Source organism: Saimiri boliviensis, chromosome 8, assembly GCF_048565385.1.
Source record: "Saimiri boliviensis isolate mSaiBol1 chromosome 8, mSaiBol1.pri, whole genome shotgun sequence".
Lineage (NCBI taxonomy): Eukaryota > Metazoa > Chordata > Mammalia > Primates > Cebidae > Saimiri > Saimiri boliviensis.
The window spans coordinates 18,828,113-18,889,060 of NC_133456.1; the positions used below are offsets into that span (position 1 = coordinate 18,828,113).

The following is a 60,948-nucleotide window of genomic DNA, read 5'->3' on the forward strand; positions in this document are numbered from 1 at the left end:
AGGTGGATCACCTGAGGTCAGGAGTTCAAGACCAACCTGGCCAACATGGTGAAACCCTGTGTCTACTAAAAATGTAAACATTCACTGGGCTTGGTGTTGGGCGCCTGTAATCCCAGCTACTCCTAAGGCAGGAGAATCACTTGAACCTGGGAGGCAGAGGTTGCAGTGAGTGGAGACCGCATCAGTGCACTCTAGCCTGGGCAACAGAGCGAGACTCTATCTCACACACACACACACACACACACACACACACACACACACAAGCCAATATATTTTCATTCAAATTTTGTTCTGCCATTTGCCTTCCCCACATCCCCTTCTAAGATAATGTCTGTGAGAAATCCATGGGAAGGACTGTTTTTAAACCATCATCTGCTAATGACTCCGCTCCTGAAATTTTGAGATTATGCGAGAAACTTCTCTCAAAGTTTCAAGTGAACCCTGACTTTCTTGATCTAGATTTCTTGAACAATATCATCTTCCTCTACTGCCTGTGTTTCACTTTGTAGAACATCCTTCCTCTGAAAGAGAGATAACAACAAAAATCCCACTTTGATGCCAACAGTCGATTAGAAAAGAAAACTCTCTCCAATTCTCTAACTTTCAAAAATGTCATGCTTTCCTTTTGAACACAAGTCAGTGTTGTCCTACGGGCAACTAATTTTTCTTATTTTATTTCTTTATGACCACTGTCCTCATTTAATTTATTATTTTTAACTTTTGTGGTTACAGGAAAGTGTACGTATTTATCAGGTAATGAGACATTTTGATACAGGTACACAATGTGTAATAATCACATCAGGGCAAATGGGGTACCCATTACCTCAAGCATTTATCTTTCCTTTGGTTATGAACAATCCAAATATACTCCTTCAGGTATTTTAAAATGTACAGTAAATTATTGTTGACTGTAGTCATTCTATTTTGCTATTAAATACCAGATTTTATTCATTCATTCTTTTTATTTTATTTTTTTTCCTGAGACAGGGTCTCGCTCTGTCACCAGGCTGAAAGTACAGTGGCAGGATCATGGCTCACTGGCTTCTCAACTACCTCGGCTCAAATGATTCTCCCACCTCAACCTTCTAAGTATCTGGGATTATAGGCGTGCACCACCACACCCAGCTAATTTTTTAAATTTTTTGTAGACATGGACCCTCACTCTGTTGCCTAGGCTGGTGTTGAACTCCTGGGCTCAATCATTCCTCCCATATTGGCTTTGAGCAGTGCTGGTAGCATGAGCTCCCGCACTCAGCCTATTTTTCTCCTTTTTTTTTTTTTTTTTTTTTGAGATAGAGTTTTGCTCTTGTCACCCCGGCTGGAGTGCAATGGTGCAATCTCAGCTCACTGTAACCTCCACCTCCCGGGTTCAAGCAATTCTCCTGCCTCAGCCTTCCGAGTAACTGGGATTACAGGCCACCATGCTCAGCTAATTTTGTATTTTTAGTAGATGGGGTTTCACCATATTGGTCAGGCTGGTCTCAAACTCCTGACATCATGTGACCAGACTGCCTTGGCCTTCCAATGTGCTGGGATTACAGGCGTGACACACCATGCCCACTCCATTGTTTTTTTGTACCCATTAACTATCCCAGTTACCTCTGACCAATCACTCTTTCCAGCCTCCAGAAACCATCATTCTACTCTATATCTCCAGGAATTCAACTGTTTTACTATTTTTAGCTCCCCCAAATAAGTGAGAACATGCAAAGCTTGTCTTTCTCTGCCTGGCTTATTTGATTTAACATACTGACCTCCAGATTCAAGCGAATCTCCTGCCTCAGCCTCCCAAGTAGCTGGGATTACAGGTGCTGGCCACCACACCCAGCTAATTTTTGTGTTTTTGGTAAAGACAGGGTTTCACCATGTTGGCCAGGCTGGTCTTGAACTCCTGACCTTGTGATTCCCCCACTTCAGCCTCCCAAAGTGCTGGGATTACAGGTGTGAGCTACCGAGCTCTGTCCACGGTTTCTATCTTCTAATGGGACATATTGTATTTCCTAATCCCAAGAAGCCTTTTGCCAGCTAGATATATGACTTTTAAAAAATCATCCATTTTTATTTTTTATTGGTGATGTTTTCCATTGTCGGTTCCTGAGCTTCAGCAGGTAGAAAGGTAGGAGAGCCTGCAGTCTGGCTGCTGCATCCACTCTGAGGTTACTCAGGGTAGAGGAGCAGCACCAGAATAACAGAGACAGCTTTCAACTGGGCATTAGCACTGAGGTTATGGTCCCAGGTCGACTTCTAACGAAATGTGTGCCTTGAGCTAAGCATTTCCCTCCTGGACTTCACTTTCCTCACCTACAAAATAAGGAGGTTGAGCTAGATAATTTCTACAGCTTCCTGCAAATCTAACATTTCACGTTTCTAAGAGCTTTCTGTTGGATTACCTGGGTGAATTAGGCAAGTATTAGAAATATTTATAAAGAAAATATCAATTGTAAATAAAATTAGAAAGAGTGGGACAGGTTAGCTTAGTTAAGAAAGGGAGCAGGCCGGGCCCGGTGGCTCACACCTGTAATCCCAACACTTTGGGAGGCCGAGGCAGGCGGATCATGAAGTCAGGAGATTAAGACCATCCTGGCCATGGTGAAACCCCATCTCTACTAAAGTGCAAAAAATTAACTGGGCATGGTGGCGTGCACCTATAGTCCCAGCTACTCAAGAGGCTGAGGCAGCGGAATCACTTGGATCTGGGAGAACGGAGGTTGCAGTGAGCCGAAATTGTGCCACTGCACCCCAGCCTGGTGAAAGAGAAAGACTCTATCTCAAAAAAAAAAAAAAAGAAAAGAAAAAAGAAAGAAAGAAAGGGAGCAATGTGGAGGTGTTTGGTTTGCCAGTGGCCCAGAGATGTTGATAAAGCAGCCTTTCCTTCCCGTCCCCACAACCTTTATCTGATTGTTTATAACTGTGAGCTTCTAGTCTGTGAGAAGACCTATATGGATTTTATTTATTGTCTCCGAGGGTTTCAGCTAACTCATACCCACAAAGTCTAACAGCCCTCTGGCATGTCTCAGCTCTCTCTTTCTCATCCAGCTTCCAGCATCTACCTGTGAGATACTGACCAGGAATCTCTTTCCTAACACTCCTGCAATAGGCTGGATCTGCCCCCCACCCCTCAAGCGAGCTGACAGCAACACCAGGACAAGGTTAAATGTTACTAAGCTGACAAAGGATACTCTGCTAGGGAACTGCCCACTGGTTTCTTGATATCAGTCAACTAGAGCTTCACCATCCACCCCCACAGCCTCAAATCTGATATCCTAATCAGGGAATTACAGCTCAGTCTTCCCTTATGATTTCAACATCGTAAACCTTTTAGGTCTGTTCAGTTTTAGAAAAATGCATTTATTTGCTTGGGGCTTATTTCAAGTCCAAATACATAAAAATCTTACTCCTTGTTTGAGCAAATCCCTAAGACATTCATTCATTCAGCAAATATTTATCAAGCTGCTGCCCTGTGCCAGGCACTAATTAGCTCTGGGGATACATACAAAGCTATATTTTTAATTCATTGGTTGTACTTACAAGTTATTTTAATTTAATGTGCTCCTGAAAGAGGAATCAGTTTCTCTTCCTGTGTCACCCATGCATTTGCCACATAATATAACACAATAGGCCATTTCTGTTCTTAATGCCAAAGCTGGATGACACAGAGCATCAATTTGCCATTTATCCAGTCATCCAACAGACACATAATTCCAGGCTCTGGGATCAGAATCTCAAAGAAACTAGAAAACAAGTAATATGGCTGGGTGCGGTGGCTCACGCCTATAATCCCAGTATTTTGGGAGGCCAAGGTGGGTGGATCACCTAAGGTCAGGAGTTTGAGACTAGGCTAGCCAACATGGTGAATCTCTGTCTCTACTAAAAATACAAAAATTAGCTGGGCTTGATGGCACACGCCTGTAATCTCACTTATTTGGGAGGCTGAGGCAGGAGAATCACTTGAACCCAAAAGGCAGAGGTTGCAGGGAGCCGAGATTGTGCCACTGCACTTAGATGGATCACCTGAGGTCAACCCAATCTGAAATACATTCTACAAAATATCTGACCAGTCCTCTTCAAAACTGTCAAGGTCACGAAACACAAGGAAAGCCTAAGAAAGTAACTAAACACAGTGCAGTATTCTGGATTGAATCCTGGAAGAAACAAAGATCACTAATGAAAATACCTGGTGAAATGTGAGTGAAGTCTGGAGTTTATTAATAGTGACATATCAGTGTTGATTTCTTAGTTTTGACAAATATATTGAGTAAGCAAATTGGGTGAAAGATATATGGAAATGTTTTGTACTATCTTCAGAACTTTCCTGTGACTCTGAAGTTATTCTAAAATTTAAAAAAAATTAATAAACTCTCAAGAGGAAAAAAGGAATTACCAATATCAGGAATCAAAATGAGAATATGGATACAAATTCTACAACATTAAGAAGATAATAAGATGTCGTAACTATCTTGGTGCAATAATTTGAATCATTTAGATAAAATTAGCAAATTCTTTGGAAAATACAAGTAAATAAATCTGAGACAAGAAGAATAAAATCTGAATAGTCCTGTAAGTTGGATTTGTAATTAAAACCTTCCTACAAAGAAAACTCCATGTCTAGATGGCTTTGCTAGTGAATTACTCAAAATATTTAAGAAAGAAAAAATATTAATATTCTTCAAAAATTTTTTAAACAATAGAGGTTAATGACTAGCCTGACCAACATAATGAAATACTGTCTCTACTAAAAATACAAAAATTAGCCAGACATGGTGGCTTATGCCTATAATCCCAGCCAACTCATGAGGCTGAGGCAGGAGAATTGCTTGAACCCAGGAGATGGAGGTTACAGTGAGTTGAGATCACACTCTTGCACTCCAGCCTGGGCGACAGAGCAAGACTCTGTCTACCAAAAAAAAAAAAAAAAAAGAGGAAAAGGTAATATATTCCAACATGTTTTATGAAGTGGGCAAAATCCTGATATTGAGACTCAAAAGCAGACATTGCAAAAAGAGAAAATTGTTGGACAACTTCTTTAATGAACTTGGATATAAATATCCTAAACAAAATATTAACAAATCAAATCCGGCAATACACCAAAAAAAGACTTTACACCTTGCTCAGTAATGCCAGCTTTATTCTAGTAATGCAAGATTAGTATAATGTTTGAACATCCATCAGCACAAATTTGACATGAACAGACTAAAAAAAAAATCATGTAATCATCTCAATATGCAAAAAAAAAAAGCACCAGGAAAAAATTCAATACCTGTTAATGTAACAACACTCAGGAAACCAATAATAGAAAATTTTTTAATCCACTAAATTGTTTCCATCTGTACCAGGCGCGGTGGCTCATGCTTGTAATCTTAGTACTTTGGGAGGCCAAGGCAGGTGGATCATGAGGTCAGGAGTTCAAGACCAGCCTGACCAAGATGGTAAAACCCCATCTCTACTAAAAATACAAAAATTAGCCAAGCATAGTGGCAGGCACTTGTAATTCCAACTACTCGGGAGGCTGAGGCAGGAGATTTGCTTGAACCTGAGAGGCAGAGGTTGCAGTGAGCCAAGATCATGCCACTGTACTCCAGCCTGGGCAACAGAGTGAGACTCCATTTCAAAAAAAAAAAAAAAAAAAAAAAAAAAAAAATCCGTCTGTAAAAAGCCTATAGGTATCATCAAACTTAATGCTGAAATACTGAATACTTTCCCCTGACATCAGAAGCATGCCAATGATATGTAGCATCACCGCAAATACTCAACAGTATACTGGAGGTTCTAGCCATTACTATAAAGAAAGGGGGGAAAGGAATAAAGGCTGGAAACAAACCTATCATTAATCACAAATGCCATGATATACCTAGAAAATCTGAAAGAATCTGCAAATAAACTGTTAGATTTTATAAATGAATTTCGCACTGTTGTTAGAAAGGTCAATATACAAAAATCAACTGTATTTGTTCATGCTTCTACAATCAACTAGAAAATAAAAATCTTTAAGACATCATTTATAATAACGCCCAGCGATTCCACATTTTTAGCAGCTTTGTCACAATAACCAAAAACTGACAACCACCTAAAATTCCATCCACAGAGGGCTGAATAACCAAACTGCAATATATTCATATAATGGAATGCCACACTGCAATACAAAAGAGTAAGTTACTGTTTTATGCCAGTGAGAGTCAATGAATCTCACTGCCCTATGTTAAGCAAAGAAACGAGGTGCCAAAAAGTATATACTGTTTTATTCAGTTACCTCCAAGATGACAAAAGCAGTCGAAGTTACAGTAGTTCATCCTTTTGGGGGGTTGGTGTTGACAAGCAAGGGGATGAGGCAGCCTTTTAGAGGTGCTGGAGATGTGTGGTGGTGCTCACAGGGGTGTACATCCAAGTCAACATTCATTGAACTGTACCAATTTAAAATTGGTGCGCTTTGCAGTACCTCCATTGAATAAAAAGAACTGTGGATCAACAATAGAAACCAATCTAGACAGTGATGATACTGTAGACAGCATATGACGAAAACCTGGGCCGAAGCAGGTGAGGGCAGGGATTCTAATTTCTGCAACTGATTCTTCAGGACTTAGAAAGATACATGTAAAAGTTACCACCCTATAATGAGAAAATAGATTTCTTTGCAATTTTATTTTGTATTTTAAAGGACACTGTTTTTGTTTGTTTGTTTTCGAGATGGAGTGCTGCTCTGTCACCCAAACTGGAGTTCAGTGGCATGATCTCAGATCGCTGCAGCCTCCGCCTCACGGGTTCAAGCGATTTTCCTGCCTCAGACTCCCAAGTAGTTGGGATCACAGGTGCCCACCACCACGCCAGGCTAATTTTTGTATTTTGGGTAGAGACGGGGTTTCACCATGCTGGCCAGGCTGATCTTGAACTCCTGACCTCGTGATCTGCCCGCCTCGGCCTCCCAAAGTACTGGGATTACAGGTGTGAGCCACTGTGCCTGGCCCACTGTTGCTTTAAACATTTGATATCAGTGGTTTTCAAAAAGTGAATTGCCTCTGTGTTACAGCCTAGCTGGGGAGAACGTGCAGGTCTTGTTAATTAGCGAACACACATTGTGTGGAAAACATGCTACTCTCTGTGAGAAAGCAAAAGCAAAAGGAGCCTCAGGAAATGAACCTGTAAATTAAAGAAAGCGGGGAAAGATGTTTCCTCCAGGTAGTGGGAAACCTGGAGAGAGGATATAGGTGGCTCTTCCCCCATTCCCACACCTCTGGACTTTTCCCTCAAGGAGGAAGGAAGGAAATGCAGATATATTTGCTGGGGGGATTTTCTCTGAAGCAGGATGTAAACAAAATATTGTGAACCAACCTAAGGTAATTTGTCCCTTTATAATCGTCGGTAGATAACAGATGAGGTCCACAGATGTCCTGACCCGCAACATCATGGCCACAGTGGAAGCAAGTCTCAGCCCAGATATGGCCGCATGCGCATAAAGTTTATTATCGGGCAGGTACAGAAACAGTTTCAAATGTGTTCTGTGGACATGATGAAGCCCCAGATCTTGCACTTTTTAAATACTGCTCCATTTCACTTGAAACAAATGAAATACTGGTCTCCAGTGAGGATTTAGCGAGTATCTTGTCAAACTCAAAGGGCCAAGACTCTTTTGAATCAGTGGCTGGATTACAAGAGCATTTAGGAATCAAACCTACAGTGCTATTCTAAGGGTCACTAGGTGTGGGATCCTGATCCCGCAATGGCAGGGAAAGCTCTTCAGTATTTCCAGAGAATTCACACATCTTGGACGCTGCTAACTTCTCCAGTGAAACACCTCTAACATCCATCGTGCTGGTTAAAATCTCCCACGTAACTGAACACAGAGCTATCTGAAGCATTTGATGACTTGCTTCACTAACCACCCCTAGAGTGTGTGCTCTTGCTTAGGGCATCTGGCCCTAGCTTGCAGCTCCAATCTGATTAACACATACATTTATTATTACAGTGATTCTGCTGAAGTCTTTCCTTTTTTTTTTTTTTTTTTTTTCCTGAGACTGAGTTTCACTCTTGTTGTCCAGGCTGGAGTTCAGTGTGGCGCAATCTTGGCTCACTGCAACCTTCGCCTCCTGGGTTCAAGTGATTCTCCTGCCTCAGCCTCCCAAGTAGCTGAGATTACAGGCATGGATCACCATGCCCAGCTAATTTTTGTATTTTTAGTAGAGATGGGGTTTCACCATGTTGGCCAGGCTGGTCTCAAACTCCTGATCTCATGATCCGCCCGCCTCAGCCTCCCAAGTGTTGTGATTACAGGCTTGAGCCACCACACCGGGCCATGAAGTCGTTCAGTTATAGACAACAGAACAGAAGCCATCACAGAAAGGTTTTCTAATGGAGGGACATAAAGTCAAGATTAGTGGAAAGGGTCAAGGCTCTCTCTTTGACAATGGACACAGAGCTGAAAGGACAATGAGTGACAAAAATTAATGATAAGTGAAAAACAAAAACAGGAAAATAGGAGTTACAGTAACATTGTTTGAAGTATTTTGTTTTTGTTTGAGATGGAGTCTTATTCTGTCGCCCAGGCTGGAGTGCAGTGGCATGATCTTGGCTCACTGCAACCTCCATCTCCCGGGTTCAAGCGATTCTCCTGCCTCAGCCTCTCGAGTAGCTGGAACTACAGGCACCCACCACGATGTCTGTATTTTTGTATTTTTAGTAAAGACGGGCTTCCACCACAGTGGCCAGGCTGATCTTGAACTCCTGACCACAAGTAATCTGCCTGCCTCTGCCTCCCAAAGTGTTGGGATCACAGGCATGAGCCACTGCGCCAGCCTGTTTGAAGTTTTCATAATGTATTGCATTTAATCAAAGAGGGTTGTAAATGTTTTTAAACTCAGGTGATCTCTGACATTGCCTAGCCCTTGGATTTACCCAAACCAGTGTTTAACTCCTACCTCTGCCACTCACGAAATGCTCGGTTGCCTACTATTTACTTTCTGCTCCTTAGTTTCTTAATATGCATAACAGGATCGGAAATTAAGCTGTGAGGAAATTTGGAAAGGAAAACCCAAACCTGGCAGGCAATTGACATTGGCACCCTTCTGCCCCCTGGCGGTCATTTTTAGAACCATGTGGGCAATGGCGAGGGCAAAAATTAAATGTGGAAAGTGTCAAACAAAAACCACGTGTCTTCCTTGTCATGCACAGCAGCGTTTGAATTGGTCATTTTCTTGCCTCCTCAGTGCTCTCTCCCTCCTGCTACTATCAGTAGTCCAACCACGCATCGCAGGAAGTTTCAGGAGTCATCCACTTAACCTAGAGCAAACTTGTCCAACCTCTGCCCGCAGCCCGCATGTGACCCAGGTGGCTTTGAATGAAGCCCAACACAAATTTGTAAGCTTTCTAAAATTATGGGATTTTTTTGGTGACTTTTTTTCCTAGCTCATTCGCTAACATTAGTGTTAGTGTAATTTTTTTTTTTTTTTTTTTTTTTTTTTTTTTTTAGATGGAGTCTTGCCCTGTCTCCCAGGTTGCTGTGCAGTGGCATGATCTCGGCTCACTGCAACCTCCGCCTCCCAGGTTCAAGCAATCCTGCCTCAGCCTCCCGAGTAGCTGAAATTATAGGCATGCACCACCCCACCTGGCTAATTTTTTGTATTTTTTAGTAGAGCTGGTTTTCACCATGTTGGCCAGGCTAGTCTCTAACTCCTGATCCATCCTCCTTAGCCTCCCACAGTGCTGGGATTACATATATGAGCCACCCCACCCAACAGTTTTAGTGCATTTTTTATGTGTGGCCCAAGACAATATTTCTTCTTTTAATGTGGGAAGAAAAAAGTTTGGACGCTCCTACCCTAGAGGAATTATAGGGTATAATACTTGTTTTCAGTCTTATTTTTCCTTTTCCTCTACTTAACATGAATTTGTGGAGCATATCCATGTCCTCGGGGCATTAGCATGGCTTTTTAGGGGATATGATCACAGAGTCAAACCCATGGGAGACATACAGAATTCAGCTGAAGATCACTTAAATATCTAGCACTGCTGTAGCACTAGTGATAGAAAGACTATAAAGAGAATTCAAGATTGAACAAAGTGGCCAGGCACAGTGGCTCATGCCTGTTATTCCAGCACTTTGGGAGGCTGAGGCGAGTGGATCACTTGTGGTCAGGAGTTCAAGACCAGCCTGGTCAACATGGTGAAACCCCATCTCTACTAAAAATACAAACAATGAGCCAGGTATATTGGTGCATGTCTGTAATCCCAGCTACTCAGGAGGCTGAGGCAGGAGAATCACTTGAACCTGGGAGGCGGAGATTGCAGTGAGCCGAGATCACACCAGTGCACTCCAACCTGGATGACAGAGCAAGACTCTTGTCTCGAAAAAAAAAAGAAAAAAGGATTTAACAAAGCAGTGAATAGGTTAATTGGATTTAATTGATGAAAGAATTGAGTAATGGAACTTTACCCATTCTAATCAGGTGAAAAAGTAGAAAAAATTCAAAGATTTAGTAGGAGTTTAAATTGAGCTTAGGGGAATGGGATTACAATTCCAATCCCATTGGTAAGACAAGTTTCATTTTTAAAAATTCATGTGTTTCCCTTCTCTATACAACTGTAAATATGAGTTTGGAGTTGGAGTGGGGGAGGAAAGCAAAGAATGAAGGGAAAGAAGTAGGAGGAAGATTCTAGAAATGGGGACAGCGTGGGGGAAGTGGCGGGAACAAAGCCCTGGCATATAGATGCCAAAGTCAAAACTTCTGCCCTGTTTCCTAGCTGTTTGGTATCAGCGCTGGGGCCTTTCCCCCAGCCTGTGACCTTGGCACCCTCTGTGTCAACCTGGACTCTGCTCTGGTTACTCCACCTGGACGTCCTTCAGTGGGTACTAGCCAGAGTCCTATTGCTCCCTTTAATCTCTGGAGCTTCTGCCTGCTACATTTTCTTCCACTGATGCTGACTCAGGCCTAATCCTGGGTAAAGTCATGGTGTGGCTGAGGTGTTTGGGTGTAATTCAAGAATCCTTGAGGGGGAATCAGATGTTTTGGGTTCCAGCTCCAACTTGGTAATTTACCAAGTCCCAGCCTCCTGGAGCCTGGGTTTCTTGATAAACAAAATGAAGAAATCTGTCTTCTCTAGTTAATAAGTTGTAAAGATCAAATGTGTAAATGCATAGACAAATGCCTATGAAAGATAAGGTATCTATCACTGTAAAGAAGTATCATTGATAACTAGTATACGATAACTAATCTGCTACTGTCTGCCTTCCCCTTATGAACCCTATGATGCTCTCAGAATCGCCGCTTCCTGCCTCTTCCCCATCACCTATCACAACCTGCTTTTTGTATGTGATTGCTCTGTATACCCTGATCATATTAAATCAGAGATTTATACAATTAAATTTGAGATAGTTACCTCTTGTCCAGAAATAGTCACATATTAAGCCTGATCTCTATTTGGGTGGTAAAAACATTTAGTCTTTGTTCAAGAAACGTTAACCTACTGTTTGGCGTAGGAGGGAGAAGTGAGGCTTATCTTGCATTCTGAAATCACTATATTTCACGCCTGAATTAGCCTGTCTGAGCTGGAATTCAGAGTGAATCTTTGGATCAATGTTTTAAAGGGACAACTATAGAGACTTCCATTGCTCTTTCTATGCACATATTTTTTGTTTTGTTTTTGCTGGAATCATATTACAGTTACAGTTGCATTCAATGGACCAACACAGTCCATCGAGGGCCATAGTAGTGAGACGGTCGGTACACAGATGCTGGAGCCAGATGACGTGGGTTCAAATCTCAGCTCTCCCACTTACTACCGTGTGACCTTGGACAGGCTGCTTCACTGCACCCAGCCTCAGTTTCCTAATTTGCAAAATGGGGGAAATTAATAATACCATCTCCCAATGAACGGAGGTTCATTGGAAAGATTAAATAATAGGTCTAATATTAGGTCTAATAATAGACACTTTAGAGCAGTGTCTGGCACTGAGTCCACATTAACTAGAATTTGTATCAATTGCATGTTTGAAAAAAGTTTAAACCATTCAGAAATTTAATTTTAAAAATAAAAACTAAAAACTCACTTAAGTTCTCTCGCTCCCACTTTAACTCCACTCCCCTTTCCACAGGCAAACTGTTAACAGTCACTTTGCAAACATCATTCAAGAGTTTTTACTGATATATTTTGTTGTCGTTTGTATCTGAGACAGAGTCTCGCTCTGTCCCCCAGGCTGGAGTGCAGAGGCATAATCTCAGCTCACTGCAACCTCTACCTCCCAGGTTCAAGCAGTTCTCCTGCCTCAGCTTCGTGAGTAGCTGGGATTACAGGCTCACACCACCACACCCGACTAATTTTTGTATTTTTAGTAGAGATGAGGTTTCACCGTGTTAGCCAGACTGGTCTTGAACTCCTGACCTGGTGATCCACCCGCTTTGGCCTTCCAAAGTGCTGGAGTTATAGGCGTGAGTCACCATGCCCAGTCTATTGATGGATTTTTTAAAATCAGGGGATTATAACATACTGTTTGGCAGCTTGTTTTCCTCACTTAGCCATGTAGCTAGGAATTGTTTCCAGGTCACTATGCCCAGTGCTACCTTCTTCTTCCTACCGGTTTCATAGTGTGCCACAGCATGAACACCACACAGTTCCTTTAACCAATGTCTTTTTGATGGATATTTGGAGTGTTTCCAGTTTTCCACTATCACATTCACTTTTTACACATTCTTTTATTTTTATAATTCAAAACCATCCAGCTGAAGCCCAGCAGGGCTTCCTCATTTCATCATGATAGCTCATTTCCTATTGAGCAAAGCTTCTTCCTCAGGTCAGCTCTTGCCACACTTCTTTCTACAAAATGAAGAAGTGGAATTATCTGTCCTGGGCTTTGGGAGTAAACACACCCATTCCCTTGATGGTGCTGCCCACGCTGCTTTGCCCTGAGACTCTTGAATAATAACCTGCTGGACAAAATTCAACGTCCCTCTGGCTACCACACAGCTGATTGCACTTAATAGGTCATAATAGCCCTGGCAACAGACAGGCTCCTTCCCATGATGTATTTCACCTCCTCATTGAAGAGATGTGTGTTCCAGTGTGAGTCTGTTCTTCTGTGTCATCCCAATAAATGCTCCTGTGTTCAGGTGTCGCTGTCAGGATGGTTCCCTTGTCAGGGATACTCTTTCCTCTCCCTTCTGAACAGACAAATCTCCTGTTGAGGACACATTCAACTCCAACCCCTTTTGTGAAGCTTTCTGAGTTGCTCCAGCCCACACGAATCCTTCCCTCCACCAAATTTCTTCAGCAAGAATGCCTTCTAGGCTGGTGCAGTGGCTCATGCCTATAATCTCAGCACTGTGGGAGGCCGAGGCAGGTGGATCCCCTGAAGCTGGGAGTTGGAGATCAGCCTGACCAACATGGAGAAACCCTGTCTCTACTAAAAATACAAAATTTGCCAGGTGTGGCGGCGCATACCTGTAATCCCAGCTACTCAGGAGGCTGAGGCAGGAGACTCACTTGAACCCAAGAGGTGGAGGTTGCAGTGAGCCTAGATCGCACCGTTGTACTCCAGCCTGAGCAACAAGAGCAAAACTCCATCTCAAAGAAAAAAAAAAAAAAGAGGCCAGGCGTGGTGGCTTATGCTTGTAATCCCAGCACTTTGGGAGGCCAAGGTAGATCATGAGGTCACTAGTTCAAGACCAGCCTGGCCAACACAGTGAAACCCTCTCTCTACTAAAAATACAAAAATTAGCTGGGCATGGTGGTGCATGCCTGAAATCCCAGCTACTCAGGAGTCTGAGGTAGGAGAATCGCTTGAACCTGGGAGGTGGAGGTTGCAGTGAGCTGAGACTGTGCCACTGCACTCCAGTCTGGGCAACAGAGCTAGATTTTGTCTCAAAAAAAAAAAAACCACAAAAAACCAGAATGCCTTCTAAGTGTATAGCACCTGTGTGAGGGTGAAACCCTGGCCCACAGAGCCAGTGGTTGTAGAAAAATTTAAAATAGAAGGCCATAGTACACCGCAATTGCATAGAAACAAGAAGCCTATAAGCAGAGAGACGCTATGGAATATACTGAAGATAATATGAGCAGAAGGGAATTGTGTAATGGAACACCAACACCGACAATAACAATGAAGGAAAGCAAAAGCCTAGCATGGTTTTTCTCAAAGTATTGTCTGAGGGCTTGTTAGAAATGCAAATTCTTGGCCAGGCACAGTATCTCACACCTGTAATCCTAGCACTTAGGGAAGCCAAGGCGGGCAGATCGCCTGAGGTCAGGAGTTTGAGAGCAGCCTGGCCCGTCTCTACTAAAAATATAAAAATAAGCTGGGTATGGTAGTGCATGTCTATAATCCCAGCTACTCAGGAGGTTGAGGCAGGAGAATCACTTAAACCCAGGAGGCAGAAGTTGCAGTGAGCTGAGATCACACCACTGTACTCCAGCCTGGGTGACAAGAGTGAGACGCTGTCTCAAAAAAAAAAAAAAAAAAAGAGCTATGCAAATTCTTGGGCACCAACCCAGACTTACTGAATCAGAAATTCTGGGGTGGGATGCAGCAGTCTGCGTTATCGCAAGTCCTCCAGGTGAGTCTGATGCCTGTTGACGTCTGAGAACCACTAGCTTGAGTAGAGATTTAAAGTTCGTGTCTCTAACACAGAAAGACTCTTGCAACCATGAGTCTCAGGAGGTGTAAAGAAAGTAGCACCCACTGTCTGCTGAGAACATTAGGAGCATCTGCTGCTTTCTGGGTTGGGTGGGAGGAAATAGAGACAAAAGCAAGTGACACCTGGCCTTGCGCTTTGTAAGAGAAGACGGGATGCATCAATAGGACAATAATCATACAAGGTAAGATGGCCTTGGTGCCAAAATGAATGCTAGAGACTAATAGTTCCCAAATGGGGCCTCCAGGTAATCTCATTTGTTACAGATAAGATTCCTAGCTCCCATCCTGGGAGATTCTGATTCAGGAGATCTGAGGAGTGACTGAGGCTATCCTTTAAAAAAGCTGCTTAGGTAACATGTTTAAAGAGAAGTCTGATTTGGGAAGCGCTGGTATGAAGAGTGTCTTAAGAAGATTCCAAGTAGGAGAACTCACGCGTGGCGGGGCTGGGAAGCCCCAGCTGGCAGGGAGGGATCCTACCTGGCGAGCTACCCACAAGGGCCTGCCCTGGTCAAGTGTCTCCCAGAGGGTCTGCTCCAAGAAGGAGAAATACAGGTGTCCAGGGCTAGCGTTCTGACTGATAATTGGCCCTAGGATTTCTCTCCTGGGACCACTTGGAGAGGCAAGCCTTGGCTGCCAGAGGAAAAGGCTGATGGAGGGGGCTGGACAGGAGGAAGGTCTGTGGGAGAAGGGTGCCAAAGTGGGAAGGGAGCATGTGAGGAGAGTCTTAAAGGTTAATGCCAATTATCTTTTTTTTTTTTTTTTTTTTTGAGAGGGAGTTTCACTCTTGTTACCCAGGCTGGAGTACAATGGCGTGATCTCGGCTCACCGCAACCTCCACCTCCTGGGTTCAAGCGATTCTCCTGCCTCAGCCTCCCGAGTAGCTGGGACTACAGGCGTGTGCCACCATGCCCAGCTAATTTTTTTGTATTTTTAGTAGAAACAGGGTTTCACCATGTTGACCAGTTTGGTCCCAGTCTCTTGACCTCGTGATCCACCTGCCTCGGCCTCCCAAAGTGCTGGGATTATAGGCGTGAGTCACCACGCCTGGCCAATCCAATTATCTCTACAAAATTGTGAGGCTTTACAGACTCAAGAGCTACTAACCAAAAGATTGAAAAAACTGCCTTAAAGCTGGGTGCAGTGGCTCGCGCCTGTAATCCCAGCACTTTGGGAGGCCAAGGTGGGTGGATCACAAGGTCAGGAGTTCAAGACCAGCCTGACCAATATGGTGAAACCCTGATCTCTACTAAAAATACAAAAATTAGCCTGGTGCAGTGGCAGGTGCCTGTAATCCCAGCTACTCAGGAGGCTGACGCAGGAGAATCGCTTGAACTCGGGCAGCAGAGTTTGCAGTGAGCCAGGATTGTGCCACTGCACTCCAGCCTGGGTGACAGAGTGAGACTCCATCTAAAAATAAAAATAAAAAATAAAAAGAGATGGTGAAGAAATCCATTATCTCTGGTAGTTTGCAAGTTTGATTTTAGCAGTAGAACCCTTAATGAAGATCTCAAGTGGAACTCTGAAATAGGAAACACTTAAACACATGAGAATTGAGCTGCTATGGAGAAATTAGGAGTCCAGTTCCTACCTCCTTATTCTTTTTATCACTCAAGAACGATGACCATTTTTATATCCCAACCTCAACCCTAGCTCCCCTGGATGGTGCTCCACAGAGGTAGCTTGAAAAACACGGAAGGCTAACCTCTCTAGCGCCTCACTGGGCTGCTTTAGGGACAGCTGGGTCACTACTTCACAAAGTCATCCTTCCCATTCCTGGCAGTTTTGATCTTCAGAAAGTTCTGTCTTTTCTTTTTCTTTTTTTAGACAGAGTTTCGCGCTTGTCCCCCAGGCTGGAGAGCAGTGGCGCGATCTCTGCTCACTACAACCTCCACTCCTGGGTTGAAGTAATTCTCGTGCCTCAGCCTCCTGAGTAGCTGAGATTACAGGTATCTGCCACCATGGCTGGCTAATTTTTGGAGTTTTAGCAGAGACGGGGGTTTCATCATGTTAGCCAGGCTGGTCTCAAACTCTGACCTCAAGGGTTCCACCCACCTTGGCATCTCAAAGTGCTACGATTATAGGCATGAGCCGCCACACCTTTTCTTGAAGTGAGAGCTGCCCCCTAAATTTTCGATCACTGTGCCTAGTTTTTCCCTCTAGAAGCACTAATATATTCTTCTGTATGAAAGATTGTTAAATAACTAAAGAGCTTTAAAAGCAATCTTTTAATTTTTGACTTTTCCAGGCAAAAATCTCATCACTTCTTCCAAAGGATTCTCATATGACATGGTCACCCTCTGTGGGACATACTCCAGTTTGTCAACATCTTTTAAAATGAGGCTCCTGGAAGAAAACATGGCTCCAGACAAGCCCTGACCAGGACAGTGTAAAATGGAGTCATTCCTTTCCCTGATCTGAGCATTAAACCTCAATTAATGCAGCTTAGGCTTACATTCGCTTTCTGGGCAGCGCTCCACAGAGTGTTCGTACTGCATCTGCTGCCAGTTCGATGCCCTCTGTCTGTTTCACATTGATTGCTTTCGGGTTAATTATTTCCTATCCTGTGCTCACGCAGTTGATATTTCTTAATGCAAATGCTGGATTTTACTTTTGTCTCCATAATATTTCATCCTGTTGGTGATAGTCCGGTCACTCAAAATATTATAAAACATAGATATTGTTTTTCTTCTTTTCTTTTTTGAGATGGAGTTTCGCTCTTGTTGCCCAGGCTGGAGTGCAATGGTGCAGTCTTGGCTCACTGCAACTTCTGCCTCCTGGGTTCAAGCCATTCTCCTGCCTCAGCCTCCCCAATAGCTGGGATTACAGGCACCCGCTACCACACCCGGCTAATTTTTGTATTTTTAGAAGAGATGGGGTTTTTCCATGTTGGTCAGGCTGGTGTCCAACTCCTGACCTCAGGTGATCCACCTGCCTCAGCCTCCCAAAGCCCTGGGATTATAGGTGTGAGCCACCATGCCTGGCTGATCTTGTTTTTCCATGAACTATTACTTCCTAGATATAGCTGCCTCAAATTTTAATAAGTATCACTTATGTACACTTGTAAGACAGCTAACATGTTTCTGGAGCTAAGGAGAGTGGGAGAGGGAGAGACTTTTTTTTTCTTTTTTGGGGGGACAGAGTCTTGCTCTATCACCCAGGCTGGAGTGCAGGTCCAGGCTGGTCTCAAACTCCTGACCTCATGATCTGCCCACCTCAGCCTCCCAAAGTGCTGGGATTACAGGTGTGAGTCACCATGCCCGGCTGGCAAGAGACTTTTTAAAAAAAAATTCACATATTGAAAATACTTACTCCATGACAGACACTGTTCTATGCATGCAGTATCTAACTTCCTCTTTACACCCGCCCAGTGAAAACGGGTATTAACATCCCATTTTACAAATGAGAAAACTGGGGAAAGGAACAAAAATGAAGGTATCCTGATTTCTGAGTTTTTCTGCTGTCAGTCTCAGTGATGACTGAGCATGCAGATGTTCCTACACACATAGCCACTGAAGCCCCACCCAGCAATCCTAACGGAAGAGCTGGGTTCAGCAATGGATGAAAGACTTGAATCACAGGAGGGAGAGCAGAAGAAAAATCACCTTGATTCCTTCTTCCTAGGGTGACATCTCATCAACCTTTTGAAGAAAGTGAGGCCAGGCATAGGAATGGACCAAAAAATGAAAAAGAGTTAAAGCTGGATTTTAAAATAAAGCTTATTGAGCATATAATGTTATAAAATGTGCTTGCTCATGCAGTTGTCTTGGATATAAGATCCTGATATGTGGGAAGTAAAAAAGTTCCTCTTTAAAGTTTCCTAGGCTGGGCGCGGTGGCTCATGTCTGTAATCCCAGCACTTTGGGAGGCCGAGGCAGGTGAATCATTGGGCTAGGAGTTCAAGACCAGCTGGCCAAGATGCTGAAATTCCATCTCTACTAAAAATACAAAAATTAGCCAGGCGTGGTGGCGGGCACCTGTAATCGCAGCTACTCGAGAGGCTGAGGCAGGGAACTGCTTGAACCCAGGAGGCAGAGATTGCAGTGAGCCGAGATTGTGCGACTGCACTCCAGTCTGGGCGACAGAGCAAGACTTGGGCTCAAAAAAAGAAGTTTCCTTTCTTGCTAAAAAATAAGTGTGTCAATAACTTTGTTAAGCCCTATCCTATGTAGCTGTTAAACATGCCATGCTTATAAGCATGTAGTACCCTTTATGTCCTTGTACTTTAACCAAGATATCTGTACTGGACGTATTCACAGGCATGTCCCAACTCTCCATTGCTTTTATCTGTTTGGAAAAGTTTTAAGTTGTTAGCCAATCAGGTTTTTGTTTAGATTGTGAAGTCTGACTCCAGCAAACGGAGATCAGACACAGTAGTAAGGATGATCCCAAATGCGTTAAGGGATAAATGTGTCTGTTTTCCTTTGTTCATTGTACTCTCCTGGCAAGATGGCTAGTGAGAGTACCCTTCCTGCAGTCCAGGAAGTAAAAGTCGCATTGTTGAAAGATCCTTCGTCTCAGTGCTAATTTTTTTTTTGAGGGACCGAGCATCTATTTCCAACATGATATTTGCATACAGTGTCTTTATCAGGCTGAAATTTTTTCTTCCTTGACTTCCTTTTTATTATGTGTTTGTTTGTTTCTTTATTTATTTAGAGACAGAGTCTCGCTCTGTTGGCCAGGCTGGAGTGCAGTGGGGCCATCTTGGTTCACTGCAACCTCTGCCTCCCAGGTTCAAGTGATTCTCCTGCCTCATCCTCCCGAGTAGCTGGGATTACAGACACCTGCCACCATGCCTGGCTAATTTTTGTATTTTTGGTAGAGATGGGGTTTTACTATGTTGGCCAGGCTGTTCTCCAACTCCTGACCTCAGGTGATCCGCCTGCCTCGGCCTCCCAAAGTGCTGGGATTACAAGCATGAACCACCTTGCCTGGCTTTAACTTCCTTTTTAGATTTTGCAGGAGGGAATGGTGATTGAGTGAAGGAGTAGCCCCACATAGTCTACTTTATCTACACAGCATTTATGACCATATCATATTTTTATTTTTCTTTTCTTTTTACCTATAGTTTCTTGTTGGAAAAAGATATTTTTTCTCATTAACTGTTGCTCCCCCATGGAAATGTGAGCTCCATGAAAGAAAAGTCCTGGCTGCTTAGTCCTCCTCTGTATCCCTCTGTATCCCTGTTACCTAGAATACAGCTTGGCGCATATGAAGTGCTTTAGACATATTAGGTGAATAATTAAATAATGGTTCTATGTATGGCACAGACAACCTAGCATTTTTAAAAGATTAATTAAAAACAATGTAAATTCTGAGCAAGGCTCACTCTAGATATAGAGGTAGTCACATTTAAATTATGAGAAAAAAATTGCAGCCGGGCACGGTGGCTCACACCTGTAATCCTAGCACTTTGGGAGGCCAACTCCGGCAGTTCACTTGAGGTCAGGAGTTCAAGACCAGCCTGGCCAACACTGTGAAACCCTGTGTCTACTAAAATGCAAAAATTAGCCAGGTGTGGTGGCGCATGCCTCTAATTCCAGCTAGTCAGGAGGCTGAGGCAGGAGAATTGCTTGAACCCTGGAGTTGGAGGTTGCAGTGAGCCGAGATAGCACCACGACTCTCCAGCCTGGGTGACAGAGCAAGATATCATCTCAAAAAAAAAAAAAGAAAGAAAGAAAGAAAGAAAAAATTGCTGGAAAAAATACCCAGTCCCAAGCCAGAGCTACCTTTTGATAAGTTAAAGAACAAATACTGCCCTCTGATGGTAGTAGTTTCTTAATTTTTAATTTTAGCAGCAATAAACATCCTCATTTCCTTCATACCAAACTATGGCTACCCATAGTGGCAGAGCCATTGGGAGGCACTTGAAGCTGCACAATGTGCTTGCTATCTATGTCCAAGATAATTCTCTTAGCCACTACCCGCACGCCCCAACCTTTCCAACCAGATTGCTGCCCCAGCCTCTCCTATATAGAAATTCTAGAGCCCCACTGATTAACTTGGCAGTGCTAGTGTGGGCCTTCCCAGAAGCAGTGACGGGAAGAAAGTGACACAGCTTATTTGCTTGGGCCAGCTAGAATCCAGAGGCAGGTAACCCATAACATGGCAATTATTCTTTATTCTGTCTGGCTTTTCAACTTGGCCTCTTCTGTTTTTGCCTCCAGCTTTCTGCTCTTTTCCTGCTTCCTGTTCTCAGCTCCTCTCATAGGTAGAAATGCGGAAAGTCTAAAATATATTAGTCCATTATATCAAAAGCATACTCCAAAAGGGGGTCCAGGCACAGTGGCTCACACCTGTCATCCCAGCACTTTGAGAGACCACGGCAGGCCGATTACCTGAGCTCAGGAGTTCAAAACCAGCCTGGCTAACATGGTGAAACCCCATCTCTACTAAAAATACAAAAATTAGCTGGGCATGGTGGTGGTTGCCTGTAGTTCCAGCTACTTGGGAGACCAAGGTAGGATTAATTACTTAAACCTGGGAGGTGGAAGTTGCAGTGAACTGAGATCATGCCACTGCACTCCAGCCTGGGTGACAGAGGGAGACTCCGTCTCAAAAAAAAAAAGCATTAAAGTATCCAAGCATGCACCAAAAAACTAAAAGATTTTTTTTACATCTATTATTTATTTATTTTTGAGACAAGGTATTGCTCTGTCGCTCAGGCCGGAGTGCCATGGCTTGATTTCAGCTCCTTGCAGCCTTCACTTCCAGGGCTCAAGTGATTCTCTCACCTCAGCCTTCCTAGTAGCTGGGGACCACAGGTGCACACCACCACATCCAGCGAATTTTTTTTGTATTTTTTGCAGAAATGAGGTTCTCACTATTTTGCCCAGGCTGGTCTTGAACTCCTGGACTCACTGATCCTCCTGCCTCAGCTTCCCAAAGTGCTGGGACCACAGACATTAGCCCTGTACCTGGCCCTAAAAAGATGTTAATCTCTTTATCATACAGGCTATCAGTGCCAAGGTATAATTTTCAAAATTTAAAAAAGCATAATTATCATATAAATAGAAAATGAATCCATGTTTAAGACTTATTAACTCATTGGGGAAGAAGACCAGTAAAATGTAAAGCTAGTTCGAAGAGTATTTACAGGTATTCACAAAGGGATGTTAAAATAAGACTGTTAGTTTAGCTTTAAAAGTGGTTAATGAACTGGACGTGGTGGCTCACGACTGTAATCCTTTGGGAAGCCAAGGCAGGCAGATCACTTCAGGTTAGGAATTTGAGACCATTCTGGCCAACATAGTGAAACCCCGTCTCTACTAAAAATACAAAAATCTGTGGTTGTGGCAGTGTGCACTTTTAATCCCAGCTACTTGGGAGGCTGAGGCAGAAGGATCGCTTGAGCCCGGGAGGCAGAGGTTGCAATGAGCCAGAATCAGGCCATTGCATTGTATCCTGGGCAAGGAAGTGAGATGCTATCTCAAGGAGAGGGGCAGGAAAGGGGTTAATGTCCTATAGGGAAATGAACTATAACCTTCACAGTTATCTTTTTTACTGGGCAGAACTCTTCAAGTTAATATGTAGCTGCACTATGTCTAGGCTCTAATCAAATTGTATATAGCAAAGTCAAACAGTTACATTGTTCTAGAAAATTAAATAAACCTTGTGCAAACTTTTAAATAATGCACTAGTATGACATTGAAAAGACATGTGGTCCTCATTTTTGCCTTATTGGTAAGTTTCAGATAGTTAACACAAGTTTATATATTTTTCTTTTATTATTATTATTTTTTTGAGATGGAGTCTCGCTCTGTCACCAGTCTGAAGTGCAATGGTGCAAGCTAAACCTCCGCCTCTCAGGTTCAAGCAATTCTCCTGCCTCAGCCTCCCAAGTAGCTGAGACTACAGGTGCATGCCACCTGCTCAGCTAATTTTTGTATTTTTAGTAGAAACAGGGTTTCACCATGTTGGCCACGCTGGTCTCTAACTCTTGGCCTCAGGTGATGCACCCACCTCAGCCTCCCAAATTGCTGGGATTACAGGCGTGAGCCACCACAAACAGCCAAATTTGTATATTTTTCAAGGTCTTACCTTCTCCTATTAGTCTTTCCATTTGGAAGTGTGTTAGTACTTCTCGAATTAAACAGTGAATATGAAAAACAGAAAATATAAATATCCCAAAACTTCTTTTGTTACTAGTTCACAATTCTAATTTCAGAGTGGGAAGAAAAAAGAAAAAGTGAGAGAAGAGATTAAAGTTTTGGCTTAAATGGATTTTTTTTTTTTTTTTTTTTTGAGAGGAGTTTTCTTCTGTCACATAGGCTAGAGTGCCGTGGCACGATCTTGGCTCACTGTAACATCTGCCTCCTGGGTTCAAGCAATTCTCCTGTCTCAGCCTCCTGAGTAGCTGGGATTATGGGCACACCACCACGCCTGGCTAATTTTTGTATTTTTAGTAGAGACGAGGTTTCACCATTTTGGCCAGGCTGATCTTGAACTCCTGACCTCATAATCCACCCACCTTAGTCTCCCAAAATACTGGAATTACAGGCATGAGCCGCCTTGCCCAGCCATAAATTTTGAGGATTATATATAATGAGTTTCAATGTATCCATTCTATTTCTACGGTTCATTATTAGAGATAACAGACACCTCTAAGTTTCTTGAGGGCAGAGAAGGCCTCTGGCCAAAAATGTGAAAATTACCTAGTATCCAATATATAATATCAGGGAAGAGGGACAATGGAATCAAGAAATATTTAATAGTAGTGATGACAGATGTCTTGGCTCTGGCTAGAGGCATATGGCAATCTTATTGGCCCAACTACACAAGACTACAATTAATTAGGCCACGGGTGGAGAAGAAGGCAGCTCTAAAATGTTCCTGGATTAGGTGTCCATGTTTAAGTTAGGCCCAAGGAACATCATTGCATTTGAAGAATATGCTGTCTGTCTTGAACATGTACTACCATGTTTTTTTCCTTTTGGTGGAGCATGTATAGATATATGTAGAAATTTTTGATATACATGTCTGTATATTTTAAATCTAACCTTCCTAATCTTTTATCACTTCTCTCCTCTGTACTGTTTCTTTCCTTTTCCTAAACATCTATTTTGATTCCATCTTTTTACATTTTCTTCTTCAAGTTGGTGCAGTTGCTGAAACCATAGTAAGCATTTTACACCCACCCAAGTGACTTTAGGATCTGGCTGATTTTTTTTTTCTTTCTGAGACAGAGTCTTACCTGTCACCAGGCTGGAGTACAGTGGCGAGATCTCGGCTCACTGCAACCTCCACTTCCTGGGTTCAAGCGATTCCCCTGCCTCACCCTCCTGAGTAGCTGAGACTACAGGCACCCACCACCACGCCTGGCTAATTTTTTGTAGTTTAATAGAGTCGGGGGTTTCACCATCCTGTCCAGGATGGTCTTGATCTCCTGACCTCACGATCTGCCTGCCTCGGCCTCCCAAAGTGCTGATCTGGCCAATTTTATTCTCCCTTCTGCCGCTCATCAATGTTCCCAGGATCTTTCAACATCTGAGCTGTTGCTCCTTTACACTCCTTGATTTCACAAGACTCTAACTTTCTTGATTTCCTGTACTTTCCTCTCTGTCTTTTAGGAGCATGCAGATGCCAGATCTCATCAGCACCAGGGCTTCTAAACTTCTGAAATCTCTTGACTCAGCATTCCCCTTCTCTGACCCAATTGCTTTATCTCTTTTCTCTCAAGCAAACCTGCCACAACTTGCTAAATCTGCTCTGGTGCAATTAATCAGCTCCTATTGTTTGACTCACTGTTTCCTGGCTCCACAGGACTCTGTCCAGCTTTAGATTCCAAGGTCCACTGCTTTGTGTTGCCCTTGCCAGTTTCCTGGCCTTCCTCAATCTCTTATGCCTGCTCTGTCCACTGAATCAGTCTCTTCCCAGAGGTCTCCGGGCCTATTCTTGAGAGGCAGATGGTCCACATCGTGTCCAGAGATGGAAGAGCCCAATGGAAGAGGTGTGTTCCCTTGTTAACAGGAAGTTTTTACTGCAATAAACTGAAAAATACCAATTTGGTTTTTATTTTTATTTTTATTTTTATTTATTTATTTTTTTTTGAGACGGAGTTTCGCTCTTGTTACCCAGGCTGGAGTGCAATGGCGCGATCTCGGCTCACCGCAACCTCCGCCTCCTGGGTTCAGGCAATTCTCCTGCCTCAGCCTCCTGAGTAGCTGGGATTATAGGCACGCGCCACCATGCCCAGCTAATTTTTTGTATTTTTAGTAGAGACGGGGTTTCACCATGTTGACCAGGTTGGTCTCGATCTCTCGACCTTGTGATCCACCCGCCTCGGCCTCCCAAAGTGCTGGGATTACAGGCTTGAGCCACCGTGCCCGGCTTATTTTTATTTTTATTATCATTGTTTTATTGATTTATTGATTTATTGCAATGGAGTCTCACTCTGCCACCCAGGCTGGAGTGCCATGGTGCAAGCTGGGCTCACTACAATCTCTGCCTCCCGGGTTCAAGCAATTTTCCTGTCTCAGCCTCCCGAGTAGCTGGGATTACAGGCGCGGACCACCACACCTGGCCAATATTTTTAGTAGAGACAGGGTTTCACCATGTTGGCCAAGCTGGTCTCGAACTCCTGACCTCAGGTGATCCGCCTGCCTCAGCCTCCCAAACTGCTGGGATTACAGGCATGAGCCTCTGTGCCTGGCCTAAATTGGTTTTTAAAATGGAAAATTTGGCCAGGTATGGTGGCTCACGCCTATAATCCCAGAACTTTGTGGATCACCTGAGGTCAGGAGTTCAAGACCAGCCTGGCCAATATGGTGAAACCCCATCTCTAGTAAAAATACAAGTTTGCACCACTGCATTCCAGCCTGGCTGACAGAGTGAGACTCCATCTCAAAAAATAAATAAATGAATAAATTGTTAAAATTGGAAATTTGTTGTTTCATATAACAAGGTAGGATACCCTCTATGTGCAGCATATCAGGGTTCTGCGATTCTTTGTTCTGCCCTCATTAATGATGACTATCATCCTCAGGCTGGTGACAAAACAATCACAGTATTTCCCAATATCACATTCAGACCCAACCACATCTAGAGAACTAGAGTGGATTTTTCTTTTCTCCAACAAGTATAGAACACCTTTCTACAGTTGATCTTAGCCAAAAGGCAGAGAAGAAATCTAAAACATCTTTCTCACAAGTCCTCATTGATGCTGCTTTCACATCTCATTGGTCAGAACCAGATAATGTTCCCATCTCTAAACAAATCGTAGACAATGGAAGGGGATCACTGAGATTTATTTATTATTCAGTTTTAAATTTTATTCTTTATTTCTTTGAGAGACAGGGTTGTTCTATCACCGAGGCCAGAGTGCAGTGGCATAATCATAGCTCACTGTGGCCTTGAACTCTTGCCTCAGCCTCCCAAGTAGTTGGAACCACAGGTGTGCACTACCATGCCTAGCTAATTTTTAAAAATTTCTGTGGAGATAGGGGAGGGGAGGCTCTTACTGTGTTGCCCAGGCTGGTCTTGAACTCCTGGCCTCAAGCAACCCTTTCACCTTGGCTTTCCAAAATGCTGGGATTACAGGCGTGAGCATACTACGTCCAGAGATTTATTTAAATCAGTCATGATTTGCCTCTGGATCTGAGACTTGCGTGGGAGGCTTATACTTGAACCACAAAATTGGACTTCTGCAGGCAATAAAGAAGGTGATTAAGGATACTGAATAGGTCATTGCCAGTATCTGTATAGTGTGAAATGGTGGACCATCGAGAAGAAGACTTTATAGTCATAAAAGTTAAAATTTCTGAGTTTGAAGGTCATTAATTTAACCATTAACACTCTTCTTGTAAATTTGACCAACGGAAGCTCTTTTGTTAGTTGTTTTTTCAGGGGAGATGGTGAAGATGGGGGAGATTCTTTTTAATTTATAACTCCTGGCCAGGAGCGGTGACTCACGCCTGTAACCCATCACTTTGGGAGGACGAGGTGGGTGGATCACCTGAGGTCAGGAGTTCAAGACCAACCTGGCCAACATGGAAAAACCTCGTCTCTACTAATAATACAAAAATTATCTGGGCATGGTTGTGGGCGCCTGTAATCTCAGCAGCTTGGGAGGCTGAGACAGGAGAATCACTTGAACCTGGGAGGTGGAGGTTGCAGTGAGCCGAGATCACACCACTGCACTCCAGCCTGGGTGAAAAAGTTGACTCTGCCTCAAAATAAATTTTTTTTTAAACTTCTGGATCATCCATTTTTGTTTGACCTCCTAGAATCTACTTTCTCCAACTATGTTGAACACATCCAACCTTAGACTTCCATCTGAAAAAAGGTCCTCTGCTCACCTCCTCCTTTTACCCTAACTACTCCCTCTCTCCTGTGCTTCTCCCCAGTCTCACTCTAATCACATGGCTCTGCTTGTGCTATTTATGAGAAAGCAGAAATCGTTAACCTCTTAACCAGCTCTTGGCATCATAAACTGACCTGACCATAACTACATCAGTCTTTTGTCTTGTTCTTCCCTTTCCCTGAAAGTTATCTTTCTCCAGACATCCCGGGGATTTTTCCCATTTATTCAGTAAATACTCAAAAGTGTTTACTGAATAAATGCATTTATTCTGTCCCTTCTCCAGCATTTTTTTAACCTGCACCTCTGTGTGGGCTCAAGGAGGTTTTAAATGTATCTTTGGTCCTCTTTGCTCAATCTTAAAACAATGGTCTGCAGATGCTTGTTTCCTATTTTTTTTTGACAGCTTTATCGAGACATAATTTACATAGCTCAATATATGCCATAACATTTACCTGTTTCTAAGTGCACAAATCAATTACTTACAGTGAATTTATACAATTGTGAAAACAAGACACAATTCAGTTTTAAAGTGTTTTCATCAACCCCCCAAATATCATCTCCCATGTCCACTTGCAGTCAATTCCCATTCCTTAGCCCCAGGCAGCCATAATCTGCCTTCTGTCTCTATAGAGTTGCCTTTAAAAAACATTTCATATAAATGGACCATATAATATAGTCTTTTCTGCCTGGCTTCTTTCTTTTTTATTTTTTAATTTTTTAAGACGGGGTTTCACCATATTGGCCAGGATGGTCTCTATCTCCTGATTATGTCGGCCTCCCAGCGTGCCCAGCTTTTCTTTCGTTCTTTTTTTCTTTTTTTTTCTTTTTTTTTGAGATGGAGTCTCCCTCTGTTGCCCAGGCTGGAGTGCAATGGTGTGATCTCGGCTCACTGCAACCTCTGCCTCCTGAGTTCAAGCAATTCTCCTGCTTCATCCTTCTGAGTAGCTGGGATTACAGATGTGCACCACCACACCCAGCTAATTTTTGTATTTTTAGTAGAGACAGGATTTCACCATGTTGACCAGGATGGTCTCCATCTCCTGACCTTGTGATCCACTGGCCTCGGCCTCCTAAAGTGCTGGGATTACAGGCGTGAGCCACCACACCCAGCCCTGTCTGGCTTCTTTCACTTAGCATAGCGTTTTTGAGAATCACCCTGTATTGCTAGTTCATTTTTCTTTTTTTTTTTTTTTTTTTTGAGATGGAGTCAGAGAGTCACTATTTTTTCTTTTCTTTTCTTTTGAGACAGAGTCTCAATCTGTTGCCCAGGCTGGAGTGTGGAGTGCAGTGGCACGATCTTGGCTCACTGCAACCTCTGCCTCCCCATTCAAGCCATTCTCCTGCCTCAGCCTCCCGAGTAGCTGAAGCTACAAATGCACACCACCATGCCTGACTAATTTTTGTATTTTTTTGGTAGAGACAGAGTTTTGCCATGTTGGTCAGGCTGGTCTTGAACTCCTGACCTCAGGTGATCCACCCGTCTTGCCCTCCCAAAGTGTTGGGATTACAGGCATGAGTCACCGCACCCTGCCAGTTTCTTATTACTGCTGAATAATATTCTATTATATGGCTATCCAACATTTTGTTTCTCCATTCACCAATCAATGGACATTTGTATTGTTTTCATTCTTTGCCTTCTTTGCTATTATAAATAATACTGTTATGAACAGTCACATGCAAGTCTGTGTGTGGACGTATGTTTCCATTTCTCTTTGGCAGATTCCTACAGGTGGAATTTCTAGGTAGTACAGGAATTGGGGGAAGAAGGGAAAAGGGGAATTTTCTCATTTTACTTTTACATTCTGGTATTTGTTTAAATTTTTAAAATAATAAGTATGTATTAATTTTATAATGAAAAAAGTAAAAAGAGCTCAGCTTAACTTTGAAAAGGGCAAGATACATGGAGGAGCCCACACATGGTGGCTTCCATCTACAATCCTGGCACTTTGGGAGGCTGAGGTGGGAGGATTATTTGAGCCCTGGGGCTTAAGACCAGCCTGGACAACACAGAGAGCCCCTATTTCAACAAATATAATAAAAAATATTAGCTGGGTATGGTAATGCACACCTGTTATCGAAGCTACTTAGAAGGCTGAGGTGGGAGGATCACTAGAGCCTGGGAGGTCAAGGCTACAATGAGCTGTGATCTTGCCACTGCACTCCAGCAAAAACAAAACTCAACTCATTCATATGATCTCCCCATTCTGTTTTGGCTAAGCTATGTAACACCTCAAAGGCCAAAGTTAAGATGATTTTGTAGCTTTCTTTTGCTCCTAACCTAGCAGACTAATGGGATGTGCTCAATAAACATCAAAAAACATTAATTTGGGCTGGGAGTGGTGGTTCATAACTGTATTTCTAGCACTTTAGGAGGCCAAGCCGGGCAGATCACCTGAGGTCAGGAGTTCGAGACCAGCCTGGCCAACATGGTGAAACTCTGTCTCTACTAAAAATGCACAAAATTAGCTGGGAGTTGGAGCATGTGCCTGTAATCTCAGCTACTTGGGAAGCTGAGGCAGGAGAATTGCATGAACCAGAGAGAGAGAGGTTGCAATGAGCCACAATCACGCCACTGCACTCCAGCCTGGGTGACAAAGTAAGACTCAGTCTTGTAAAAAAAGAAAAGAAAAAAACATGAATTGGGAAGACTGCTACAGATGATATTAACATCATCAAAAAATAACTACTTTGATACATATGGGAATTTAGTGTATGATAAAAATGACATTTTAAATCAAATGGGGAAAAGATAAGTTATTCAATAGATAGTGGTGTTGGGACAATTGAATTGGCACCTGGACAAAAAAGTTGGATTCACATCTCACATCGTATTCCAAAATAAATTTGTATATAGAAAAAGAGACACTTAAAAAATAATCTTGGCAAGGCTCAGTGGCTGCCCTTTGGGAGGCCAAGGCAGGTGGATTACCTGAGGTCAGGAGTTTGAGACCAGCCTGGCCAACATGGCAAAACTCCGTCTCTACTAAAAATGTAAAAATTAGCCAGACATGGTGGCGGGCGCCTGTAGTCCCAGCTACTGAAGAGGCTGAGGCAGGAGAATCACTTGAACCCGGGAGGCAGAGGTTGCAGTGACCCAAGATCACATCACTACACTCCAGTCTCAGTGACAGGGTGAGACTCCATCTCAAAAAAGAAAAAAGAAAAAAAAGAAAAATCTTGTAAGGAATGGCTTTCTATATTTGACCAAAGGTGCAGAAGTGTAGAGAAAAATATTCATCAATTTTACCACATTAAAAAATCTACCTGAAAAATATTCGATTTTTTTAAATGACAAGGTGGAAATATTTGCAACTTATATCATAGACTAAGGACTAATTTCCTTAATAAACAACTTATATACATCTGTAAGAAAAAGACCAGCAACCCAATAGAAAAATGAACAAAGGACTTATTTCATTAAAAATGGCTCTTGGCCAGGTATGGTGGCTTATGCCAATAATCCCAGCACTTTGGGAGGTTGAGGCAGGTGGATCACGAGGTCAAGACCATCCTGGCCAACGTGGTGAAACCCCATCTCTACTAAAAATACAAAAATTAGCTGGGCATGGTGGCACTTGCCTATAGTCCCAGCTACTTGGGAGGCTAAAGGAGGAGAATCGCTTGAACCCAGGAGGCGGAGGTTGCAGTGAGCCAAGATCATGCCACTGTTCTGCAGCCAGGGCTACAGAGTGAAAATCCGTCTAAAAAAAAAAAAAAAAAAAAAGCTCTTAAATGTATGATACACATCCCCCTCAAAATAAGGGAAATGCAAATCAAAACTATAAGATACCACTTTTATATTGAAAAATTGGCAAAACTCAAAAAGTTTGATTAACATTCTCCATTGATGAGTATTTGGGGATGGGTATTAAATGTACTGCTGATAGTTTAAGTTGGTACAACCTTCATGGTAAGTACTATGCATTGGTAAAATACACTCCAACCTAATCTACCATTTCTTCTCTTGCACAATGTGTGTTAGCCACACTGGCCTCCTGCTCCTCCTCAAACATACAAGGCACACTCTAGCTGCAAGGCTAATGCACTTGCCTTTCCCCGCTAACCCTGAAATGCATACCAATTTTTCCTTATCTCCTCAGGCCTTTGCTCAAATGTCAGTGCAGCATTCTCTGATCACCCATCTAAAACAGCAGCTCCCATCCCCTCTATAATTCTCCTTTTCACCCCATTTTTTTCTTTTGAGCACTTACCATCTGATGACATTATTCTACGCATTTATGTTTACTGTCTCTGCTTTCCAATTGTAAACCTAGGACTTTGTTGTATATACTGCTGTAACCCCAAACTCCAGAACATTACAGGCTTAGAACGCAGTAGGTGCTCATTAAGTACAAATAATGAATGAACGTCTATTGAGGACAACTTAATATCTATTAAAACTTAGAATGCACATACTTAATAAGCCTCCTTTAGGCATTTATCTAACAGATATCCTTGTACATGTGTGAAACAGAGAATGTAAAGGTTATTTGTTGTAGCACTGTTTATAGTAATGAAAGAAGAAAACAACCTAAGGACATTTTTTTCTTTTTTGAGACAGAGTCTCACTCTGTTGTCCAGGCTGGAGTGCAATAGTGTGATCTTGGCTCACTGCAACCTTGCCCCCCAGTTTCAAGTGATTCTCCTGCCTCAGCCTCCTGAGTAGCTGGGACTACAGGCACCACCATGCACAGCTAACTTTTTATATTTTTAGTAGAGATGGGGTTTCACCGTGTTAGCCAGGATGGTCTCAATCTCCTGACCTTGTGATCTGCCCACCTCAGCCTCCCAAAATGCTAGGATTACAAGTGTGAGTCACTGTACCTGGCTGGATAAATTTTAAAATAAGTTACCTATAGCCAGGCATGGTGGCTGATGTCTGTAATCCTAGCACTTTGGGAGGTTGAGGCAGGCGAATTGCTTGAGCCCAGGAGTTTGAGACCAGCCCGGGAAACATGCTGAAACCTCGTCTCTATAAAGAATACAAAAATTAGCCAGGTGTGGTGGTGGGCACCTGTAATCCCAGCTACTTAGGAGGCTGAAGTGGGAGGATCACTTGAGCCCAGGAGGTTGAGGCTGGGGTGAGCCGTGATCATGCCACTGTACTCCAGCCTGGGTGACAGAGTGAGACCCTGTCTCAAATTAAAAATAAGGACAATAGAATAAAGAAATACTATGTAGATATGAAAAGATCTCTAATTGAGAAAATTATTTGACTCTCTTTGGCAACTGTACTATCTCAAAACTCTGGTGATGTCACTACAAGAATTAGCTCCCTTACAATGAAGTGCTTAATGATAAGGAGAGTAGAGGTGAACAGGTAGAAACAGTAATTATTTTCACTACAGTTTTATTTAATAAGCATCAGTTTCCTTGTAGAAAACATAGAATTTCTACCAATTAAACAATATTCTAATAAGAATAAATGTATCAAATCACAGATAATGTTGCTAAATGAAGATGCGCTCTTGCAGATCCAGTCACAAATAGGCCTAAACTGGCAGTGCCTATTGTTCATTTATTATGGGTGGATTTCCCATTTTACAAACAAACCTTTATTTATGGGAAGAGGTTCGGCATTTCACAATGTCTTTAGTATACATTTCCTGATGCCAGAGGGGCAGAATCCCCTTTTGTCCATCAAATGACATCTACTTGCAGCTGCAGGGCATTTTGCAGGGGTACTCTTTTCCAGAGTTAAATACATACAAAGACATAACATACAAGATAATTTCCTGGTAACCATATATGGCCCCCAATCTTGTCAAACTATAATTTGCTTATTCCTCAAAAATAAAATTCTGCTTCTTCTCCCTTTACTAGCTCTCCTTTCCTTCTTCAGTTGCTCTTATCTGGAATCCTACACAAGCGGCTACCTAAATACTACCATTTCAAGGGCCAGGCCAACTCCTACCTCTTTACTAAAGGACAAAGTCTTCTCTTACTATTCTACTCTACATTAATATAGGCTCTGAACTTCTTTAGCCTTTATCATGCATTTGGCTCTAATCTTTTTGTTGTTTAATACTGCCAATTAGCTTTTCACGTTTTTTACATCTTCCAGTAGATTGACTGTAAGCCTTTTTTTTTTTTTTTTTTTTGGGATGGAATTTTGCTCTTGTTGCCCAGGCTGGAGTACAGTGGCACTATCTTGGCTCACTACAACCTCCGCCTCCAGGGTTCAAGTGATCCTCCTGCTTGTCTCGTTAGTAGCTGGGTAACAGGTGCCCACCACCATGCCTGGCTAATTTTTGTATTTTTAGTAGAGACAGGGTTTCATCACGCTGGCCAGGCTGGTCTCAAACTCCTGACCTTAGGTGATCTGCCTGCCTCAGCCTCCCAAAGTGCTGGGATTAAGGCGTGAGCCACTGTGCCCAGTACAATTGCAAGCTCCTTAAAGACAGATTCCTTTATTCTGTTTTTCCCATATTCCTCATGCACCTACATAGCAGATGCTTTAATTGTCTTAGTTTTGAAAAGTAGCATGGTCAATCCCCTACAACCCAACACATATATTTAGTATTCTTTAAAGCTTTTTCCAGAACCAGTCTGGTATAAATATAGGTATTCTGCTAGCCCAATACATTTTTTGAGTGTTTGGTATCAGAACTCATCAGCTGACTCTGTGTCCCAGCCACAGGACTGCAGTTGTTCATCCTGTGGGAATTCAACTTCAATGTCATAAACAAAATTTGGATCATCCTTCTTCTTCTGATTTTTCTCAAACAGTTCATCCATGATGCTCTTCCTTTTGGCAAGCTCCTTGTCATCTAGTTTGTTCAGATCTTCCTCAGGATCAATGGTGGTTTCCCGACGAATCTGTTCCATTGTTTCTGCCAAGCTCTGCCCGGACAAGTAACCTCGTAAAAAACTGAATAGCTTCTCTAGCTGCCTCAGGGATACTTGTTCCAGGTAACTCTTGTGTCGTGGATTATTCTTTAATTGTTCAGCAGCCCTGGTGCAATCTGGGAGAGAGAAGAAAACTATATACCACATACATACTGCATACATTATATACACCACAAACTACTGCAACAGCCAAAATAGAACCCAACACTCGGAACCCTGAAAGCGTTATCTCCATTATAGTCAAGCAGCTAAATGGTTTTATTGGAATGAATTATTTTGTAAAACTATTCCTTTATATTGAGCTTTCAGTGTGGTGGGAAGAGAGATACATTTTTGACTTCTTTAATTCACAAATCACTTTGTGGAGGTATTAAACACTTTCAGCTGGAGAATATGTCTGAGAAGAAAAGTGATATTATAGATTTTAGAGAGCAGTAGTGGTATTAATAAAATACTAAGACTACAAATAAAAAACATTTGGAAGGAGAGAAGGGAATTGAAATTATTGAATAATGCTGTATCATTTAACCCAGCTAGTAATCCCAAAAGGATTATTAATTCTCAAACTGAGGGGAAAAAAACCAATTCCTTTTTATAGATTAGGAAACCGAAGCTCATTGACAGTAAGTAATTAATCCAGTGTCACACATCCAGTCCCAAACCTGTATTTAGAGAATATTTAAGACAGGAGGCAAGATAAGACATGAGGTACCTGAAAACTTTGAAAAGTTTCGAACTGGCATAATGCGCTGGCGAATTTTCCCCTTGATTTCATTCTCATAGATTAAGATAATAGCTGGAGGCTGAAATCTAATCCCACATTTCTTGGCAGTGCACATCATTCCCACATACACGTCAGGGTAAATCAGAGGAAATCTGATGACAATGTGTAAGTTGCATAATGACTTCCTGCTAAAGAGAAAAAACAACTAGGTGTTGGATAAATGTCACTCATTTCCCTCACCCGATCTGGTTTTAGTCCAGTTCTGGCAACACATGCTCAGCCTGTGAAGCTTAATATTCTTTTCTTTTCTTTTTTTTGGGATGGAGTTTCACTCTGTCACCCAGGCTGGAGTACAATGGTGCAATCTCTGTTTACCACAACCTTCACCTCCTGGGAGTGATTCTCCTGCCTCAGCCTCCTGAGTAGCTGGGATTATAGGCATGAGCCACCACGCCCGGACTTCTTTTTCTTTTTTCAATTAAAATATGGAATGCTTCCTGAATTTTTGTGCCATCCTTGCTCACAGGCCATGCTAATACTCTGTATCATTCCAATTTTGGTGTTTGTGCACTGAAGCGAGCACAAAGCTCAGTTACTTTGAGAGCTGCTGGGAAAGTTCAGTTTGGCCCTGGGTTAGTTTCAGTCTGTTGGGACTCCTAAGACTCTGGTTCCCTCAAGAATATAGACTTGTTCATATGTGAATCTGGGGATGCAATCCAGTTTGAATCTCTTAGTCAAAGATTGAATATGAATCCCTAAGTCAGCCCAATAGCTTACCTACATTCTATTTATCAATTAAGAAAGGATGTATCAAGCATCCTCTGTATCAAGGTATTATGAGCTTTTTAACCTTAATCATTTTGTCCTGAGGGGTTCACCAGTCCAGAGCTGTCTCCTTTGTACTTTCCTAATTATTTTCCAAGAGTTTTTCTTTATTACTTATTTAATCATCTATCTTCCCTTCTAGTCAATATGGTACATGAGGGTGGGGGGCATATTCATTTTTCACCACAATATCTCAGCATTGTTTAATGCTATGAATTAACATGATGGTCCCTGAACACTTTTGTAAACACTTAAAGTCTAGAAGCCTGATCAAAAAGCAGACCTGATGCAGAATCAGCTTCTTCATATACAAGTCAGGAATGTTTCCATGGCTTTTATTTTGGCTTATTTGTCACACTATATGATATTTTTCTAGCTACCAGAAATATAGCTATTTGTAGATTAAAACTTACTATTCTCTCTTCTTTTCCCCACCCTCAATGCCCAAATCCACTTAAAAATAATCACTGCTTTAGATGTGACTATGACATTCTCAGAAAGATTCATCAATGTCAAGAAACATTGAGGTAAAGTGGCATAGGGTGATGATATCTCCATGAACTCAGTTCTGTTGGGAGAATCACTATTAGGAACATGCTTTTTTTTTTTTTTTTCCACTCAAAAACCTAGTGTCTATATCTAAGGAACATACTTTTAATAAAACACTTAGCAGTGATTATACACATTCATTGTAGAATAATGGGGCAAAGGAGAGGGGAAACAGAAAATACTCACCCTTGATTGTGTCTTTTTTCTTTCTTCTTTTTTTTTGGGGTGGGGGGGGCGGGGTGAGACGGAGTCTTGCTCTGTCGCCAGGCTGAGTGCAGTGGTGGGATCTCAATTCACTGCAACCTCTACCTCCCAGGTTCAAGCGATTCTCCTTGCCTCAGCCTCCCGAGTAGGTGAGATTACAAACACGTGAGTCCCTGTGCCCAGTCACAAAAACCTATTTTAAAAAATTACTGTGCTCTAGTTCTAATCTGACGCAATGATCTCACACCATTTTCTCCTTCTTTTCCTTTTCTTGTTTTTTGAATGAATACTACTCCCAATTCACCTAAAATTTGATGTTAGTAAACTAGAACCTACTGAGCACAATATAAACTCTACACACTGAAGCAACTGATTGTCCTCGTCAAAGATGTACACAACTGGTATTCAAATAATGTAGTTTTACTAGACTCTTTTCTTTTTAAAATTTAACTTTAATCTTTGCTAAAATAATGTTTGCATTTGGAATATAAAATAATTCTATAAGGCTTATAACAAAAAACTACAGTTTGCCCTATCCTTTTCATAGGGAGCCAGACTGAATTTTAAAAGGCATGTCTTCCAAAATTTACCTCTCCATTTCTTAAAAAACATGCTTACACTACCATTTTCAGTGTTTTTGTTTTTGTTTTGAGATGGAGTGTTGCTCTGTCGCCCAGGTGGAGTGCAGCGGCGCGATCTCGGCTCACTGCAGTCTCCTCCTCCCAGGTTCAAGCGATTTTCGTGCCTCAGCCTTCTAAGTAGCTGAGATTACAGATGCCTGCCACCACGCCTGGCTAATTTTTGTTATCTTTAGTAGAGACGGGGTTTCGCCATGTTGTTCAGGCTGGTCTCGAACACCTGACCTCAGGTGATCTGGCCAAAGTGCTGGGCCCACAGGCGTGAGCCACCTTGCCCGGCTACTTCCAGTTTTAGATCGTTATCTTTTGACTTACACTCTCTTTCCTCTTTGCGACACCCGTCCTAGAGCGCTCTGTTCCACTCCAAGCCACCTGGATGCTCTCTAGGCCTGCTTACAGATTCCACTCTGTTTAGGAAGGAGGACGGCACGTTTACCGGATTATTCTTCCTGAATACTCTTCTCCCCAAAGATCAGTAACCGCCCACAATTTTGTTAGGAAGCCCCACAGCACCTAAGTCGTACGGATGTCCCCAAAGGGTAGACGATTCTCTCTACTCACGTCTCCACTAGTGCAAGGCTGGCTTTCTTACCCTTAGAGACATACAGAAATGACATCTTCTGCAGGCCAGCGTCTAAACAGCCAGGAGTGGGTATTTTTCCACCCAACTGCAGTGCACCGAAAGCACCTAAGCCGACTTTGAGGACGGGCGGAGCCTGGCGCTGCAGGAAGAGGCGACAGCCACAGCCCTCCAGACGAGCCCGAGGGGTGAACTCCCCCACTGGAGGCCCGAACCCGGAAATACCGGGAAGCGGAGTGGGGCCGGCCGGGGCCGCGGTCCCCCGGCTCCCACCGCTGCGTGCGTGGATCCGAGGTCCCGCCAGGCGCTGGCCGAGCGGTTTCCACAGCAACAGGCCGGGCGCGCGTCCCCGCGCGTGCGCAGCTCCTCGCCCGCCCCTGGGAGGGCGGAGAGGGGAACGGAGAGGCGGGAACGGACGCCTCACGCCGCGCGGGAACGTTTGGGGGCCGGGGCTGCAGGCAGCGAAGATCCGCGGGAGCTAGGCGCGCGCACCCAGCACTGGGTCCCGGCGGCGAAATCCGCGGTAGCTCGCTGTAGGAGCGGCGGGCGGCCAGTGCACGCCCTTTCCTGCGTCCCCGGGTGGCTCCGCGCGCCCCTCTCGGGCGTCCGGCCTCCGGCGTCCTGGCGGCTTGGGTGGTGGCGGTTCGGGCAGTCGCCTGGCTGTTCCTCGGGGCGGCGACCTGGCTCACGCGCGGGCCCGCCGCGGCCTTCACCGCCGCAAGCTCTGACGCCGGTAAGGGGGGCCGGGCTGCGGAGTCCGGGCGCGGCTCGAGGGCCAGAGCGTGGTGAGCGGTCCCGGCTCCCCTGCCTCTCCGCGGGTTGCTGGGACGTGGGGACCCGGCGCGGGCCCTAGATCGATAGGGCGAGCCGGAGGTCAAACACCAGAGCCACGTGCCCTCCTCTGTCCCCCTGCCCTCCCGTGCGCTTTGCTCTGCGGCGGATCCCGGGTCTCCGGAGAGTCGGGCTCCAGCTCTGCGGTTCCCAGGCTGGACTGGCCGCAGAGTTGCTAAAGTCCTGAGAAGGAAGGTCAGCCGTCAAGCGTCTTGGCACGCTCTTGGATTGCACGAAGCTTCTGATCACCAAGGGGCCAGCAACGCCTTAGCGCTCTGTGAGGCATGAGAGTCCCCAAATTGAATATAGGGACTTCGTGGTAAACTGCTAGTTGTTCGTGCAAGAGTAGTTGGCAAACTGCTTGCACTACTGCTGGACAAGTGCAGGAGTAATTACAATAAAGTAGTAAGGTTTGAGGGGGGAAGGAAAGCACAAACCTGGAAAGTTTCTCCATCTGTAAAATGAGGATGTTTCTGTCATCCTTCGTACCATTTAGATCCCATTTATTATCTGTCAGTCAGCGAAGCTCTGCTTTTGTGTGTTTACATATTGGGTTTCCAAGTTTATCTAAAGAAAGGATTATGAGGGCCAAGAAGAATTTTTAAACAGTTGGATTTGGTGATCTCTAGAGGCTTCCAACATTGGCATTTTATAATTAAAAAGGGGTCAGAATTAGCCAGGCATGATGGCGTGTGCTTGTACTCGGGAGGCTAAGACTGGAGAATCGCTTGAACTCGGGAGGCAGAGGTTGCAATGAGCCTAGATCACATCATTGCACTCCAGTCTGGGTGACAGAGTGAGACTCTGTCTCAAAAAAAAAAAAAAAATTACAAAGTCAATTTCCAAAACCAAAGTAATATTTAAGAGGAAAAATGTTGAAGGTAAATTCACATCCAACAAATTCGTTTTCAAAATGGTACTTCTGCCTTTAAAATCATAATAATAGTTTTGCTATACTGTTTGTAAATTAGCCTTTCTCCAATCCCAATGATCAACTGCTGCCTAGTGTACATATCCATAGGATTTAAGCCTGTTAATAATTTTTCTTCTAATTTAATTTATAGGTAGATATTAGCCCTCATTTCCCACTCTACCCCCATTAAAATTAAACACGATGAAGAAAAATCTGGATTTGTGCTGAGCACAGTGGCTCACACCTGTAATTCTTTTTTTTTTTTCCTGAGACAGAGTTTCACTCTTGTTGCTCAGCCTGGAGTGCAATTCGTGATCTCTGCTCACTGCAACCTCTGCCTCCCAGGTTCAAGCAATTCTGCTTCAGCCTCTGGAGTAGCTGGGATTATAGGCACATGCCACCATGGCTGGTTAATTTTTTGTATTTTTAGTAGAGACGGGGTTTCTTCATGTTGGTTGAGCTGGTATCAAACTCCTGACTTCAGGTGATCCGCCCGCCTCAGCCTCCCAAAGTGCTGGGATTATAGGCATGAGCCACTGCGCCTGGTCACATACCTGTAATTCTAACACTTCGGGAGGCTCTGGTGGGAGGATTGCTTGAGACCAAGAGTTTGAAACCAGTCTGGAAAACATAGCAAGACCCTGTCTCTACAAAAAAAATTTAAAAGTAGCGGTGTGGTGGCATGGGCCTGTAGTCCTAGCTACTTGGGAGGCTGATGCAAGAGGATTGCTAAATTCAAGGCTGCAGTGAGCTGCGATCATGCCACGGCACTCAGCTTGGGTGACAGAGTAAGGCTTTGTCACTAAAAAAATAAAACAAAACAAAAAAAATTAAAAAAGAACAAAGAGGCCGGGCACCGTGGCTCATGTCTGTAATCCCAGCACTTTGGGAGGCTGAGGCGGGCAGATCACGAGAGTGAGACCATCCTGGCTGACATGGTGAAACTCTGTCTCTACAAAAATACAAAAATTAGCTACATGTGACACACACCTGTGGTCCCAGCTACTTGGGAGGCTGAGGCAGGAGAATCACTTGAACCTGGGAGGCAGAAGTTATAGTGAGCTGAGATTGAGCCTCTGCACTCCAGCCTGGTAAAAGAGCGAGAGTCTGTCTCAAAAAAAAAAAAAAAAAAAAAAAAAAAAAGAACAAAGAAAAATCTGTATTGGTACAAGATACAGGGTGTGGGGATTTGTTTTTTTGGGAAAAGATCATATACTTCTCCAAAGCAAATACAATTTGTTTTTTGAGGGTTGGAGGTTTTCCAGTGAAACATAACGAGGTAAATTCTGAAAGAGCTGTTAACACTAAAATTTCTTTCAGTTTTATTGTTGAGAGTGGAAGTATCTTAGGCTTCAAAAGTCAGGCAAACCTTGCTTCGAATGGGTCATGTAGTTAGTTGTATGACCCAGGGTTAGTTACTGATGCTTTATAAATACAAATTTCCTCCTGCAAACAAATAGCAGTAATTTTGCTAACTTCACTACATTGTGAAAGTTAAAACACACATGAAAGCACCAAGGAGAGAATCTAGCATGCTAGATATTATTTAACAAATGTTATTTTTTCCTATTCTTTTTTCATTCCTTCAGATAGTTTCACCTTCACATCATTTTTTTTTTCTTTTTTTTTTCTTTTTTTTTTTTTTTTGAGAGAGTCTCACTCTGTTGCCAGGGCTGGAGTGCAGTAGTGTGATCTCCGCCCACTGCAACCTACCCCTCCCAAGTTCAAGCGATTCTTCTGCCTCAGCCTCATGAGTAGCTGGGATTACAGGCACAAGCCACGCCTGGGTAATTTTTGTATTTTTAGTAGAAATGGGGTTTCACCATGTTGGTCAGGCTGGTCTCGAACTCCTGACCTCGATATCCGCCGGCCTCAGCCTCCCAAAGTGCTGGGATTACAGGTGTGAGCCACTGTGCCCGGTCCCACATCATTTTTCTTAATGCATCTTTTCAGAAGCACATCTGATGGATTCAGCAATATTCAATGATAATAATAGGATTATGTAAATAATATATAGTTTTCTGTGTGTGTGTGTGTGTGTGTGTGTGTGTGTGTGTGTATGTGTGTGTGTGTGTTTGTTAGTTTTTGAGACAAGATCTGGCTTTGTCACCCAGGCTGCAGTATAGTGGTGCAATATTGGCTGACTGCAGCCTCCCTCCACCACCTGGCCTAAGCCATCCTCTCACCTAGTCTCCTCAGTAGCTAATTTTTGTATTTTTCTTCGTGGAGATGGAGTTTTGCTATGTTGTCCAGGCTTGTGTGTTTTTTTAATGTTCTTCCCACAGATTTACAGCTTTTGAAAGGGGACAAAGTTCCATAGCAAATGCCTGGTAGAGTTGCTTGCCAGTAGTAACTTAATTTTTAGTTTTAAGATGCTTACATTGAGTAGTAGTTTTTTTTTTTTTTTTTTTGTCTTTAGAGACGAGATCTCTCTCTCTGTCACCCAGGCTTGAGTGCAGTGGTGCAACCATAGCTCACTGCAGCATCCATCCCCTGGGTTCAAGCAATATTCCCACCTCAGGTGTGAACTAGCACACCTGGCTCTGAGTAATAGCTTTAATGTCTGGATTCTCAGTGAAGTCAGTATGCTGAGATTTCTGGTTATTCTAAGTTTACAATGGAACCCATTGAACCTTTGAGTGCCTCCAGCTTTGCTTTTTTTCTTTTTTTCTTAAACCTTCCAACATCTCCACAAGGCATAAATGTATCATCTTCCTGGTTTTATAGGCATGGATGTTAGAATATAGAAATTGCCATTATGTATCTAATACACAGTTTCTGTGAACTAGGATTAAAATGGAGATTTCCTGGCTGTTTAGCCATCCTGTTCCTTTTTGTTATATTGGGATCACCTGAATAAAGCAATGTTAATAACAAACACATAGAATGCTTACTATGCGGTCGGTAGGGTCTGTTCCAAGTGCTTCTACACATATTAAATTCTCATGAGGGTGAATAGAGAGATAAACTATCTTGCCCAAAGTTGACACAGCTGTTAAGTTACAGACTGGGATTTGAAATTAGGCACTCTAACTCCAGAGTCATTGTTCTTAACCACTGTGCTATATTAGAAGTAGATTTATATATATCTCAAATTGCTTAAATTTTGAAAGTTTTTGTTTTTAGGTTGGATAGATTTTCTGGGCAAGTAAAGCCTACTAAAATAACTATTTTCTAATTATTTAAATATTCTTTTATTGAGTGCTTTTGTTTTTAAAAAAATATCTTTGATTCTTATAGGCATAAGGGCCACGTGTTCTGAAATTACTTTGAGACAAGAAGTTTTGAAAGATGGTTTCCACAGGTAAGTAGCCCGTTATTTCTATTCCTATTAAAATAATGTCTCATATAATTGTGTACAAAAAGTTGATAGTTGAAATATGTATAAACTGAAAAATCAGGCTGGGTGCAGTGGCTCATGCCTGTAAGCCTAGCACTTTGGGAGTCCAAGGTGGGCAGATCATGAGGTCAGGAGTTCAAGACAAGCCTGGCCAATGTAGTGAAACCCCATCTCTACTAAACATGAAAAAATTATCTGGGCATAGTGGTGTGTGCCTATAGTCCCTGCAACTTGGGAGGCTGAGGCAGGAGAATCGCTTGAACCCTGGAGGTGGAGGCTGTGGTGAGCAGAGATCACACCACTGCACTCCAGCTTGGGCAACAGAGCAAGACTTTGTCTCAAAAAAAAAAAAAGAAAGAAAAGAAAAATCACTTGCTTTCTCAAAGTTATTTAGTGATGGCGTATGTGGTTCACTCTTTGAAATAGTGATTAAAATAACTGAGTAGAGCAAAAAAGAAAACAAATATATATTTATCATGTACAATTGTCCCTTGGTATCTGAGGGGGATTGGTTCCTCCTGGACTTCCCCTGAGGATACCAAAAGCCTCAGATGCTCAAGTCCTCTGTATCAAATGGCATAGTATTAGTATAGAACCTACACACACCTTCTCATATATAGTATATTTTTATATATACAACCAGTGCCTATATATAGTATTCCACTTAATCTTCGTGATGGCCTGAGATAGGTGATTTTTTCTTATTTTTCAGATGAAGGAGGTAGAGCTCAAAGAATTTAAATAATTTGGTAGCAATTAGAATGATAGAGCTCTGACTCAAATTTAGTACCATTATATGAAAAAAAAAATTTTTTTTTTTGAGATCGAGTCTTGCTCAGTCACGTCCAGGCTGGAGTGCAGTGGCGTGATCTTGGCTCACTGCAACCTCCACTTTCCAGGTTCAAGTGATTCTCCTGCCTCAGCCTCCCAAGTAGCTTTACAGGCGTGTACCACCAAGCCCAGCTAATTATTGTATTTTTAGTAGAGATGGGGTTTCACCATGTTGGTCAGGCTGGTCTCGAACTCCTGACCTCAAGTGATCCTCCCACCTTGACCTCCCAAGTGCTGGGATTACAGGCGTGAACCACTGCGCGCAGCCTAGACCACATTATTAAAAGGATGGTTTGTGATCACGGAAGAGGTGGTGTAACTGTGCTTTTCTTGGGGTTGTGCTGCAGTCCAGTGAGTATGTAGTGAGGGCAATACTGCTAATGCCTACACAACATGTATGCATCAACTGGAGCTTAGTTTTACCTTGGTGCAATTTTTGGTAAAATGAAAAACCTCTTTTTCATGAAAAATAAATAAATAAGAAGTGGTGATCTTTGAGAATTTGCATAAATGTATTACAAATATTTTCTTTACAGAGTTACTTGATAGGTAGATCAGGGAAATGCTATAATTATAGTATCTCTATATACAGATTTTCTGGAAGACTTTTGACCAAGTTTTACGTCTTACATTTGTGAACAAGATGAAGAAATGTGTATTGGAAGACAATGGAGGTGAATGACTCCATAAAGATTCACAAATATATCCAACATCTTCTGATTAATGGATTGAATGTGATCTTGGAGGGAGGTCCTGAAGGGTTTCTGTCTTTTTAAAATACATATGCTTTTTCTGATTATAAAAGTATTACCTGTTCATAAATACGTATATAGTGTCCAGGAGAAAATAGATTACAGATATATTCTGCTTTTATAGAAAATATATCTATATGGCTAATGATGTGGGCCTTAGAGTAAAACTATGATCATTCGAATCTTGGCTAGATAGGATACTTAGCCTCTCAGTGCCTTGGTTATATAATTCCAAGGAATTTTAATAGAATTATTTCATGGTTTAAAAAAATCAACTTCATTGAGGTTTAACACATGTATACACTCATGTAACCACAACCAGACCAGAATCAAAATATAGAACATTTCTATCCTAAAAAACACCTGTGTGCTGCTTCCAATTATTCTTCCCCACATACCCACTCACAGCCAACCACTTGTCTGTTTTCTGTCACTGTATAGGTTTTCTAGACTTTTATATAAATGAAATCACACAGCATATGCTTTTTTATATCTAGCTTCTTTCACTCAGTGTTATGTCAGTGAGATTCATACATGTTCTGTATAGAAGTTATTTTTTCTTTTTTGTTGCTACGTGCTGAAATGTGTTGATCCATTCACATATCAATGGCATGGGAGTAGTTTCCAGTTTGGGGCTGTTATTATAAAGCAAGCTGCCGTGAACATTTGTGTACATGTCTTTGTGTGGCCATGTTTCCATTTCTCTTGTGTAGATATTGATAAGTGGAATTCTGAGTATGTGGTAGATATATGTTGAACCTTTTAAGAAACTGTCAAACTGTTTTCCAAAGTGGTTATACCATTTTACATTTCACCAGCAGCGTGTAAGAATTCTCTTTCTCCCATTTCTTCGGCAACACTGGATATGATTAGTCTTAGACATTCTGGTGGCTGTGTAGTGGCATTTCATTGTAGTTTTAATTTGCATTTCTTTGATGACTAATAATGTCATCTTTCCACCATGCTTATTGTATATCTTCCTTTGGGAAGTGTTTGCTTAAATGAAAACACCTATTTTTAAGTTGGGTTGTTTATTATCTTATTAAGTTGTAAGAATTCTTCATATATGTATTTTTGATATAAGTCCTTTGGCAGATGTATGCATTGAGAATATTTTCTCCCTCTTTATGGCTTGCCATTTCATTTTCTTAGACAGGGTCCCACTCTTACCCAGGCTGGAATGCAGTGGCACAATAATTGCTCACTGCAGGGTAGACCTCCTGGGCCCAAGTGATCCTCCTGCCTCAGCCTCCTCAGTAGCTGGGACAACAGGTGCATAGTATCATGCCCAACTACATTTTTTACATTTTTAAAGATTAAAAAACAAAAGTGGGCCAGGTATGGTGGTGCACATCTGTAATCCCAGCACTTTGGGAGGTTGAGGTGGGCAGGTCCCTTGAGTCCAGGAGTATGAGACCAGCTTGGGTGACATGGTGAAACCCTATTTCTACCAAAAAAAAAAAAATACAAAAATTAGCCAGACATGGTGACATGCAGCTGTAGTCTTAGCTACTTGGGAGGCTGAAGTGAGCAGATCATTTGAGTCCAGGAGATTGAGGTTCCAGTGAGCCAAGATTATGCCACTGCATGACAGCTTGGGCAACAGAGTGAGACCCTTTCTCAAAAAAGAAAACCAAAGCAAAGAAAAATGCAACAGAGACTATATGTGGCTAGCAAAGCCTAAATTATTTACTGTCAGAAAAAGTTTTCCAACTCCTGATCTATATGACCATCTTGATAACTATCTTGACCATCAGAAAGTATGAATCCACCAACTTTTTTTTTTCCCCAAAAAGTTGTTCTGGTTATTCTAGATCTTTTGTATTTCCATATAAATTTTTTTATCAGTTTAATGATTGCTTCAAAAAAAGCTTCATGAAATTTTGATTGAGATTGTTGAAACACTAGATCAACTTGGAGATAACTGATGTGTTAACATTAATTAATGAATGTTTTAATCCATGAATATGGCATCTTCATTTATTTAGTTGTCCCCCCCCCATCTTAATCATGTATTAGGCTGGTGCAAAAATAATTGCAGGTTTTTGCCATTAAAAGTAATTACTTGGCTGGGCACTGTGGCTCATGCCTGTAATCCCAGAACTTTGGGAGGCCGAGGCAGGCAGATCACCTGAGTGTCAGCAGTTTGACATCAGCCTAGCCAACATGTTGAAACCCCATCTCTACTAAAAATACAAAAAATTAGCTGGATGTGGTGGCAGGATGCCTGTAATCCCAGCTACTTGGAAGACTGGGACAGGAGAATCCCATGAACCCGGGAGGCTGAGGTGTCGGTGAGCCAAGATCGCGCCACTGCACTCCAACCTGGGAAACAGAGCATGACTGTCTCAAAAAAGAAAAAAAAAAAAAGGTAAGGGTATATAGGTATTTCACCATGAAGTATATTTGTGTTAGGTTTTTTGTAGATAGCTTTTATCAGTTGAGGACTTTCTCTTAATTTCTAGTTTCCTGAGATTTTTTTTTTATGATTAGGTATTAATTTAGTTAGATACTTTTTCTTCCTCTGTTTTGAGAGGATCATACAATTTTCATACTATATTCTTTTAATATGATGAAGTACACTGGTGTTTCCAATAGTAAACCTACCCCTTGGTCATGCAATATTATCTTCTTGAAATATGTCTGTATTTGTTTTGCTAATAACTTGCTAAGTATTTTTACTTGTATGATCATGAAGGCTATTGGTCCGTTACTGTGTTGTGATGTCTTATTCTGGTTTCGCTGTCAGTGGCATTATTGGCCTTATAAAATAGGTTGGGAAATACGTCCTTCTCTATTTTCTGCTGGTGTAGCACTGTTATTATTTCTTCCTTTAATATTTAATAGAATTTAACGATGACTATTTTGAAGCTCTGTTTTTGGGTGTGTATGCTACATTTAGGATTGTTCTTGATGTTCTTGATATGTTCCTTGATGAGTTGGCCCTTTTATCTTTATATAATGTCTTTCTTTATGACTGGCCATATTCCTTGTCCTGGAGTCTCCTTACTCTAATATTAATATAGCCATCCCATATTTATTATTAATATTTGCATATCTTTTCTATCCTTTAAACTTTCTGTCTTTACCTTCAGTGTGTTTCCTGTTGATAGCGTATGATAGCATATAGTTAAGGATGGCCTTTTTTTTCTTTACAAATCCCAAGAGCCTGTGAAAGGAGTTGCTCTTTTGTCCATCTGTCAGTCTCTGCATTCTAATTGGAGTGATTAGACCATTTATTTTTCATGTAAATATTAATATGGTTGGTTTGGTTTAAATCTATTTTGCTACTTTTTTTCTATTTGTTCCATCTGGTGTTTTCCTTTTTTTTTTTTTTTTTTTTGCCTTATTTTGGATGTATTGAGTGATTTTTAAGCATTCTATTTTATCTCAATTTTTGACTTATTAGCTGTACTTCTCTCTGTTTTTAATTTGTTGCTTTAGGGTTTACAATGTGCAATTGTTACCTATCACAGTCTACCTTCAAATAATTTTATTCCATGTCATAGATACTGTTCTATCAGAATGGTTTCATTTCCTTCTTTTCCCTATGCTATTGTAATTACATATTTTACTTCATTTTTCACTTGTGTTATGAACCCCACAATATATTGTTATTGGTTTTTCTTTAAGTAATCACTTTTTACATTATTTATTTTAATTGTGATAAAATACCCATAACATAAAATTTACAATTTTAATTTTTTTTTTTTTTTTTTGAGATGGAATGTCATCTGATGCCCAGGCTGGCATGTAGTGGCTCCTTCTCAACTTACTGCAACCTCCATCTCCTGGGTTCAAGCAATTCTCCTCCCTCAGCCTCCTGAGTAGCTGGGATTATAGGCATGCACCACCATGTTGGGCTAATTTTTTGTGTTTTTAGCAGAGATGGGGTTTCACCATGTTGGTCAGGTTGGTCTCAAACTCCTGACCTTGTGATCCACTGGCCTTGGCCTCCCAAAGGTCTGAGATTACAGGCATGAGCCACTGCACCCGGCTAACTGCAATTTTAACTATTTTTAAGAGTATAATTCAGTGGCATCAAGTACATTCACGTTATTGTGCTACCATCACCACTATTCATTTACAGAACTCTTCATTTTGTAAAATTGAAACTCTTTGCCTATTAAGCAATAACTACTCATTCCCCCTTCTCCCAGCTCCTGGCAACCACCATTCTACTTTCTGCCTCTGTGAATTTGACTCCTCTAGGTACTTCATGTAAATGGAATCATATAATACTTGTGACTAGCTTATTTCACTTAGCATAAGGTTCTCACAGTTCATGCATGTTTTAGGGTATGTCAGAATTTCCCTTCTTTTTAAAGCTGAGTAATATTCCGTTGTATGTTTATACCACATCTTGCTTACCCATTCATTGTTGGTGGGCACTTTGGTTGCCCCTGCCTTTTGGCTGTTGCAAATAATGCTGCTGTGAACAGGATTTACAATTGTCTCTTAAATGCCTGCTTTCATTTCCTTTGGGGAAATGAAATACCCAGAAGTGGAATTGCTGGATCATGTGATAATTCTATTTTACTTTTTTGAAAAATTGTCATACAGTTTTCCATAATGACCACATCATTTTACAGTCCCACCAACAATGCACAAGGGTTCCAATTGTCTATCAATCATATTTGAAAGCAATTAAAACATGAGAGAAGTATTTCATATTCTCCCACATATTTACCATTTCTGACCTCTTCTTTCTTACAGATTTATGTTTCTATCTAGTATCATTTACTTTCTGTCACTTCTTGCGATGTCAAATTCTCTTAGTTTGTATTTGTGTGAATTTTTATGTTGCCTTTATTTTTGAAGGGTTTTCCTCCTGTATATAAAATTCTAGATTGACAGCTTCTTTTCTTTTAGTACTTTAAATAGGTTGCTCCATTATCTTCTAGCTTATTCTTATCTTTGTTACACTTTACATAATTTTTGATAGTTTTTAAGATTTTTTTTTTCCCATTGACTGGATAATAATGTGCCTTGATGTGATTTTCTTTGTATTTATCCTGCTTGGGGTTGGTTGAGCTGCTTGGATTCATAGATATATAATTTTTATGAAATTCAGAAAGTTTCAGCCATTATATCTCTTTTTTTTTTTCTGTTACATTCTCTCTTCTTATTTAGGAACTCCAATTATAGGTATACTAGACTAGTTGATATTGTTTAAAAGCCATGGAAGCTGTTCCTTTTTTTCTTCCTGGTCTTTTTTCCTCTCTGTGCTTCAGTAGATAGTTTCTGTTCCTCTGTCCACAAGTCACTGATCTTTTCTTCTTTAACATCTAATGACTTTTAATTACATTTGGGTAAGCTTTTATTTCAGAAATTATATTCTCCATCTCTTAAAGTTGGATTAAGTTTTTAAAAAAACATCTTTTCTCTCTCTCTCTCTTTTTTCTTGAGACAGGATCTTGTCTCTGTCTCCCAAGCTGGAATATAGTGGCACTTTCAGAGCTCACTGCAGCCTCAACCTCCCAGGCTCAAAAGATTCTCCTACTACACCCTCCCTTGTAGTTGGGACTATGGGCATACATCACCACACCTGACTAATTGTTTTATTTTTTATAGAGACAGGAGTCTCCATGTTGCTTAGGCTGGTCTCAGACTCCTGGCTTCAAACGAATCTTGCACTGGACTCCCAAAGTACTGGGATTACAGGCATGAGCCACCATTCCCAGCCTTTTTTTTTTTTTAAGACGGGGTTTTGCTCTGTCACTCAGGCTGTAGTACAAAGGCATGATCTTGGCTTACCGCAACCTTCGCCTCCTGGCTCAAGCAGTTCTCCTGCCTCAGCCTCCTGAGTAGCTGGACCACAGGCATGTGCCACCATGCCTGGCTAATTTTTGTATTTTTGGTAGAGATGGCATCTTGCCATGTTACCCAGGCTGGTCTCAAGCTCCTGAGCTCAGGCAATCAGCCACCTTGGCCTCCCAAAGTGCTAGGATTATAGGCGTGAGCCACTGTGCCCACCCTCTGGTCTATTTTTTTCTAGGTAAATATCTAGTTGTATCAGTCCCATTTATTGAAAAGACTATCTTTTCCCCCATTAAATAGCATTGGTACCTTTATTGAAAATTGTGTGAGTGTTACTGGATTCCATTCCTTTCCATTGGTCTTTGTCTATTTTTACGGTAATGCTATAGTGGCTTACGACATAAATTATGAAAGATCTAATGGATGATTCTGACATGTTATACATATTTCATTTGACCTTATAATCTGCTTTTGGAAAATGAATTTGAAATACAATGTTTTCACTAATAGGAACATAGTATTATGTTACCTCATTTAACAATTGAATGAAGAGATTTACTTTAAATGCACTTGTCTTACAGAGACCTTTTAATAAAAGTGAAGTTTGGAGAAGGCATTGAGGACTTACAGAGATGCCGACTCTTAATTAAACAGTACATTCCTACAGGACTTTTTGTGGATCCATATGAGTTGGCTTCATTACGAGAGAGAAACATAACAGAGGTACAGTTATTAGGAGATTTTTTGTGGAGAGAAATTAATTTAGGCTGTATACCTGAAAAATGCCTTCATTGGGACAGTGGTTTAATTTGACTACTTCTAAGGTCTTGATTATATAATTCCTTGGCTTTTGCCAATGAGTTCTGTAACTGCTGTGATTAACTGAAAAGGAACAACATGTAATGAAAATGTAGCACTTGGTGTCACTGTCACAGGAAAGTTAGGATGCTTGATGTGATGGGAAGGAGTTAATGCTGTTTGTTTCTATGAGTTATACCAGGGGTATGCATGGACAAGTTGCATGTGTGTACATCCATACATATGCACATAGATTATGTATATAATGCCTATACGTGTGTGTGCATATACATGTGTGTATACATGAATATGTATGTATATGTGGATATATATGCATAATAAATACACATTATAACTCAGGCCTAATTTCTGTCACATTGACATTTTCTCTGTTGATGTAGAATACTATACTTTTATTTAAAATAGTTTTTACCATATTATTTTAAAAAATCATTTACTGCTTTTTCCACTAACTTTTTATACCCTCTCTAGAAAGAGTGCTGACCTTTGCTTTGACTTCCTGACCACAGTGCTCTTACTCATTGCCATCTCGCTTGCTTCTCTGAAGAACAGGAAATTATCAGAATGATACCAATCATTTTAACTCAATACAGGTTTAACTCTTTGTCCTAGTTTTTGTAGTTACTGAATAATGCTATAGTCACAAAATTTCTTTGTTCATAGGCACCTATTTTGTCTACCTAAACAAAGACTAATAAGAAAATATCTTATTATTTAAAAACAGAAATGTTTTTAAATTTTTTTATTTTTATTTTTTGAGATGGAGTCTTGCTCTGTTGCCCAGGCTGGAGTGCAGTGCCGTGATCTCGGCTCACTGCAACCTCCACCTCCCAGGTTCAAGTGATTCTCCTGCCTCAGCCTCCTGAGTAGCTGAGATTACAGGCATGTGCCACCACGCCCAGCTAATTTTTGTATTTTATTTATTTATTTATTTATTTTTTTTTTTTGAGACGGAGTTTCGCTCTTGTTACCCAGGCTGGAGTGCAATGGCGCGATCTCGGCTCACCGCAACCTCCGCCTCCTGGGTTCAGGCAATTCTCCTGCCTCAGCCTCCTGAGTAGCTGGGATTACAGGCACGCGCCACCGTGCCCAGCTAATTTTTTTTTTTTTTGTATTTTTAGTAGAGACGGGGTTTCACCATGTTGACCAGGTTGGTCTCCATCTCTCGACCTTGTGATCCACCCACCTCGGCCTCCCAAAGTGCTGGGATTACAGGCTTGAGCCACCGCGCCCTGCCAATTTTGTATTTTTAGTAGAGACAGGGTTTCACCATGTTTGCCAGGCGGGTCTAGAACTCCTGATCTCGTGATCTGCCCGCTTCAGCCTCCCAAAATGCTGGGATTACAGGCGTGAGCCACCGCAGCTGGCCAGAAATAATTTTTTATTATGGAGAAATTTGGTACCCTAGAATAAAATTTCCCCAGTTTACTTTTAGTAAGCAAACTTTTATTAAACATAAACGATCTTGTGTTTTTCTCCTTAAAATTGAGGCTGGAAGGGGAATGAAATTGTTTATAAAGAAGGCAAATTTGACACTGCTGTTTATCTGTATAGCAGTCTCCTGGTTTTAACTTTTTAAAAACTCTTCCTCATTCATTTCTTCTTGATTAATATTTATTTTCTTTTTGAACAGGCAATGATGATTTCGGAAAATTTTGATATAGAGGCCCCTAACTATTTGTCCAAGGAATCTGAAGTTCTCATTTATGCCAGACAAGACTCACAGTGCACTGATTGTTTTCAAGCCTTTTTGCCTGTGCACTACCGCTATCATCGGCCACATAGTAAAGATGGAGAAACCTTTACTGTGGTCAGTAACCCAGATTTGTTGATGTATTGTGAACAAGGTAAGGGTTGCAAGTGTTTTCTGAGAGTTGAAAAATAAGAATAAAAGCATGGTGGCAAGTCGCAGTCAGGGACAGGGATGGCAAAAGCATGTTTCTTTTTCTTTTAACTTTTTGATTGTAAAATAAAGCACACATAAAAATCTCAAAAAAAAAAAGAAGTCACATTCAACTTCTGCAGTACTTTTGTAATTTTCTAATTTCTTAGGCTTTCACATAAAAAGGATGCTAAAATAACAGTATGTGATAGATGGGTCCAAATCGTATACATATACGATAGAAGTAGTTCTATCTGTTGAGGTTTAATACAAGCCTAGCTTTGAGTCCAAATAAAGGTTTTCTGACATCATTTTTTTTTTTGAGACTGAGTTTCGCTCTTGTTACCCAGGCCGGAGTGCAATATCTTGGCTCACCGCAACATCTGCCTCCTGGGTTCAGGCAATTCTCCTGCCTCAGCCTCCTGTCTGACATCATTTTCTACCACTTCCCTCAGAGTTCCCGATTTTGAAATGCTGGGCCCACTCAGAAGTGGCAGCTCCTTGTGCTTTGGAGAATGAAGATATCTGCCAGTGGAACAAGATGAAGTATAAATCAGTAAGCTCATATTTTATGTTGCTTTTTAGATTATGCTGCCTCATTTAAACATCTTTCTATAATGTTTCTGCCACATTTAAAGGATTAACATTTTCTTTTCTTTTCTTTTCTTTTTTTTTTTTTTTTTTGAGCCGGTGTCTTGCTCTTGTTGCCCAAGCTGGAGTGCAATGGCACAATCTCGGCTCACTGCAACCTCCACCTATCAAGTTCAAGTGATTCTCCTGCCTCAGCCTCCCAAGTAGCTGGGATTACAGGCACCCACCACCATACCTGGCTAATTTTTGTATTTTTGGTAGAGAAAGGGTTTCACCCTGTTGGCCAGGCTGGTCTCGAACTCCTGACCTCAGGTGATCCGCACACCTCAGCCTCTCAAAGTGCTGGGATTACAGTAGTGAGCCACCGCACCTGGCTGGGATTAGCATTTTCTAACATAAAAAGCGATTTGTTCTTACAGCAAAGGTTTACTACAAAGCACTGCTATTTTTTTGTTAGGCAACTTTCTGTGAACAGACAGTTGGGAAGATGGTTGACCATGCAATCTTATGCAATGTAGAATTGTTTTTGAGTAGGTTGCTATTTGCCATATGGTACCTGAAAATTTTTCTCAAACTCTGAAATACATCTGGAGACCTGCATGTGATTGTTTATGTCAATGAAGGGTATGCTTAGTATTTATGATTTATTGATTTAGCAAATTCTTGGTGTGCATTGCTGCAAGATAAGTAGAGACCTTATTAAAACACTTTGAATTCCATTGTCTTTTTATTTATTTATTTATTTATTTGAGACAGAGTCTTATTCCATCTCCCAGGCTGGAGTGCAGTAGCATGATCTCAGCTCACTGTAACCTCTGCTTCCCCGGTTCAAGCAATTCTCCTGTCTCAGCTTCCCGAGTAGCTGGGACTACAGACACCTGCCACCACGCTCAGCTGAGTTTTGTATTTTTAGTAGAAATGGGATTTCACCTTGTTGGTTAGCTGGTCTCAAACTCTGGACCTCACGTGGTCTACCTGCCTCAGTCTCCCACAGTGCTGGGATTACAGACATGAGCCACCACGCCTGACGTCAGTTGTCTTTAAAACTCTGTAACTTGCCATAAAAGATCATAGTTGAACACTTTAAATATAGTTTGTTTGTTTGTTTGTTTTAATATGGAGCCTTGCTCTGTTGTCCAGGCTGGAGTGCAGTGTTGCAGTCTTGGCTTACCACCACAACCTCTGCCTCCCGGGCTCAAGCCTCAGCCTCTCAAGTAGCTGGGACCTCAGGCATGGCTGATTTTTGTATTTTTAATAGAGACAGGGTTTCACTGTGTTGGCCAGGCTGGTCTTGAACTCCTGACCTCGCGATCCGCCCACCTCAGCCTCCCACAGTGCTGGGATTGCAGGCGTGCCTCTCCACACCTGGCCAACTTTATGTATATTTCATCTTTATATATACCAGAAAAATAGATGACCATTACTAAGGTGGTATTCCGTCCCAAGGTTTGTTGAAGGTGGCATTTTTTGAATGATGTTTTTCGGATAGCACTTTGTTACTGATTGGGTTGGTAACTTTTATTTTTTAGGTTGTGAAATCATAATTCAGGTATTTACAGAAAGAAAACAAAAAGTATTGCCAAGTTACTTACATTTTAATGTTTTTTAAAACTTATTTTTAAGGTATAAACTGTCCCAGTATTTTTAATTGAACCCCTTTATCTTTAAAACCAAATAGAAAATAGAAACTGGCCGGGCGTGGTGGCTCAAGCCTGTAATCCCAGCACTTTGGGAGGTCGAGGTGAGTGGATCACGAGGTCAAGAGATCGAGACCATCCCGGTCAATATGGTGAAACCCCATCTCTACTAAAAATACAAAAAATTAGCTGGGCATGGTGGCACGTGCCCATAATCCCAGCTACTCTGGAGGCTGAGGCAGGAGAATTGCCTGAACTCAGGAGGCGGAGGTTGCGGTGAGCCGAGATCGTGCCATTGCACTCTAGCTTGGGTAACAAGAGTGAAACTCCATCTCAAAAAAAAAAAAAAAGAAAATAGAAACTGAGTCGAATATAGGAGCTTTGCATTGCTGGTCATGGGAAAGATCACATTCAGTTGTACAATATGTGAATAACAATGTTTTAAAAGCTATCTGGGGAGAGAAAGGCAAACATGAATGAAAAGATAATTTAGTTTTTTGTTGTTTTAATGTTTTTCCTATAAGTATTCAAATTTAGAGAGAATTCTGTGTTCTAGTGTTCTAATTTGAAGCATGGTAAGAGGAAGTAAATGTTTATATTGATTCCAGAGGTGACACTGGGATATAGCTTCTCTTTTTCTTTCTTTCTTTTTTTTTTTTTTTTTTTGAGACAGTGTCTCACTCTGTCACCCAGGCTGGCGCACAGTGGTACAATCTCGGCTCACTGCAACCTCCGGCTTCTGGGTTCAAGCAATTCTCCTGCCTCAACTCTGGGATTATAGGCTCACACTAGCACATCCAGCTAATTTTTGTATTTTTAATAGAGATGGGGTTTCACTATGTTGGCCAGGCTGGTCTCAAACTCCTGATCTTGTGATACACCTGCCTCGGTCTCCCAAAGTGCTGAAATTACAGGCATCAGCCACCATGCCTGGCATATATAGCTTTTCTTAAAAGAATATACTTAACTCTGTAAAAAGCAGAAAAATCAGAACTAATGAGATTTAACAAATTATTGTGGGAATTGAGTCTGATTCTGTAACATTAAATGATATGTTAGATTCAAAAGTCATTCAAACCAGTAATATTACATGTCGTGTAGTACTGGCTGAGATATTTAAAAGAAAGAAAAAGATCCAATTAAAAATCAAAGAAATATTGGTCTCACCTTATGACATGCATTTGATTGATTGATTGATTGATTGAGACGGAGTCTTGCTCTGTCGCCCAGGTTGGAGTGCAGCATGATCTCAGCTCACTGCAAACCTCCACCTCCTAGGTTCAAGTGATTCTTCTGCCTTAGCCTTCCGAGTAGCTGGCATTACAGGCACCTGCCATCACACCTGGCTAAGTTTTTTATTTTTAGTAGAGACAGGGTTTCACATGGTTGGCCAGGCTGGTTTCAAACTCCTGACCTCAAGTGATCTGTCTGCGTTGGCCTCCTAAAGTGCTGGGATTACAGGCTTGAGCCACCATGCCTGGCCCATGACATGCATTTTAAATATCTATTTTTTTTTCTCTCTCTCCATAGGTATATAAGAATGTGACTCTGCAGGTTCCAGTGGGACTGACTATACATACCTCTTTAGTATGTTCTGTGACTCTGCTCGTTACAATCCTGTGCTCCACTTTGATCCTTGTAACAGTTTTCAAATATGGCAATTTTTCCCTATAAGTTTTATGTAGTTAAATGCTTCCTAGAAACCTAAATAAGATCTATTAAATTCTGATGAGAGGTGTTCTTCTAGAATTGATCTAATAACTTTTATCGTTTGTCTTCATTTGTGGCCAAAATTATGTTTACTAGAGGAAATCTGGGATCATTCTCAGCTAATTCCAAAATTTAGTGCTCTATTGCATAGATCCTTGGTAATCCTCAAGCATCAAATGTGGTAAGAGGAAACTTAATTCTGCTAAATTGATAATTTATTTTGTGAGAAGTGACTTTATCTTCATTTGGGATAGAAAAATTATTTCTTTATGTAGTAGAGACAAATTATTCTCATTTTGTGAATACTTTCCATTTAAGCTACAAATTGTGAAAACCATACAAATAAGAATAAAATAGGCCAGGCACAGTGGCTCACACCTTTAATCCCAGCACTTTGGGAGGCCAAGGTGGGTGGATCACCTGAGGACTAGAGTTCTAGATCAGCTTGGTGAAACCCCGTCTCTACTAAAAACACAAAAATTAGCTGGGCGTGGTGGTGGGTACCTTTAGTCCTAGCAGTTGGGAGGGAGATGTGGGAGAATCGCTTGCACCTGGGAGGCAGAGGTTCCAGAGAGCCAAGACTGCACTACCGCACTCCAGTTTGGGCGACAGAGTGAGACCCTATCTCCAAAGGAAAAAAAAAAAGAATAAAATCACTTGGGTTGAAAATCATGTTTATTTAAATATTAATGTCATGAGAATATTAAAGACATTTGCCAGTTTCAACAAAAATCATTAAAGTAGGACAGCTAAGAAATTATTAATGTTAATATCAAAATTATTGATAATCTTAAATTGTTGACTCCGTTCTCCTTTTACATTTTATAATGTTTATTTTGAATATATGAATTGGCAAATGGCTTGATGAAACTGAGTACTAAGATTTAGTACGCAGTATGTCAAGAAGAGAACTCAGATTGCCATTTTAAAGTTGTACATGAACAATAATTGGAATCATCAAGTAATTTTTTAAAACAAAGGTTCTTAATTTACTGTGATGCTTGGGAAAAAAATAGAAAATAAAGCAAGTGCCATAGGCTAATTAAAAAATAAAACTTTAGCTGGGCGCGGTGGCACAAGCCTGTAATCCCAGCACTTTGGGAGGCCGAGGCAGGTGGATCACGAGGTCAAGAGATCGAGACCATCCTGGTCAACATGGTGAAACCCCGTCTCTACTAAAAATACAAAAAATTAGCGGGACATGGTGGCGCGTGCCTGTAATCCCAGCTACTCAGGAGGCTGAGGCAGGAGAATTGTCTGAGCCCAGGAGGTGGAGGTTGCGGTGAGCCGAGATCGGGCCATTGCACTCCAGCCTGGGTAACAAGAGCGAAACTCTGTCTCAAAAAAATAAAAAAATAAAATAAAATAAAACTTTAGAGCAAGCGTGTTCCAGAAGAGAAGCCATCAAACCAGGGTATGTTGGCATTATTTGTTTTATATAGAGTATTGAGATGTGATAAACCTTTACACATGCTATTGCTGCTCAATTTCCTGAAACATTTTGGTGTTTTCATGGGACCACAGCTTGTATAATTTGACATATGTGACTTGACTAGTCATAAAAGTTCTTTTTAAAGGTGTATTTGAGACTTAAATATTGGAAAAGGCAACCCAGTGCCATCAGGCAGAAATAGTGACCTTTAAAATGACTAAAATTTCAACCCAGTAGAGTTTCATGCCTATTTCATGCTTTCTCATAAGAAAGAATTTCATGTTTTAGAAACATTTCTTTCACTATGGGATTAATAATGTGACACTGAAATGGAATTATATGTCAGTTAAAATTCACTAACATTGACAGGCAACATTTTGGCATATGGTTAAACAGGTAGGGGAACATGGTACTGTTTAACATCTTAAGAGTATGGGCCAGGCGCGGTGGCTCATTCCTGTAATCCCAGCACTTTGGGAGGCTGAGACGGGCGGATGACGAGGTCAAGAGATCGAGTCCATCCTGGCCAACATAGTGAAACCCCGTCTCTACTAAAATATAAAAGAATTAGCTGGGTGTGGTGGCGCACATCTGTAGTCCCAGCTGCTCAGGAGCCTGAGGTGGGAGAATTGCTTGAACCCAGGAGGCCAAGGTTGCAGTGAGCCAAGATCGTGCTACTACACTCTAGCCTGCCGCCTGGCAACAGAGAAAAACTGTGTCTAAAAAAAAAAAGAATATATGAGGCATGTGTATATAGAATGTTTTTATTTTTGCTCATCACAACCAGGTTTCATCAGTATTTAAAATAAGATTGTGGCTTGGAATGTGATTCAGCCATTTACTCACTTATACAAATATTCAGAAGTGTAATAAAAATGTGAATGAAGAAAGCTTTGATACGACTTTTCTTGCCTGGATAAATGGTTGCAGATGACATCACTTTTAGTGTAACAGAACATTTCTGGTTTTGACGTCTTTATATTATCTTCTTTGGATACTTAAACAATAAACAAATGCTTATTTTAAAATCGTTTTGAAATTTCGTGTATGGTCTTTTTTAAGGGAAGGAGAATGGGTACCATTTTCTTGGTCATTATGCTCCAATATTTGTCCCACTTTTATGGTTTATTTTTCTTAAGTTATTGTTTTAGGTTCTTTTGCATGCAGAGAACAAAGAAACTGGTTACCTCAACTAAGGGTGATAGCAGAGCAGCAGAATAGTGTGTGTATATGTGTCTCTATCTCAGCTGCCTACCAAAACCAGGCGCGGTGGCTCACGTCTGTAATCCCAGCACTTTGGGAGGCTGAGGCGGATGGATCACCTGAGGTCAGGAGTTCCAGACCTGCCTGACCAACATGGAGAAACTCCATCTCTTCTAAAAATACAAAATTAGCTGGGCACCGTGGCACATGCCTGTAATCCCGGCTATTCGGGAGGCTGAGGCAGGAGAATCACTTGAACCCAAGAGGCGGAGGTTGTGGTGAGCCAAGATCTTGCCATTGCACTCTAGCCTGGGCAACAAGAGTGAAACTCTGTCTCAAAAAAAAAAAAAAAAAAAAAATTACCTAGATATTTTGGAGGATATTACATGGTTTGAGAATTGGAAAGATATATTGCAGCTTAATAATTTCAAAATATATTGAGCTTAAGAATTGTTATAGCCAGATAGTCTATTCATTTAAAGCTACTTATAATTTATACATTTGATAATTAATACTGACTGATAATGATCTGGAGATAAATTGGGGTGAAGTGACCAACACCTACCTGTGTTGTCCACCTACAAACTGTGCAACTAGCAGGTAGTTGAATGTAAAGTTTGGTAGGCTGTGAGACACTGAAATAATACGAATTAAGTATGCTCTTCAGGATTGTCCTAATCAGTGATATAATGGTAGGTATTAGCTATCAGTGTGACTTCTTGCATCTTAGACCTTCCTTCTGAGATTACTTTCCTCCTGAAATGTACCTTTTAAGGAGTTCCTTTAGTATGTCTCTGTTGACAGCTGTTTCATGATCTGCTTATTTCACTCTCATCTGATGGATAATTTAGGTAGTTGTACACTTCTTTTGTTGTTGTTGTTGTTGAGATAGAGTCTCACTCCAGGTTGGAGTGCAGTAGCATGATCCCTGCTCACTGCAACCTCCACTTCCCAGGTTCATGTGAGTCTCCTGCCTCAGCCTCCCAAGTAGCTGGGACTAAAGGTGCACACTACTACACCTGCTAATTTTTATATTTTTAGCAGAGACAGGGTTTGAACATTGTTGGCCAGGCTGGTCTTGAACTCCTGACCTCAAGTGATACACCCGCCTCAGCCTCCCAAAGTGCTGGTATTACAGGCATGAGCCACCGTGCCCAGCTGGTAGTTGTACACTTCTAAGCCTGGTTATTTTCTCTTGGTACTTTGAAAATATACCATTATTGACTGGCACCCATTTTGCTGTTAAGAAATCTGCTATGCCAGGCGTGGTGGCTCAAGCCTGTAATCCCAGCACTTTGGGAGGCTGAGGCGGCTGGATCATGAGGTCAAGAGATCGAGACCATCCTGGTCAACTTGGTGAAACCCCGTCTCTACTAAAAATACAAAAAATTCGCTGCGCATGGTGGCGTGTGCCTGTAATTCCAGCTACTCAGGAGGCTGAGGCAGGAGAATTGCCTGAACCCAGGAGGCGGAGGTTGCGGTGAGCCGAGATCGCGCCATTGCACTCCAGCCTGGGTAACAAGAGCGAAAACTCCGTCTCAAAAAAAAAAAAAAAGAAAGAAATCTGCTATGAATATAATAGTTGTTTCTTTTTGTAGAATGTCTTTCCTCTCTGGTTGCTTTATCTCTGGTATTCTGCAGTTTCATTTTGATGTGTTTGAGATTTCTTTTACTTATCCTGCTTGGTCTTCAGTTTGCTTTCTGAATCTGAAAATTCTTGTCTTTAATCAATTCTGGAAATTTTTCAGCTATTATTTCATCATTATCTGTCTCTCTCAGTTTCTCTCTTTTCTCTCCTGGAATTCTCATTAGGAGTATGGTAGACCTTAGTAATCTATCCCCATGTCTCTTAAGCTTGCTTTCTTTTTTCCTGTCTCTAGGCTTTTCTCTAATTTCTTTTCTTTTTTTTTTTCTCCCAGATCCCTGTTTTTTATGTTCTCAGTAATTTCTTTTGATCTCTCTTCCG

General features: G+C 41.7%; 2 protein-coding genes and 2 non-coding genes across 15 annotated transcripts; 2 read left to right on the forward strand and 2 right to left on the reverse strand.

Moving 5' to 3' along the window:
* Positions 1-32,245: 32,245 nt before the first annotated feature.
* Positions 32,246-37,884, reverse strand: CEP19 (centrosomal protein 19). Of its 12 annotated transcripts, none has more exons than XM_074404043.1 (5): positions 37,294-37,884; positions 37,017-37,108; positions 36,046-36,236; positions 34,474-34,673; positions 32,246-33,877 (listed from the first exon to the last, which is right to left on the reverse strand). In XM_074404043.1, exons 4-5 carry the CDS (start codon positions 34,601-34,603, stop codon positions 33,516-33,518), a joined length of 492 nt encoding a protein of 163 aa, XP_074260144.1. In that variant the 5' UTR covers positions 34,604-34,673; positions 36,046-36,236; positions 37,017-37,108; positions 37,294-37,884; the 3' UTR covers positions 32,246-33,515. The 12 variants fall into 12 exon arrangements, with proteins under 12 accessions (XP_074260144.1, XP_074260145.1, XP_074260150.1 ...); XM_074404044.1 differs by having other exon boundaries at positions 37,215-37,884; XM_074404049.1 differs by lacking the exon at positions 37,017-37,108.
* On the reverse strand, positions 34,965-35,068 carry LOC120367239 (U6 spliceosomal RNA). The gene has a single exon (XR_005581664.1). It is a non-coding gene; the product is annotated as a U6 spliceosomal RNA (small nuclear RNA).
* PIGX (phosphatidylinositol glycan anchor biosynthesis class X) lies at positions 36,452-58,809 on the forward strand. The gene is made up of 8 exons (XM_003926417.4): positions 36,452-36,464; positions 37,300-37,718; positions 37,819-38,014; positions 42,266-42,329; positions 50,290-50,431; positions 52,161-52,374; positions 52,865-52,965; positions 56,168-58,809. The coding sequence occupies exons 1-8, from the start codon at positions 36,452-36,454 to the stop codon at positions 56,309-56,311; spliced, it is 1,293 nt and encodes a 430-aa protein (XP_003926466.1). The 3' UTR covers positions 56,312-58,809.
* Positions 43,515-43,640, forward strand: LOC120367267 (U4atac minor spliceosomal RNA). The gene has a single exon (XR_005581685.1). It is a non-coding gene; the product is annotated as a U4atac minor spliceosomal RNA (small nuclear RNA).
* Positions 58,810-60,948: the final 2,139 nt, after the last annotated feature.

What these genes read in the sequence shown, in the direction of transcription:
- CEP19 (XM_074404050.1), bottom strand. Translation starts at nt 34,603, where the DNA reads ATGATGTGCACTGCCAAGAAATGTGGGATTAGATTTCAGCCTCCAGCT. An exon ending in AAACTTTTCAAAGTTTTCAG is followed by an intron (nt 33,878 to 34,473) that starts GTACCTCATGTC and finishes TCTCTCTCCCAG; the next exon opens with ATTGCACCAGGGCTGCTGAA.
- PIGX (XM_003926417.4), top strand. An exon ending in TTGAAAGATGGTTTCCACAG is followed by an intron (nt 42,330 to 50,289) that starts GTAAGTAGCCCG and finishes CTTGTCTTACAG; the next exon opens with AGACCTTTTAATAAAAGTGA. An exon ending in ACAAGATGAAGTATAAATCA is followed by an intron (nt 52,966 to 56,167) that starts GTAAGCTCATAT and finishes CTCTCTCCATAG; the next exon opens with GTATATAAGAATGTGACTCT.